This window comes from Rattus rattus, chromosome 17 (assembly GCF_011064425.1).
Source record: "Rattus rattus isolate New Zealand chromosome 17, Rrattus_CSIRO_v1, whole genome shotgun sequence".
Classification (NCBI taxonomy): domain Eukaryota; kingdom Metazoa; phylum Chordata; class Mammalia; order Rodentia; family Muridae; genus Rattus; species Rattus rattus.
In genome coordinates, this window is record NC_046170.1 from 39,647,514 (window position 1) to 39,718,847 (window position 71,334).

Sequence of the window (71,334 nt, forward strand, 5' to 3'; positions counted from 1 at the left end):
CCGAGTTAAAGCAGGGGAAGGTGGCTCAGCTGAAAGGGCACTTGTCTCCTGTGCATGGGGCCCTGGGTTCCATTCCCAGCTCCTCATAAACAGGGCATGGTGGCACACACTCCTAATCCCAGTGCTAGAGACCGAGGCAGGAGCATCGGGAATTCAAGGACGTCCTCAACCACACGATGAGGTCAAGGCTCACTTGGGCTAAGCGAGATCCTGCCCCAAGCAAATAAACACAACAACCAAACCTAAGGTGTGGAGTGAGGAGATGGCAGGCAGGCCCTTTAGAGCAGGGATACTCTAGGTGTGGTCCCCAGACTAGCAGCAACCCCTGTGGCTTCAACAGAAACACAAGTGACCAGGCGCCATCTGAACCAGGAAGTACAGCTGCCAACCTGTTCTCTTCTAAATAGGTATTGCTCTGTAGCCAAGGCTGGCCTCGAATCCGTCAATCCTCCTGCCTCTGGAGGAGCTCGGTGGCTGAACTATCCCTGTAACCCGGAGCCAAGGAGCAGGGTGTTTGGGGCCAGGGTTCCCCTTAGCTGTACGACATGTGGGAGCACTGGTGTAGGAGCAACCCATAAGCCAAAACCAAAACCTTTCTTAGGAGGCACACTGCACCTGGTGGCACTCTGCACAGGGCTGGTTCCAGATACTCTGGGACCCTGGCGAGTGTCACAAAGATCTAGGGATCCTTTTGGAGCACGTGTAGTGCCTCTGAGTACCAGGGACCTTACTGGTGCATCTACTCACCTGCTCTGAAGCCAGCCCTGCACCAACCATGAGCCGCTCCAGTTGTAGGGCTGTGGAGACAGCTCAGGTGACAGAGTGCTTGTTGTACAAGCCCAGTGAGCCAAGACCAATCCCTAGAGCCCACGTCAAGATGCTGGGTGTGGTGGCATGCGTCTGTGGTTCCAGCACTGTGGCTTGTTGTCCTGCAAGCCTAGCTGAATCTGCAAGTCACAGGCCAGTGAGAAACCATTTTAAAAATGTAAATAAATAAATAAACTATATGACTCCAGAAGAGCATCGACAGAGAGAGAGGGAGGGAGAGAGAGACAAACAGACAGACAGACAGACAGACATAGATACACACACAGAGACAGATACACACACAGACACAGACAGAAACACACACACACACACACAGACACATACCCAAAGAGAATCAGGCACACACAGAGATTCATACAAACATACACACACAAACAGAGACACACACACACAAACAGACACACAAAGAGACTCAGGGATACACAGAGACACACAGAGACACGGACACATAGATACACACATAGACACATGGACACACACACAGACTCAGGCACACAGAGAGACTCACACACACAAACAGAGATATACACACAGACACACACAGAGACACACAGAGGCACACACACAGAGACACACAAAGAGACCCAGGGATACACAGAGACTCACGTACGCATACACAGACACACAGACATACACACACCACACACACACTGCAGACATACACACACAGATACATATACATATCATATATCACACACACATAGACACACACATATATACACACACCACATGTACACTGACATACAGACACACACACACAGACACACATACATATCATACATCACACACACACATATATACACACATCACATACACACTGATACACAGACACACACACAGACACACATATATATCATACATCACACATACAGACACATACACATAGACTCACAGACACGCACATATACGCACACCATATACTGATACATAGACATACACATCCTACATCTCTCCCCACCTCTCTTTCACACACACACACACACACAGCTCCCCCCACATACACTCTTACTCTCTCTCTCTTTCTCTCTCTCTCATACACACATACACACACACACACACGCACACACGTGTACACACACACACAAACACAAACACCCACAGCACACAGCTACCTCCTACTTTCTCTCTCTCACACACACAGCTCCCCCCACATACTCTCTCTCTCTCTCTCTCTCTCTCTCTCTCTCTCACACACACACACACACACACACACATACACACACACAGCTCCCCCCTACTTTCTCTCTCTCATACACACATAGCTCCCTACCGCCCCCCTCTCTCACACACACACAGCTACACACACACACCCTAGCTGTCCTCCTCCATGGCTGAACACACTATTTATTTCCAGGACCTTGGCAGCCTGGCTAGCACCAAGAGATATTTTCATCAGGGCCTTGGCAGTGTGGACAAAGTGCCCTGCCAGCTTGGGGGTGAACCCGGCCCTGTCTGGGTTCCACGCTCCCCGGCTGGCCCTTATCTGGATTCTTTCCTTTTTGTCGACTTTGCAGGGCTGTTGGGGCCAGTCTAAGCTTAGAGACTCTCTAGGGGCTAACCTTGAATGGGTGTGATTCCTGGGTGCCGTGAGGTTCTGGAGCGGCCATTCATGCCTCTTGTAATTCATCTTTCAAACAGTCTGAGACATTTCCAACTTAAAATAAACCTAGTTTTCACTGAAGCTCAACGTCTAAGAGAGGAGAGAGCATCACTCACCCGCTGTCAGGTAAATCTCCTCCCAGCTGAGGCTACCGAGCCCAGACAGCCTACAGAGAGGTCCCTCAGGCCCTCCTGACACCCCACCCTCTGGGTAACCGTTTCCAGACCTCTAAAGGTGCAGGCCGGGTTTAAACCTCTCATGAAGGAACTGTGTGTGTTTAATCCTCGGAGTCTGGCTGGCTTTGGGCCACACGCAAAGGTGAGATTCTGCCGGCCTGCTGCCCATGGGCAGACTTTAAAAGTTAAACCAGACCTCGCCCAGCACTTACTTCCTGCAGAAGATCCACTCTGCACTGGACGGAAAGCAGGGCCCCTCACAGTTGCCTTCAACCCCCTGGCTACCTGGCCCTGGCTGCCTATAGCTTGACTTCACGCAGATGGGATCCCCTCCACACTCTCGTCCTTCATCCTTCCCAACCACAGGGGTCATGGCTCCGCTTGTACAGGAGCCTTTTCGAGCCTAGCTCCCAGCACCAGTGTTGACTCCCTTCATGGGTAGGATCTCAGGACTTTCCTCTCTGTGGAGCCCTACAGAGGAGACTACACATCCAGTTCCCATCTCTGCCATGCTGAACCTTCCTATGGGCAGTGTACCGGGGCTGTGCAGCTAGTTCCGGTTGCCCCTGTTTCTCAGAGCAAAGGTCAACTGGGATTCCAAATTCACTCAGAAGGAAGTGGGAACGAGGTACTGGCCAGATAGGCAATGAACCCAGTGGTCCTTACGCCTGTTCTGGCCCCGCCCTGTCATGTCCCTGAGGGAGTTGTGGAGACGTATGTAATGACCCTGTGGGTAGCCTGTACCTTTCCTTAGAGGATGGGATTTGAACCCAGGCCTGACTCTGACATGTTCCTACACTGCTTATGACGGCAATACCAGTCACTTCCTTATCCAGAGTTTGATGTGAATTGTTGCCATGGAAACCTCCCCAAATCAGCAGAACAAAGTCAGGCCTAGGAGTTGCGCATGGGTTATTTCTAAGAAAACATTAATTTCTTATCCAGGCACTTCATTTGGCCTCTTTTTTTTTTCCTTGACTTGCATGGAACATGCTTGGTTTTAGCACGAAGTGGTTTGAATGTTTGTTGACTGAGTATTCTTTCCGCCCAGCTTAGTATTTTAGGCCTTTGATCCCCATCTCCTGGAAAAACTGGGATGGGAAGATCCCAAGTTCAAGGACAGCCTAGGCATCTTAGTGAGACCCCAGTTCAAAATAAAAAGTGAAAAGAAGATATTACTTAATGGTAAAGCACCAGGCTAACACCAAAGAGTTCTTATATTTTGTTAAGCATCTGAAATTGTTCCTTGAGGTTCTAAGGACCGTGTCTCTTGCTGGAGGCAGAGAGGACACATGATCCTGTAAGGCAGAGGGCACTGCTGGCCAGCACCTAGGTGTGGGGAACTTAAGTGGTTGTGGGGTGGCCAGCAGGGACAGAGCCAGCCTCTCACCTCCCTTGAGTCTGACCCTGCTCCTGTCAAAAAGCAGACAGGATCCAGCTAGGAGGGGAGACGCCACCGCCTGCTGTCTGCTGCTCACCCGGGTGTCTGTAACGGGACGTTCTCTGCCCAGCCTGGATCACTGAGATCTGCTTGGGGGTGGGGTGGGGGATGTCCCTCCTCCCAGCCACACTTCATTCCCAGGATTTCTGGGTGGTTTGTGGGTATGACTCTGATCTGTCCTTGGCTTCTTAGTCAGACTTTAGCTCTCCCTTGTTAGATTTGAGGCGGAGAGAGCTGGGAAAGCCCTTGGCTGTGTGGGGGTCAGTGGTTGTCCAGTGAGCAGGCCTCTGGGCTGTGGCATCTCGTTGATATGGGGCAGTGGAACAGAGTTGCTGCCTGGCTAAAGCGGACAGATGGGAGACTGGAGCGTAAGGAGTAAATTGTCCCTGCCCCACAGGCCTTCTCTGTGACAGTGACCAGGCTGTTTACTCTCTTCGTTTACTGTCCTCTATTTCCTCATCTGTGAAATGGGTCTAATAACACGAGTGAACTCATCTATTGTGCAGCTGATGACACATGAGATTCCAGGAATGAAGGGACCAGGACACTGCTGGGCCATCCCCACTTCTCACACCTTGGCCAAGTCATCACTGGGGAAATGGACTCATTAGCTTTGGTATGCCAGGATGATAGCTCAATTTTCTGATAGGTCCCAAACCGGGAAGCAGAACCTCTGAGGAGGCTTAATCATGTAAACTTGAAGAAAGGAAGTCACGTTTTAACAAAAGGCAGCCGTGTCCTAAGGCTGTGTAAGTCCTTTCAAACTGCTTCTCACTCTGTCTGTGCCTTGAGGTGGCTGTCGGCCAGGGGGCAATTGCAGTGGTTTTTCCTACAGACACTGTCTTTAGTGGCTTCACATGGGTTGGTGGCTTGGAATTGGCAACAGTGGGACGTGCATGCCAGGGGAAAGGGTGAGCAATAGAGAACGGGCTGTACGCTTGGGTGTCGATCGTCCAGGTCCCAACATATAAGGAAGCCCATTGTGAGCAGAGAGCAGGCAAGGAGCATAATGACCAGACCCAGTGCTGGGGGCAGCTCCCAGACAGACAGGTCAGTGACACAGAGGAAAGGGAGCCCCCAAGGAAGATGATCTTCATCTTCAGCCACAGTTGTCTGGGTGGTTCCCAGCCAGAGGGCTAGCATGGACCTTCCAGCCTGACATCTTAGGGACCTCTTTCCCCAGAAAGCCAAGAGGCCCAGACTAAAAGGCCACTGAGTCAAGTGTCCTGGGGCTCCTTTCACTCAAGTTCCAGATGCTTAACAGGCTTTGAACTAAGAGCTGCAGGAAGGACTGTCCTATCAGCTCCTTGCCCTTGGTCCCAGCTCCTATCTTTTGCTCGTTTGTTTGAGATTGGGTCTCAGGTAGCTCAGGCTAGCCTCAAGTTCACTATGTAGCTGAGGATAGCTCTGAACTTCTGATCCTCCTGCTTCCACCTCCCAAGTGCATCTCAAAGTGCTGGGCGTAGAAGGGAGGGCTTTGTGCATGCTAGACACTCCACCAACGAGCTGAGTCCCAAGCCCCAGTTCCAGTCTGTGAAACCCTGTTGAAGTGCGTTTTCCCTTGGGACCAACTCATTACCTCCCTCCCTCAAAGCTGTGGGGCTTAGAGCACCCCCGCCCCACATGCAGAGAGGCTGAATGCATTTGTCTGAGGCTACTCAGATGTCAAGGGGCAATGTCGAGGGTCAGACCCAGGTTCCGTTTCCCTGGAAGCCTAGGATGCAGCCATCAGAGAGGCCCCCATGGACCACAGCCCTTATATGGCTCTGCTGATCCAGAATGGCGGAGGCTTGCCCCTCCTCGCTCATTCCATAAATATTTATCGAACAGAGATGTGTCAGACGGACTCTGGGACTCAGGGGTGAGTGGGCTGACAGCTCTGCAGAGTGATTAATTCCCATAAGGCTTTCCAGGAAGGGGAGTCCATGGTGAGCAGAGGTTCACTGGCAGGTTTGGCAGCGGGCACTCTGGAGTCAGGGGCTGGGCCGCAGGAACAGCGTGTGCGGAGGCCGGGCCAGCAGCTGGTGTCTTAGCCCTGACATCTTTTTGGCAGGCTTCCCCCAACACAGAGCAGCTGGGCTACATGATGCAGCAGTCTTCCCTGTTGCGTCCTTATTTCTGGACCAGAAACTTTGCTAGCTTTTCAACAAGTCTGCTTCTAGACCTCTAAATGGCATCGAGTACCATCCGGCGCTGGGAGGGTCACTGGAAGGCTAAAGTGATGGAAACTGTTGAGCCCTCTAGTCTTCAAAAAGCTCACCCTCCGACTGACTGCCCAGACCCCCAAGCCTGTTAACGTGTACAGGACTCAGTTTTGTGTGCTGTAAATGGGGCTACAGACTCTTCTGTCCACAATCATGTCTCAGTGCATGTAGGCAACTCCAGCAGAGTTGATTGCAAAATCTGAGTCTCACCATTGACCCCGGGATTCAAGAGCATTGTCCACGCTTCCTGTAGCCCCTCTTGGCTTGTCCTTGTGGGAACTGCATGCTTTAGCTGGCTGGCGTCTCCTGGGTGCTGGTGAGCCGGTGACCTTCCGGCATCTAGAGGGTTTCCAGGTCTGAGAGGCAGCAATGGTAATATTTACCTTTCTTAAAGTCTTTGTTATTCTAAGGCTAAATGCCTCTGGTTTCTGATAATTAACTCTTACTGTATAGCACTAGGGGATTAGGTAAAGGATTTAGATTTATTACCAGCTCTCCCTTCTCTGGCGAGCCAGGAGCCCCTCAGTGGCTAAGCTCATTAACTCTTTTTGAACCAGAGAGGAAAGAAAAGGGAAAAAATGAAATTCATTCACACAGGTACATATACATACACACACACACACACATGCACACATGAACACACACACACACACACACACACACACACAAACACACACACGCATTTTGGCCAGCCTTCTCACCTACACATAGACAGACATCAGACATATACATTTGGTGGTGGATGGACGGATGGATGGATGGATGGATGGGAAGAGTCCCCAAACTAACAACTTTCTTTTCCCTGGCCTTTTTATACCATTTTAGACAAAAGTTCTTTAGAAAATTACCTCATAGATAAAATGTTACAAACAGGGAGCTCCAGACGGATGTTGACAGTTAAGTTTGAAGCAGTGTTTCATTCTCTAAGCTTGTTAGGAGTTCAAAGCAACAGTGTCACGTGGCCTTGCCCTACCATAGTGTACACCTATGGCTTTATCTTTAGACAAGAATGTTTTTTCTTGAACACAAATTTGTCCCAAGCCCATTTCTCTTTTTAGTGTGATTACGAAAGCTCATTGTATTTCTATTATGTAGACTTTACTTACTATTCTGAGGAGTGGGCACATTCTATTCTTGATTCTAACTTTATTACATCTTTCTAGCAAAACAACTCAAACCATTTCTTAATTTTTTTTCTTCCTAAGATTATTTGAATCAAGTCAGGAATTCTATAAAATCATTAATTCATGAAACTTCATCTTCATGTTGATCTGCAGGGGTCTGCTCAACAGGGTGGGCTGAAGCCCAGGAATCTCGAGGCTACGTAATAGTGACAGGAAAGACATATCAGCACAAGAAGCAATCCTGGGGTGAACTCTTGGGCCTTGTCTCTCAGAACTCCCTCATCTTAGGCCATGCAAAAACCAAACTGAGCCACCTCCAGGAAGGCCATCTGCTAGCCTTAGCCCTTCCTAGGTGGCTCCTGACACTTGGATTCTGTTCTGTCACTCCAGCAAAAGAGAAGGAAACCTTTCAGAGCTCCTCTCGGCTGTGCGGCCCTGCAGCCCCCATGGGGAGAGTCCAAGTTGGTTGAGTGATGGAGGGTCAGGAGGTTGGTAGGGGGAGGCTTCTCTAGAAAGCATGTTGAGGGTCAGAGGGATGACTCAGGGTATAAACAGATTCCTGCACAAGTGTCAGAGCCAGGTTTCAGATCACTAGAACCTTTGTGAAACCCGAGTGCTTGTGGTGGCCGTCTGTAATTCAGGCACACAGGAGACAGAGCCAAGATCCCTGGGGTAAGCTGGCTACCTAGGCTAGATGAAATGTCGAGAAACTCTCCCTCAGTATATAAGGTTCAGAGTGATGGAGGAAGACATCTGGCTTCCACATGCATGCGCACCGTGGGGACATGCACATTTGCACATGCATACCATACACAGAAAAGAAAAAGGGTATAGAATTTGGCAAGCAGAATCAGGTGGAAGAGAAGAGCCCAGGAAGTGTGGACTTCATTCCAGAGATTGGGGAAGCGGGCACCCAGGACCCTACTGTGAGCACAGGCTGTAGCTGGAGAGGGCAGCCCACACAGGAGCGTTAAGGAACAGCACAGGGAGAAACTGCGCATGCGTTTTCCGAAAAGGGGCGTGTCCTGGCTTAGTATCCATTTGTCTTCCTGGAGACGTATTAGGGGGTCCTCGTCTACAGAGTCACTGCTTGACCAGCTTCCCAGCATCCTTTCTGGGAAGCAGGATAGGATGATAGAACCTTAGAGTCAGACCTGGTTGCCTGACAGTCCCTGTCCCCGAGTCGGGTGCGTTGGAAGGCGTCAAAATGGAAGCCTTCCGGAGAGAGTTGTGAAACAGGGTGAACACCCCTCTAGCCTTAAGAACACCCTCTTGAGCCCCAGTTCCTGCCGCTAGTTGTCCAATGTTGGGCAGCTACCTTAACTCTAGCTGTTGCGTCTATAGAATGGGGAACCATGGGATCATACTTCTGGGTGATGGAGACTAGAAAAGGGTAGGGCTCCTTCTAGAAAGCCCCCGAGACTGACTCTCTGTCAGGATCAGCTCAGCCATTGCGAAAACGCAGGCAACCAGAACAGCGTGTACTGCTCCTTCACAAAAGGTCCTTAGGGTAGTGAGATGACTTAGTGAGTGGGTGACGGGAGTTGCCACCAAGCCAGATGACCTACATTTGATCCCTGGGACCCACACTGACTCGGACAAGTTGTCCTCTGACCCCGAGTGCACTCCATGGCAAGTGCATATCACAAACCATTTAAAGGAAAGGCAGACATGCAGGCATAGTACCGAGCGAGCGAGCTTGGTCCACGCATCCCAGCCCTTTGGGATGGTTATTAAAATTTTCGAAACCCGGTTTCTTTATGTACATGAGCGTTTTTGCCTTTGTGTGTGTCTGTGCACCATGTGCACGCCTGCATGGAGGTCAGAAGAGGGCATCAGATCCCCTGAGCTGGAGTTACAGATAGAAATGTAAGTCACTGTATAGACTCTGGAATCTAACCCGAGTCCTCGGCAAGAGCAGCAAATGAGGCGTCTTTCAGTCCCCTAATTTTTCTTTTATTTTGTCACAAGATCTTGTCAAGTTGTGTAGGCTGGTCTCTCACTTACCATATATTCCAGGCTGGCCTTGGCCTTGTGATCTTCTGGCCTCAGCCTTGGAATATAGGGAAGGGGTAGCACATCTGGCCCTGACTCTAGTTTTGATACAGCTGTTCGGCTAGGGGATGGTAAATGGTCTCCACGAGCTGGGGTTCTGGACATGTCCTGTGAGCCATGCCCCAGCTTGTGGCTTGTTCCTTTGACAGCAAGCACTGGGTGCCATTAGACTCCAGTCTTTCTCCCTCCCTCTTGTGCCTCAACATGCTACAGCCCGGGAATACCTAGATTCCCACCCCCACCCTCTCCTCGCTCCTGTATTGCCTGGTGGGGAGTTGCTGTGCTGTGGTCTGGCCCCACAATTCACACGGCAGCAGCCACAGTGCCAGAGACCAGGAGCCGGAGATGGAGCTGTGGGTGAGGCTGGCTCCTCTGGAGGTCTCCCCTGGCTTGCCGGTGGCATCATCTCCCTGTGTCTTCCCATAGTGTCCCTCTGCTTGTATCTGTGTCACTCTGCTTGTGTCTGGGTCGTGCTATCTTAAAACTTATTTATTCATAGTATGATGTATACTGGATCTGTACATAGGTGTGTATAAAAGTATGTGTGTTTACGTGTATATGTGTGTATATGTGTATATTTGTGTCTCTATGTGCATGTATGTCTGAATGTTTGTGTATACATATATCTGTGTGTGTATATCTGTGTGCATGTTGTATGTGTGCATGTGTGTATGTGCGTATATGTGTACTTATGTATGTGTGTGTATCTGTGTGTGTGTATGACTCTGTGTGTGTTTGTATGTGTGTGTTGTCTCTGTCTATGTTTTTCCAGCTCTGGGAAAAGAAGGCGGCCGGTCCACTGCTGAGCTGTGTCCCTAGCCCTACATAGTAAACATACATGCAGTATCATTAACACCATCTCCTACCAGTTTTTATAACTTACCGCCATGACATATTTATTGTCTCCTTTTACCTGCTGTATGATTCTCTACCCCATTTCCCGCCACCAATGGATTCATCGTTTCTCCTCCCGACTGCACTCCGATTCTGTTTTAGTTAGGCCTGGGTTTTCATCTGGTTGGTCATAGTAAGGTCACATGACTGTTAATGCTCTGGCTCCTGCCTTTCACGCTAGCCAAGCACGGAGAAACCCAGGTGGGGCATGGCCACGATCCCAGGGTGGAGAGGCAGTGACGTGTTGGCGTGTCACTTTGACCTGACTCTGCAGCTTGGGATGTGCACAGATGGTGGTGTGACTGACCCGAGAGAGCTCGGGCACTCTGGATGGTCTGCATTCTTGGTGTGCTTTCTAGCTGGGGCCATTGCACACTGCGGGCATTCCACGGTCTCCCGGGTTCTGCCTGCCGAGGCCTCGTCCCTTGGGGCAGGGCACAGTTTGATTCTGGCAGACTAGAGAGCAGCTGGGCTCCGCCTCTCTATGTAGTGCCTTTGGGCTTGGTTGGGACTCTGGAGGGTTTCCAGGGGCGTGACCTGGCTGAGCCTCCCAGAGGCTTCATTAGTGAGTCCTCATCTACAGACAGAGTCACCGCTTGACCTGCCTCCGAGCGTCCTGCCCAGAAGGCAAGATAGTATGCAAGAACCTCAGAGCCGGACTGGACTGTCTGGCTTTGGGGTGTCCCTGTCCTTGAATCAGGTGTGTTGGTATTCCCAAGTCAAAATGGAAGCCCTTCCAGAGAGTGCTGTGAAACAGACAGTGAACACCGCCGGAACCCTAAGAACACCCCTCTCTCCTCAGCTCCTGTTGGTTAGATACCTTAACCTGAGCTGTCCCATTTATAGAATGGGAACTATAGGATCATACTTCTGGGTCATAGAGAAATTCTGGCTCTGCTCTGTCTCCTGGGTCAGCAAGTAGCTCTCTAGAACTCTCTTCCATCCCCTCCCTACCTCTGTCCACCTTGCCCCCTGGCACTCCCAAGCCCACCTGATAGTCACATTCCTGGCATATCTGTGTGAGCAAAGACCAGGGGGCAACTTTGGCTTCTGGGACGGAGCCCTCCCTGTTCTGATGAGGTGGCATTGGGCATGCCTGACCTGGTTCTAATTTGCTGTGTCCTACTTCCTCTTTTCCTTCCAGAACCTTCCAGTGCCCAGCCCTACTTCAGGAGCCCAGGCTGCCTTGTCCCCTTAGTCGTGGCTGCAGGCGTGGAGCCATGAGCTGTCTTCTGAACAATATGGTCCCGGTGGGGCTGGCTCTGCTGGTCTGCGGAGTACAGGCCTTTTTCCTTCCCAACACCACAAGCCTGGAGAGGCTGCTCAGCAAGTACCAGCATGCAGAGCCACACTCACGCGTGCGCAGGGCCATCCCCATGTCAGACCGTCAGGAAATCCTCATGCTGCACAACAAGCTGCGAGGTCAGGTGTATCCCCCTGCCTCCAACATGGAGTACATGGTGAGCATCCCACCGGGGTGATGGCGGGCCCAGGGCGGGTGCAGTCGTCTTAGGATTTTTTGGAGAGGTCCTGGCTATGCCCGAACTCACTATGTAGCTGGGATTGACTCAACTTCTCACCCATCTGCATCCAACCTCGTAAGTATTGGGGTTACTGATGTGCCTGGCCCCCTTTCTGGCAGCTGAGGCTGGCTTCAAACTCGATATGCAGTCAACTATGGCCTCGAACTTCTGCTCTTCTGCTCCATCTCCCAAGTGCTAGGACTACAGTTGTCCGTCCTCCACTGGGCCCAGTGTATGCAGCCCAGGGTTGTGGCATGCGAGGCAAGCATTCGGCCAACTGAGATGAACACTGCAGACTCAGCTACAGCCCTCTTCCAACTAAAACGCAAGCACCTTGCCCCCAGGCGCCCACCTCACCCCTTCTCTCTCTTCTAGTCCCTCTTTTCTCTCTCTCCCTCAGTGAAGCCAAGGCCCGGCTTCTCTCCCTGTCCAGTCCTGTTTCTGTCTGTGTCCCCCATGACACAGGGCTACCTCCTCCCCCAAGCAGTCACTGACTTTTGTCTTAATCAGGGTTTCTATTCCTACACAAACCTCATGACCAGAAGCAAGTTGGGGAGGAAAGGGTTTATTCAGCTAACACTTCCACATTGCTGTTCATCACCAAAGGAAGTCAGGACTGGAACTCAAGCAGGTCAGGAGGCAGGAGCTGATGCAGAGGCCATGGAGGGATGTTACTTACTGGCTTGCTTCCCCTGGCTTGCTCAGCCTGCTTTCTTATAGAACCCAGGACCACCAGCCCAGGGATGGCACCACCCACAATGGGCCCTCCCACCCTTGATCACTAATTGAGAAAATGCTAGATCTCATGGAGGCATTTCCTCAAGGGAGAGGCTACTTTCTCTGTGATAACTCCAGCTTGTGCCAAGTTGATACACAAAACCAGCCAGTACAACCCTCTTCCAGACTGGACTAATGGGTCCTTCATGGTCTCAAGGGTCTAGAATGAGTGGCCAGCTATGCGGGCCCAAGTAAGGCTGCTTTGGGGGAGCACGGTATAAGCCTGTATCTTTTCCCTCTGGAAACGTGTGCACCTTTCTAAGACCTCAGCCTGTGGAGTGGGTATGTGCTTCTCTTTTAGGGGGATGGTTAGAAACATAAAAATCTCATGGCAGAGTTCTTGGGTACGTACCTGGGTGGTCCCCTCTTTTAAGCTGCTTTGTCATGCCTGGCCTTTGCCAGAGAGGCCAGTTCTCCTGAGTTCTTGCTACAGGCTGTTTGGGGTAGTCAGGTGAAATGGCCGTTGTCCCTGAGTTCCAGCATGGAAATGTCCCCCTTGGCTCTCCAGAATTGAGGTGAGGGTTGGGAGGAGGATAAAACTGATACACACCACAGGGCCACTCCTTGCCCCTGGCCTAGAACCTCTACCTCAGTAGATTTTCCAGAGCTGGTTCTAGACTATCTGGGCATGAGACTCTGGGCCTCTGGCCTGGCGTCTCAAAGCCTCGGCTCTCTATTCTGTAAAATGAAATAAGAGAGCACTTTCCAGGAATGATGCAGGAGGGCGGGGGAGAGACTTGGGTGTCTCCAAGGCTCGCCCTGGGGCTGTGGGTACTCTTGGCCCGTAAGCACAGCCTGTGAGTGACTAGGCTGTCACCTGGCCTCTGGGTGTCTGACTGCTGTCATTTGACGATCCGCTCAACCACCCACTTGTGCCCTCACCGGGGCTCCTCACAAGTGAGAGAGGTACAGCCTGTGCTCTGACAGTCCTGAGGCTGGGCTTTCTGTTTCGTCCTCCTGACGGTCTGCTGCCGTCTCTCTCCCCTACAGACCTGGGATGACGAGCTGGAGAGGTCGGCAGCCGCGTGGGCACAGAGGTGCCTGTGGGAGCATGGGCCCGCCAGCCTTCTCCTGTCCATTGGGCAGAACCTGGCTGTGCACTGGGGCAGGTAAGAGCGGCGGCACCTGACCTGGGGCTGCAGCATTCTCATGCTTAAGTGTGAGCTGGCTGTGGCCCCAGAGGGCTCGTCATTCCTGTGTGTCATCAAGGTGTCGGGTGGTAGGGTACATGCCTGATAGATGGGAGGCTCTGGGTTCTATACCCAGCACAACAGACACACAAACAGACAAACAAACAGACAAACAAACAGACAAACCACCTAATGGGGCAGTCTGCAGCCTTGACAGGCATAGCTCCTCATTTCTAGCCTACTGCTTGGCCAAGCACCAGGTTTTACAAAATTCCAGCTGCAGCCCAGACTGCACCCCACCCCAGCCCCTGCTGGCCCCCCTTTTCCTTCTATTGGTCCCCTTCCCTCTAGCATAGTGGCATGTAGCAAGCATAGCATTCCTTGTGTGAAGATGTCTTAACAGACCCACGTGCAGCCTTTCTGTCCCCATGGCTTTGGTTTGGTGCTTGGTTCTATTCTGAAGTCCTCCGGTCACCCTCCAGGGGTGCTGGGACAGGGATCAGGTCAGAGGCTCAGACTGTCCCCGCTTTGATGGGTAGGATTCTCCCCTAAGGCATGCTGGTATGCGTACAGTATCCTAGGAGTGGCAGACAGGCCCCCTTCTGCCCCAGCTCCTGATGGCACGGCCTCTGAGGGGCTGACCAGGGTGGGAGGCTGTGTCCCAGTACTTGCTGACCACAGATGCTGGTGCTGGTCCCAGCTGGTAATTGTTACAAGACCTCAAACTGCCTGGCTGGCCACAATGCTGTCATGAAGGGTCGCTTAGCCTGAAACATTCTCTACGAACCGCCCCGTTTACTCTTGCCGTGGGTGCACTGACAAGCTCTTGTTTTTCTTCCTGACTGAAACAAAACAGGACAGTGAGTGCATAGTGGCTCGAACCTGGGACCCCAGCACTCAGGATGGGGAGGCAAGGGAATTGTGAGTTCAAGGCTATCCTGGGGCAATGGCTGCAGATCAATGGTCCTACCACAGTGTCAGAGCTGTGTGTCACTCCTCATCCACTTAATATCTGTAATATATGTCTGTCCTTCGTCCCTCTGTCTTCTTGCAAAGTCCTTCTGCTTGGCCTTGACCCGATTGAGTCTCTCTCCTCTCTCTTTCTCTCTTGGCACTGATTGATTCTCTCTGTGTCTCTGTCTCTCTCTGTCTGTCTCTCTCTCTCCTCTTTCTCTTTTCAATCCTTTTTGGCCCTGATTGATTCTCTCTCCCCTCCTCCTCTCTCTCCTCTGTTTTGTGTGTGTGTGTGTGTGTGTGTGTGTGTGTGTGGTTGTGTGTGTGTATGTGTGTGTGTGGTTGTGTGTGTGTATGTGTGTGTGTGTGTGTGTGTGTGGTGTGTGTGTGGTTGTGTGTGTGTGTATGGGGCGCCCCCTACGTGTAAATATCACTGCCCAGCCTCACCCACCCCTCTTTTCACTTTTTGTTTTGAGTCAAGTTCTCAAGTTGTCTAGTGAATTCACTCTGCAGGCTGGCTTTGAACTTGACATCCCCCTGCGTTAACCTTCTGGAATGGCTGAGATGACAGGCCTGCCACCCTCCCCAATCCTGCGAGCATTCACATCTTGAATCAAGGTGGCCTTGGCCGCAGTGTCTGAAACCTTGGCTCCTTGAGTTGCTTGTATTTCTCCTGTTGTGCGTGAAAATGGATACATAATTTAGGCGACAGAAGTCAATGTCTCCTACACACACATGCACGCATGCACGCTCTTGGACGCTTGGAGGCCACCCAAAATGGGGTGTTTCAGGCAGGTGCTGGCATGGCACTGGGAGCCTGTCCTGATCTGTGACCCACTGCCACTTCTGTCCCTACAGGTACCGCTCCCCTGGGTTCCACGTGCAGTCGTGGTATGACGAGGTGAAGGATTACACCTACCCGTACCCCCACGAGTGCAACCCATGGTGCCCCGAGCGCTGCTCAGGGGCCATGTGCACCCACTATACACAGGTAACGCGGGGCTGAACTCCACTCAGCCCATGCCCCAGCCCCGGGGACTGCGTTTGAAAATGTGAGCACACGAGGCCTTTGTCTCAGAGCACACTGGTCGGGTCCCACACGGAGGAGAGACTTGGGGTAGGCTCTGGAAACGTCTGTGACAGTTTTACGCTGCCGAGGCTTTTCACAGTTGTGCATATAGCTCGTTTTTTTAAAAAAGACCTACAGACTCCCAGGCGGGTTGCCCTGGTGGGGGGGCACTGAGCTACAACATGGTGCTGTCATTTCAGATGGTTTGGGCCACCACCAACAAGATCGGCTGTGCTGTGCACACCTGTCGGAGCATGAGCGTCTGGGGAGACATCTGGGAGAACGCCGTGTATCTCGTCTGCAATTATTCTCCAAAGTAAGACCACGCTGTCTCGGCCACACAAGCCAGCCTGGGACATGCTAGTTAGTCACACGGAGGGTGGGAGTGGGGGGAGGGGGAATGAGCTAAAACTGGTCTCAAGGGCGAAGTCTTAGTTACCTCACTAACAAAGAGTCTAGAAATGGCTGCTTCGAGGTAAGCAAGGGGCCTGGAGAGTCAGCAACAACTTGGGCCTCCTTAAGGTCCTCATGGCCTCAAGGTGGCTGCTGAGTTCCAGCGTTTTGTCTTCACATCCAGTTCCATTTAACATAGTAGAATTGTTGGAATGAGTTGTCTCCTCTGGCATTGCCCCACAAAATGTCGTTGGCCAGAACTAGATCAGTCATGGATAGAGGGGGGCGGATACCACAATTGCTCCCATTGGTTTTCTGAGTCATCTCCTAAGACCGCTTGTACAAGCAAGGGTAGCAGTAGTTGTCTGGCAGAAGGAGAAGCAGAGTGGAGAATGGGGTGAGCAGGGAGAGAGTGGGAAGAGAGGAGGGGAACAGGAGAGAGAGAGAGAGAGAGAGAGAGAGAGAGAGAGAGAGAGAGAGAGAGAGAGAACACATTACCAGTGCCGTTTTCTCTGAAATGGAGCCACAGGTTGAGCCCTCTAATCAGAAACAACTCTTAGGGCCAGTGAGATGGCTCAGCAGATAAAGGGGATTGCCTCCAAATCAGATGACCTGAGTTCGATTCCCAGGACCTACATAGCAGGAAGAAAAGGCCAACTCCCACATGCATACACATTAAACAAATAAATGCAAAAGGATTTTTTTTTAACAGAAATAAAAGCTTCCCCTTCCCCATCGCTATTCTCTCCCCTTTCTTGGTAAAGGCACCTCAGCATCATGGTCTTCTGTTGGACTAGCCTAGGACCTATATATAGTGAACACTTCAGGCTAGGGCCTAATGGCAGACACTTGCTGTGTGGGAGAGTAGAAATCTAGAATGAAGGTGCAGAGGCATTGATTCTAGGGAAATGTCCCCTGACTTGCAGTCACCCATTTTCCTTCTGCGTGTGCACATGGCTATGGAAGAGGTCAGAAAGTGAGCATGTGCTTTGGGACTCTCTCATGAGGGTACTGGTCCTACTGGAGCAGGACCCCCCCACCCCCGCTCTCTGGATTGCATTAACATGGCTTTCCTAAAGACCCATACTGAAGTGCGGTCACAGGGGAGGCTTCTTCCATTGTGAAGAGGGGCGGGCACTGCCTGTGAGACCCATCCACGGTCAGTGTGTTTGCTAGATATTTTTGACTGCTGTATAGTATTCCACAATTCCCATGCCCTTTCCTTTCAAGAGGCATTCCTAGGCTCTTAGCCCCTCTGGACACCATCGTGGAACCAGGGAGGGGATGATGTGCAAGAGGCTGGGAATAGAGCAAGATGTGCCTGGCTCTTGTCCCTACGGCCTCATGTGTGTAGACAGTGCCATCCATGGGCTAGTCCAAGGTTTGGGAGCCTAGCCATCTGCTGTCTAGCTAGAAAGGCCTGCCAGCTCGGGGAATGCTAATCTCTTATGGGAAGCCTGGAGGCGTGGCCCTGTCTTTAAGGAAACAGAGTCCAGTGTGCTGAGGAGAACTTGGTTTGGGGAGCAGGACAAAACACCTGTGGGCAAGAAGACCACCACGCTCTCCCATGAACAGTTGGGGGTATTTCAGTCTATGCCTGATGTCCCACTGACATTCACCTCAGTGCCCCGCACTGTGGGTCCCTAGCCCAGATATTTGAGGGGTTAGAACTGTGGGGTCCACAGCCACGTCCAGAGATTGTCCCAGCTGCCCAGGTGGGCCTATAGAGAGGAGGGTGTACTGTGACAGTACGGAAGAGGAAGCAAGACCCCTCCCCCCAACACGAACCACCTCTCTCCCTGGTTCAGGGTTGCTCTCCCCCATTTAGCCGGTGGAGTGAGCCACGGGGTACACAGAGGTGTCTGTGCCTCATCTTGTCGGCTCTAGCGGGAGCTCCTGCCTCTCTAGAAAGTCACCACAGGCCACCCTGGTGGGCTTCTTTGCTTTATAGATACTATCGTGATCACTGACTGCGGGTTGTCCTGGTGACTACCCACTAAATGAATAACGAGCCAAAGCCCAGGGCTGGGGACACTGGCTGAGGTCACTTAGATGGGTCTGGGGCTGCATATGTCACTCAGGAGCCATTCCTTACACAGTGCTCAGTGACCAGCTCTCATCACAGTACCCAGAGCCCCCTGGCTGACTGGTACTGGAGTGGGAGGTCAAGCTGCTGCGTTTCCCTTACCCAGACCTATCGGGGACCCTGTTTACAGTTCCCCCAGTGGAGTTCTGGCCCTAAAAGATGACCTCCTTCATGGAGTTTCTGTTCTGTCTCCAGGGGAAACTGGATTGGTGAGGCTCCCTACAAACATGGCCGCCCCTGCTCTGAGTGTCCGTCCAGCTATGGAGGTGGCTGCCGGAACAACCTGTGCTACCGAGGTAGGTGGCTCGAGGGCCACAGCTCTGCTGTGGAAATGAAGTCAGATCCAAACTCAGACCTGCAGCCACCCCTGCCCCCTCTACCCTCTGCACTCACCCCTGCCCTCTGTAGACACCACTGTCCTGAGATGCCCCTCACAGGCAGCTCCTTGGCCTGGTCCCAGTGGACAGTGGATATGGCCTTGACTTGAACCCCTCTCCCCCTTTCCTTAGCACCCACAATCTGCTTAAAACAGATGGTTGTAAGCGGGCAGCCGTAGCTCACAAATGTCATCCTAGCACTTGGGTGGTCGAGGCAGGAGGATTGCCATGAATTAGAGAGCAGCGAAGGCTACATATTAAGCCTCTGTTTCATTCCCTGAACAAAACCTGCACAAAAAGCTGAGGTGATTAAACATGAAACTCAAAGCAATCAGTGCCCAGGCCACAGGTACTGGAACCCTTGTCCTGAACATGGCTTTCTGACTGCTCTCAGGGCTGCGTGGGGCTGGGGCAGCTGGGACACAGGGGAGCCTACGAGCATGACTCTGTCGGCTCACACTGGGCTGCTTAGAAAGCATCCGTTTTTTCCTTCCCACCGTAAACACCTCACATTCTCAACCCTAACGTGCCCTTTATGCTCTGGAATAATTCTCTGGGCTCTCAGAAGTCGTGTCTCAGAAGAGAGCTTGAGATCGCAAGCCGGGCCGATGGCTGTGGCTGAGATTTCTATCTGTGTAGTTCTAACAGCCGGCCTGGGCTGACAGGGTAGGGAGGGAGTGGGCTCTCCTGCAGGGGAGGGTGCTCATGCAGTGGTGACCCTCTTGTCTGTACTGTCCCTGAGACGGACATGGGGTCAGTGTGTTGGACCCTGGAATGTGGAAGAACAGAGGTCATAGTTCACAGTAGGCCCTCTGCCACTCCAGCTGATGAGAAGGGCACCACCGGAGGTCCGGGATGGAAACAGGAACAATTTACACCCTGCTCACAGGCTACCCCATGCCTGCCTTGTGCCGAGTCCCTATGACAACTCTTCCCTGGAGACAAGTCTTATCTCCGTCTTCACACAGTCTCTGGATGTCAGACAGGGGTGCACCTGCCACCTGCACGTTCCCATGAGCCCCAGTCTCCTCAAGGACCTGGTTGTCTTGTTATTACAGCTGCTGGTGCGCTCCAGGGCACGAGGGGTGGTGGTGTGTGTGCAGGTGTGTCCAGCGTGCCAGTGAATAGAGACCCTCACCGCCACAGAGGCCTCTTTCAAGCAGCCAGAGCACACCGAGGCCCCAGACACTGGCTTACCCATCCCACGGTGCCCGTGGGCTTATTCCTTTATTTGTGGTGGAAAACACCCAACTCTGTTTGGCAGGCACCATGGTTTTCTCAGCTAGCCATGCAGAAAACCTCCCCTAACTTAGCTTATCTGCATAAGCCACTAAATAAGGGTGTTGCCGTGGCACCCTTAAGGCCATGACCTATAATGGGGACACAGGGATTTGAGGATCAGGATAGAACTTTCCTTCTATCCGGCAGCTCCCCGTGGGGGGATATCAGGCTGGAGAGGAACCCAGCACCGTGTGCAGCTACACCCAGCCCTGTGAGCTTAGATGGGGCCTTCACATTCCTCTACCTCTCTGAGCTTCAGCGTCTCCATGTGTGCAGTGGCCGCCCCGTCTCTCCTAGCAGAAAGATGAGGAGTTGTGACAGGGCCTGAAGGCGCAGTTGTCACCACACTCAGAGCTAGGGGATGTCCGGGGAGTGAGTAGAGCCTGGTCTATGCAGGGATGGGCACCAGGAAGTGCCCAAGTCCCTTTGGGTCCCACACCCCTATGCATTGGGTACTTGATTCTCAGCTTTCCACTGAGTGACCACTAGGGACCAGGACCGCTTGCCCTTCTCCTGAAGGGGCAGAGAGAGCCCCTCAGACCCTTCCAAACCAGATTTGGCTCAGGAAAGCTGGGGTTTTAAGTCATCAGGGCTTAAGGCCAGTGGAAGAAACCCAGCCCATGCCCAGACAGTCCGGCCGGTCAGTGAGGGGCCGGTGAATGCCTGCATTGATTAGACGGGCATCGGGGCCGCCTGGACAGCCCAGGGGCTCTGCTGGGGTTCAGCCCAGAGCTGGTGCTACCATGCTTTGGGAGTCCCAGCCTTGGGAACCTCGGGCCTTGCTGCGAGGCATTCTTTTTCCTTGGCTCTCAGGGAGTGGGGTTTGCATCACTTGGTCACTTTGGAGTTTGGTCAGCTTCTCCCAGGTATGGGGTATTGGGGGAATGGTGGGCCATGAAACTGGAGCTCCCGGTAGCAAAGATGAAATTCCAGCCAGCCATAGGTGGGTTCCTTCATCTCTGCTTTCCCTGTCCCTTCTCCTCTTAGGCCAGAGCTAGCCTGGGATAAGTCAGTCCCCATCCACTTCCCAGTGCCCACCTAGAAAGACAGGGGTGCCTCACCTCTTATTGGCCTTTCATTTGGACACCTGCCCTGCTGGTGGATGACACTGAGGCCCAGGCTGGTGCTCTTTGAAGATAGCCCTTGGGGACGATGAGCCTTTGTGGAATCAGACAGGCCCATGGGTGCTTCATTTTTCCTTCTTGAAAGAGTCTTCGCCCAAACTCATCCACTGACGACAGTCTGACTCTCCCACTGGAGACAGCATTTTCCTATGAAGCAGACTGCCGGTCTGGGGGGCTCTCACCCCCCTCCCTCATCGGCCCGTGGGAGTGTTAATAAGCAAGGTTAAGGTGGGTGGGCTGAGCTTCAAAGGGGCGGTGTCCGGCAGGTTTACCTACTGGACACCAGGGAGTCTCTGGGCTTTCTCCTCTGAGGTGTGTGGAAGGACTTCCTGACTCCCTTACAAATTCTTGTGGAGAACTGTGGTCCTCAGCGGGGGCTGCCTGGGGGCTCACCATGGGTAAAGCGGCTCGGGAAGGCCATCCCCACTCTCAGATTCTGCTTTGCTGGGTGTCATCTTGGTGTTCCGGCAGTCACTTGCAGATGGAGCCACTTCCGTTGTCCTGAACAACTAAGGGTAGTCCAGCCCATGAACCGAAGTGCTTTAAAACGGGGGGTCAGGGGTGGGTCATGGTAATGGAGAGGGGAGAGCACAGGATGCCCTTGAACAGAAAATGATTGAGGGATTTTGGCCAACCAATCTGCAATCTTTGAAACCACACTGGATAGTTCAGTGTACCAGATCTAATACCTTTTTGAGACTGAATCCTGCTATGTAGTCCAGGTCGTCCTTGACCTCACAATTCTCCTGCCTCGGCCTCTGGAGTATGAAAATTACAGGTCTGTGAGACATGCCCTGCCTTATAAGTTGAGAGAGAGAGAGAGAGAGAGAGAGAGAGAGAGAGAGAGAGAGAGAGAGAGAGAGAGAGAGAGAGAGTGAATATGTGTGTGTGTGTGTGTGTTGGTTAGGGATTTTTTTGTGGTGTTTTTCGTTCTGTCATCTTGACACAATCTAGTGTCTCCTGAGAAAAAGGAGCCTCGGCTGAGAAAAAACGTCTCTATCAGCCTGGCCATGTCCGGGGGCATTTTTTGACTAGGGGATGGCCCAGCCAATGTGGGTAGTAGCAGCCCTGGACAGGAGGTCTTGGGTTGTACAGGCAGGATGAGAAGTATGGAGAGCAAGGCAGTCAGCGCCGCTCCTTCTTGGCCTCTGCTTCAGTTCCTGCCGCTTGGCTTCCGCTTTGGCTTCCTCACTGAACTGTATCCTGTGAGCGGAGTAAACCCTTCCCTCCCACCCTTGGTCCTGGTGGTTATCACATCAATAGAAAGCCACCTAGGGCGTAGGGTCCCTTATGTAGCCTAGACAGTCAAGTTACTCACGATGTAGCCAGGCTGGCCTTGAACTTGAAGCAATCCTCCTGCTTCAGCTTCCCTGCACACCGAGATGAGAGGCATGAGTCACTGTGCCCAGCCAGGTCCAGTGTTAAGACAGCAAATTTCTGTGGCTGAGCCATGACTTAGGCCAGGTGAGTGGTCCCTGTCACTAGGGGTAGAAATAAGACGTGAGTCTTTGTGACATTGCCCCAACAAATCCAGGAAGCAGGGGACCTCAGAGAGAGCTTCAATTCTGGGGCTTTGGGTAGGGATGGGGTGGGGGGAGATGGTTGTGTGGAAGAGGTGGGGAGAGTGAGCATTCAGGCGTGGCTGCTGCACCCCACCCCACGCAGGGCCCCTTCTCTGAGGTTCAGAGTAAACATGGACCCAAGCTGACCATTCTCAGGGCTGGTAGAATTCCACCGGGGTAGCCTGTCCCCAGCATAACCTCCTCTCTGCAGATGAAATGACTCTTTGTGAAACCAAACCACACACACGTTCGGTCTGTAAGGTGCTCTTTCCGAAGAGGACTTTAGGGATGGATCTAGTGGCTAAGGATCTCCCTTGATGGTGGGAGGCAGAGGCGAGTGGATCTCTGAGTTTGAGGCTAGCCTGGTCTACAGAGTAAGATCCTGTCTTAAAAACAAAACCAAACTGAAGGGAATTCTCATGAATCCAGCATGTTCTCTTTCTCCCTTACCACCGCCAGAAGAGCACTACAATCAGAAACCGGAGGTGGATGAGATGAACGAGGTGGAATCGCCCCCTGCTCCCGAGGAAACCCATGTCTGGGTTCAACCCAGGGTGGTCAAACCCTCAAAGACCAAGAAGACCCCAGTCGTCAACTTCATGAGTGAGTTGGTGTCTCAGTCTCTGGGGTGCCTGGCCCCAAGCCATCTTTCATAGGGACTGGTGAAGAAGGGAAGCTGGGTACCCAGCAATGGGGAGAGGGTGTGGCAGAGCTGGCTGGGTGCAACCCCAAGTCTTATTTGAAAATGATGCTTTTAAGTCACAGAAGTAAGCCAGGGGGTGGGGGGAATGCTGGGCTGGCTCTATTCTCCAGGCAAGGCATTTGTTTGTTTGTTTGTTTGTTTGATTGATTGATTAAGTGCAGAGTCTCAGGACACCCAGACTCTTGAACTTGGTATGACCTTGAACTCTTCCTCCTTCTGCTTCCACATTCAGAACCTAGTTTAACCTGGTACTTACGACAGAACCCAGGGCTTCCTGCATGCTAGCCAGGCAAGCTACCCACTGAGCTACACTTCCCCGCCCCCAAGGCAGATATCTTAATGTTAGATTTCCCTGAGACTTTCAAAGGGACTCTGGGAGAAAGCTGGGGTTCTCTGGGATATACTAGCCACTCAGAAATCAGACCACAACACATCCAGGCTGGCTCTGGGATGGTCCACATATCCTTTCCCAGGTTCTGTCTCTCTCGGATCCGCCCCTTCCTCCGCTCTGTAAGGCTTCATTTGCTCATCCATACAAGAAGGGTGACCATAGAGCTGTGACAGACTGACTGCAAAAATGGCTCATAGAATGTGAGCGAACCACAGTCAGAGGATGGCTCCCTGCTCTTTGAGACCAGTCCTTTGGATGGGCATTGGCTATTCCAGAGACTTCTGGAAATCCCGAAATGTAGACAGTTCCAAACTTACCTCCTGTCCTCTCTACCCCTGGACATCTCACTTCCTAGAGCTTACTGCTTCCCTGCCCAGTGAAAGCTTGGCTGCCATCTGGTTGGTACGTGGGCACTGGGTCGACAGCCACCTTGGCCTGAGGGACTGGCTGGTGAGGTGCTTCTCACAGCAGGACTGCTGGTCGTGCTGAATGCCTGGGGTTCCCTGTCCCTCAACACGAGAGGGTACAACAGTGATCTCTCCAGAGAGAGCTGTGTCCACTCTTCACAGACACCCCATGGTTCTTCCCCCAAACCCCCACATGAGGCTCTTTTGTCCTCCAAACACATTGCCCAACCTACAGTGACTGCATAGCTGGTAGGAAGTATGCTGGTGCCCTCTTTGTCTTGACAGGGCCATTTTTAATACTGTAAAATTACACTTTTGTTTATCTCTCTTTTAGATTTATTTTGATTGTTTTTGGTTTTTTTTTCTCTTTTTTTCGGAGCTGGGGACCGAACCCAGGGCCTTGCGCTTTCTAGGCAAGCACTCTAGCACTGAGCTAAATCCCCAACCTTGATTGTTTTCAATCCTGTGTATGGCTGCCTGTGGATAGGGCACATTAGCGCAGTGGCCCGCAGAGGAAGTCAGAGCCTATGGAGCTGGAATTACAGACTGTCTGACCGTGGGTACTGGGACCTGAGCTCCAGTCCTCTGCAAGAGCAGTATGTGCTCCTAACTACTGGGTCACCTATACGGCCCCCTTGGTGGCTTTTTTCTAAAGCAACACTGCTCCCAAGTCCCCGAGAAGTTCTTATAAAATAGAAGGCTGTGGGAATGGTTGGCCAAACCCACGTTGGTTGTGAGAGACACAGTGAGGGTAAGGATAGCCAGGAGCCCTGTGTCCAGGCTGGAATGAAAGCTCTTGCAAACCCTGCTGCCTATAAATTTAGCCTCTTACACCTAACCCTTGTAAATCCCAACCCTGTGTGTGTTAGCCTACCACAAGCTACGCCCCTTGCACGCCCAGCCCTTTGTAAGCCTTACCTTCCCTGACCCAGGTGGGGCTGTGGGTATTGAATGTGTGTCAGGTAACATTCATGGTCATGTGATTTTCTTTTTTAAATTTAATGCTTACAAGAACCTTTTGAGGTGGGCACTGCCCCCTGTCTGCCTTGCTTGATGGTGGTAGTTAGATAAGAAAGCAACCTGTGCAGTGCCACAGCCGCCTCTGTCTAAAGAGGCGAGTCTGGAGCTGGGCACGGTGATGGGAGTCTGACATTCCAGCATTCTGGAAGCTGAGGCAGGAGGATTTCACGTGAATCCAGCTTGGCTAATAGTGAAAGCCAGTCTTAAAAATTACTAGAAGGTGCATGGTGGCTTGTGACTTTTATCCCAGCCCTAGGGGAGGCGGAGGCAGGTGGATCTCTGATTTCCAGCACAGCCTGGTCTACAGAGTGAGTTAGAGGACAGGCGGAGCTACAGGGAGAAACTTTGTAGCAAAAAACAAACAAGCAAACAAAAAGGAAAAAGAAAGTGGAAATAAAGCAAGGGTCTGTTGTTCCAGCCCCATGCCCAGGAGCTGCTGCTCTTGCTCTGGTGGTATGGATTCCAGAACGTTCCAGAATGTTCCTGGGGATGGGGGGAGGGGTCTTCTAACCCTCCTGGCCTCATAGTCCCATTCCCGTGTCTCTCCTAGCCCAAGTGGTCCACTGTGACACGAAGATGAAGGACTCATGCAAGGGATCCACATGTAACAGGTGAGGCCCGTGGGGCAGGGCTGGGCTAGCTGCCCTTGGGACTCTCCTGAGGCACATGCCAGTCACACGATCTGCTAGAGCCTTGCTTCCTACTCTGAGCCTCCTGGAAACATGGGGGCACACCAGACTGAGCTAGAAGCTTCCATGGGTACCATGTGCTGATTAAATTGACCACGGGACTCCTCTGTCCCCCTAACTGTTGCATTCTGCTATCCCCCATCCGTGACATCCACTGTCACCGCTGACCACTGCCTAGGACTGAGCATTTGAATGAATGATCTACCTCTGTCACAAGTCACCTGAGTTTCTCAACTCTCACTCCTGGAGTACATGAGACATTGAGGTGGGACACCCCCTATAGTATGGGAATGTTGAGCAATCTCCCAGACCTTGGTCTCTACCAAATGCCAGTGGGGACAACCAAAACTGTCCACAGGTGCTGGCCAGGGTACCTTAAAATAACTCTGCTGGGTACATGTCACTGCCAAGTGCTTTATCTCTGGTCCAGAGAGTCCTGCAGCCTGCACGGCCTCTGTGGAAGTCTGTCATGGGAGTGACACACCTGAAATCTCTTCTTATAACCAGTGCATCTCAACCCTGATGGGTGCTGACAGCCCAGCCCTCACTTCAGTCTGCGGCGGGACCCGTTGGGTGTGAAGCCTGCTCTGGTGGCTGGTTTCAAGCTCCCTGAGGTTTAAGCCTACAGCTTGAGGTCTCTGAGGATTTAATGGGATTCCCTCTCTAGGCAGAAGAGCATGGGCCCTGATCCCTGAGGGGTGGTACCCTCATCTGGGGCAGTGTTTAGAAGGTGCCACTGGAGGCCTCTGCCCAGGGAGGCTGGCGCAGTCTGAGCCTGTCAAGAACTGAGCGAGTTATTTGAAACATCCAGTGGAAGGAGAAGGTGACTCTTCCACATCACCCAGTGGACCTGCATCCCAGCTTGTGGGAGAGCCCTTCACTCACACAGAAGTGACAGGAAACAGAGTAGCCAGGAAGTCGCCATCCCAGGAGCACACCCACCAGGTGCCCTGCACAGTTATGGGAACCTCTGCAGAACTGTCCTGTGAGCAGAAACCACTGAGTGTCGGTGACATAAGCCAGATGTGGTGGAATGGCCACACCTAAACCCAGGGCGACATTCGCTCACTGCACTAGAACTGGGTTCAAGCAGGTGCTCCCGGATCACATCTTTGGAGAGCTCTAGGGCTGTCAAAAAGAGCTCTTGGCTCTCAGAAGATGTCACACACTGTCAGATGGCTCTTTCTGGGCAGCCAGAGGCCAAGAGTCTGCTTATAGAGGTTTCAGAGTCCTCCAGTCAGCCAGGGCAACTCAAACCAAACCACAACCAACGGTAGCCCAGACTCACTATAGAAGTAACAGCCATTGGGTTTCCTCACCACCCTCAACATTGAAAGGGATTTCTATTCAGTATTTAATTTAGAAAACAACAATCCATAAAGGAAAAAAAATAACACCAAGCAACCCGGAGCCTCATTGGCTTGACATGTGACCCCCCTTCTTTTTTTTCTTTCTTTTTTTTTTTCCGGAGCTGGGGACCGAACCCAGGGCCTTGTGCTTGCTAGGCAAGCGCTCTACCACTGAGCTAAATCCCCAACCCCTGTGACCCCCCTTCTTTATTGTGGGACTGAGGCTAGGCCTGTTCCTGGGCTCATCGATGATTCTCCAGACACCATCAGTGCTCCTCAGGCCCTTTCTTTACAGTAGCTACAAAGCAAGCTGATGGAAGGTGACACAACGCTACACTTGGCTGTGCCTTTGTCACCTGCTGCCTTCTACCTAGTCCTTCCAAGTCTCAGTACACTTGAGGTGCAGTTGGGGGGTAACTTGCTGACTTTTTCCTAGGCCCGTACATATTTAGAAGGGAAGTTGGAGGGTCTGTGACACGGACTTGAAGACTTCCCTATTGGCTAGTTTTCTGTCCGTGGTGAACAAGAGGATGATCGTTACTATGTTGACCTCCATAAATAACAACAGTAACAAACGCTGGCCAGGGAGATGGCTCAGTGCAGGTGAAGGCTTGTTGTGCAAGTCTGAGAAGTAGACTTTGGGTCCCTAGCATCCTAGTAAAAGCTGGTGAGGGTCTGTACCCCAGTGCTGGAGGGGGGGGAAGCAGAAACAGGTGGGTCCCAAGGATTTACCGGTTAGTCTGCCTACCTAATCAGTGAACCCCAGGTTCAAAGAGAGACTTGTCTAAAAAAGGTAGGATATAAAGTGATCAAGGAAGATCTAACATATAACACTACACACACACACACACACACACACACTATCACACTACACAATACACTACACACACACTATGAACACACTACACACACACTACACACACATTACACACTACACACACATTACCACACTACACATGCACACTGTACACTACACACACACTACACACACATTACATACTACTCATACTACCACACTACACACACACTACAAACACACACTACAAACACACACTACACACTATACACACTATACACACACACACACACTGGGTAGTGTATACCTGGCACCGAGGAGACAGAAGCAGGAAGATTGTCACAAATTTGAAATTAGTTTCAACTACATAATTAGTTCCAGGTCACCCTGGGCCACACAGTAAGGCTCAGTCTCTAAACAAACAAATGGGCTAGAGAGACGGCTCAGCAGTGAAGAATGGCTGCTGCTCTGTGTGAAGACCAGGGCTTAAATCCCAGCACTCACATGAGTGGTTCCCAAACGCCTGTCTCTACTACTCCAAGGGATCTAATTAGCTCTTCTGCAGGCACCTCTACCCCTATGTGCACACAGAGAACACAGCGAGTGGAGTGTCACAGCAGTGAGGTCCATCGTCACTAGTGAGGAAACACGGTAACGTCACTGGGCGACCTCACCAGCAAGCTTTTCTGTATTCACCCTCAGGTACCAGTGCCCAGCAGGCTGTCTGAACAACAAGGCGAAGGTCTTTGGCTCTCTGTTTTATGAAAGTGTAAGTGTGGCCGGTGTTTCTTTCCATCTCAAACAGAAAAGCCCACCAGGTAGCCTAAAGCCAGTGGGACTCAGAGAGAATGCCTGAACGGACCGATCTGAATGGACTCATGGCTCCAAAGCCACTGAAACCACTTCTGGGCACCAGGACTGAGAGTCTCTGCAGTCCTGGGGTCAGCATGCGCAGCTGAAAGGGCTTAAGCAGCTCGGACGAGCTCTTAAGCCATCCAGGAAAAGGATGTAGCTACGGGCAGTGGGGAATAGTCTGTGGGGTGTGTTTCGGTCCAAGTTTTTGAGTTTTGGTTGGCCAGGGACAAGGGCCTCAGAGGGCTCTGGAAGAGGAACTCTACATTTGTGGTTTCTTTTCCATTCTGTAGTCTTCCAGTATATGTCGAGCTGCTATCCACTATGGTGTCATCGATGATCGAGGTGGCCTGGTGGATGTCACCAGGAACGGGATGGTACCCTTCTTTGTCAAATCTCAGAAAAATGGCTTGGAGTCCCTGAGGTACCTATCGTGTGTGTGTGTGTGTGTGTGTGTGTGTGTGTGTGTGTGTGTGTGTGTGTATGTGTATAGTGTGTGAGTGTAGTGTGTGTATAGTGTGTGTGTATAGTGTGGTAATGTGTGTGCGTGTGTGTTTTGGGAGGGTGATCTTCACTGTTTTCTTATTGTAGAAGTATGTTTGAGGGCTGGGAAGTTGGCTTGGTTGGTGAAGTGCTTGCCGTGCAAACACAGGGACCCGTGTAAAAAAGCCACGTGGGGACGTGTATTTGTAATCCTGTCAACTGGGGAGGCAGAGACAGGAGGATGCCCAGGACTCAGTGGCAGCCTAGCCTGAGTGCCAGGCAAGTAGGAGACCCTGTTCTCAACATCCTCCCCACAGCAATGTGGATGGTACCTGAGGCCGATCTCCGACCTTCCCACATAGATGCACAGGCTCGTACCTGTACCCACAAGCATGCCTTTCCCACCCTTTCGTACTACTGAGACTTCGGGAAGCATCTAAGAAATCAGGAAAACCAAAGACAGCCGGTGTCCCACAGTTGACTCTCTCCTGTGAGCCACAGCTGATCCAGTCCAGGGTCGCCTAGGCTCGGTCCAGCCACCAGCCCTACTTCACCTTAGACATTTAAAAACCTTTATTCTGGCTGAAGCAGGATCGCCATGAATTTGAGGCTATCCTGCACTTCAGTGAGTTTTAGCCCTACTAGAACATCTACCAGGAACCCCCTCACCCCATGTATTATTCTAAGAAAGGGTCTGAAGGCTTCCCTGAGCTGCTGATAACAAAAAGTTATGCTGCCCCACTCTAGCATATTCTAAGCTTCTTGGGTTCCCGTGTCTCAAGCAGGGCAGTGTGAGGTGTGTAGGCTGTTCGGAGCATAGTGTGTACTGATCCATGTTTTCTTTTCTAGTAAATACAAGCCGTCTAGCTCCTTCACTGTGTCCAAAGTGAAAGGTAAGCAGGCCGGGCCCCGAGGGAGCCGAAAGATGTGTGGACCTGGGATTGCGAGGAAATAAATTCCCTTTCCTTGGTCCCTTGCTTTAGAGTTACCGTTTCAGCCTGAGGCACTGTTCCCAGAACGGCTCTGTCAGGGGCTCCTAAAGGCCACTTCTCGCCTTTAGTTCTGCCATTGGTTTCTCAGCATACCTGGATTTGAATGTGTCTGTAAACGGCTGAGTTAGAGACACAGGATCATGGCGGCCACCTGAATACCAGAGACATGGTCAGCGTCAGGTCTTCTGTTTAAAGGCCTTGATGGGCACAGTCACAGTCCTGCCACGAGACCCGAAACAAAAGCAGGAACCACTAGGGTCCCTCAGCTTCTCCGTGTGTAGACAAAAAATTGCACCCAGGGTGGTCAAAGATGGCCGAGCAGGGGGCAGGTTTCAAAGGCAAGCATCAGCGTTCAAAGGGCGAGTGTGAGAGTCACAGAGAGACCAAGGTGTGCAGACACCCTGGGCCGTGAGGCTGCCTGCACTCTGTTGGCTGGGAGTGTAGGCACACAGCCTGAACAGTCAGTCTGTCCACAGCCCTGTGAACTATGACCTGACATTTTCTCTCTGTCTCCTGTCCTCAGAGATGGCTGTGGACTGCCACACCACAGTTGCACAGCTGTGCCCCTTTGAGAAGCCAGCCACCCACTGCCCAAGGTAAGCATTGAGACTTTTCTCCTGTGGTGCTGTCTTCTTGTGGGCCAGCCTGGGGTCTGGCTCTGTCTATGCCAGGCATGAGCAGAAGGCTCTGTGCTGAGCTGGACCCCAGCTAAGCTGGAGACATCTAACTCCCACCTAAGTCTCCCTACCCGGATCAGCAGATTATTACCCAGAATCCTCCACAGACACCAGAGCCTCAGTGGAGAGCTTTTCGCGTGGCAGCTTCCCTACCCCAGCTTTGGGGAACGTAACAGGAAGCAAGCTTATCCTGTTGAATTTGTCTTGTCAGAAAAGGGTCTCCTTGTCCTAGGGACCCGTTTCTAAAGTTCCCAAAGAGCCCCTGGGAAGGGGACACAGAAATGTCCCCCCTTCCTGGACTCAGGAGGAACTGGACACATCTACTTATTCCCCTGTCAGAGAAAGCAACCTCCAGCCAGAGCAAAACTCAGCCACACTGTAGCTGTGGTGTGGTGCTCGCTCCCGGCATCCTGAGCCAGGCAGCCTTGGAGTAAGAGCAGCCACCTCTGGTGCTGGGCGAGCTGCTGTCTCAGGAGCCCTGGGGCCGGGAGACTGGATTCTGGAAAGGGCCATAGGTGAAGCCTGGGCCTCTGACCCCCACTCTCACCCCTCCCCACATCCCTGTCTGCACGGAGGGGAGCCTATAAACCAGTGAGGGAGATAGACAGGCTGCAGCATTCAGGGAGACGCCACCACAGCAATTTAGTGGATTTCCTGAGTGTGACAGAGAAAGAGAAGGAAAGTGTAAGGAAACAAAAATGAGGAAAACCTCGTCAGGGTCCACGTGTTCATGCAACCTTCTGACTGACACCCTCTGGGAGCAGGCTTGAGAGTTCTCAGGCTCTCGAATTGCTTTTCAAACCCAATACCACACACAGATACACACCACACACACATATACACACACCTAATATAACACACACATATATATATATATATATACACCACACACAAACACACACTACACACAAACACACACCACACACACATTGGCATACACACACATATGTACCACATACACATACACACACATACACATGCATACACACCACACATAAACACACTATATTCATACACAACACACAAACATACACAACACACACATACACACAGCTGACATAACATACACTTACACACCACACACATAGATAGACACCATACATACACATACACCACAGATACACACACAGATACACACCACATACATACACATATACACACACATATACACACACCCAACATAACACACACACATCACACACATACACACATACATACACACACACACACACACACACACACACACACACACACACACACCTCTTTCCCTGCCTGCTCCTTCCATTCCTCCCCAAGAGCTGCCTCAGCCTGGCTGATTGGCTTCCTTCCTGCCAAGCATCCTGCCTGTATCAGGGCCAGGTGGCTTTCGGCCGCCATCTTGGCTTTGTGGTCCCTGGGCTCAGTCTGTGGTAAACTGTTCCAGACAGACACAAAGGGCCTTTTCTTAGTCAAAGCTCATGCTTTTCTGCCTGGCATGGGGCTTGCCAGCCACCTGAGGCCCTCCTATTTTTCAGTCTGAGGAGCCCTCTTCAACCCTGGGGCCATCAGTTGGACTGAGGCCGTGAGTTCCGTGGTAATCTAACCCTTTCTGCCTCAAGTTATCTGTGCCCTTCTTGGAACATTCTGAGTCACTGAGGTGAGGGCTCCCCGCCCTTCCTCTCCACATAGGGAAGTAGCCTTAAAAATTCTATTGATAACGATCTACATTTTGCACCCAGAGCACACCCTGTCAACACCCAGGTAGGGAAGGTACAGTCCCACAATCCCACAGTCCAACACGCCTGTCCTGAGGCCCTGTTCCTTTGCTTGTTCCTTTGGGAGTTTTTAGTTCTACATGCATGGTTATTAAAGACAAGGGTGTGTTTACCACAGCCACTGTGGGGGACAGTCGCCTCCTTTGCTTCTGTGCTGGCCTTGATCCTGGGCCCTGTGTGTTTGAGGACGTGCTCCACTCCTGAGCTATGATTCCTAGGTCTCTGCCCTGTCTGCATACTAGCAGGATGGCTCAGTGGGTGAAGCCACTTCTTGCAATGCCTGAGTTTGATCCCCAGGACCCATGTGGTGAGAGAACCAACTCCTGCAGGTTGTCCTCTCGCCTCTACACATAAACCATTGCATGTATAGTTCATGCACACACACACATGTACATACACACACGTACATGCACACATGTACCCACACATATGTGCTCTATGATTGCTTCTTTCTCATTTCCAGAGTCCGGTGTCCTTCACGATGTGGAGAGGAGCCATCCTATTGGGCCCCTGTGTATGGAACCAACATCTACGCTGACGTGAGTAGGCTAACTTCCTCAGTGGCCACCTTAGGAACCCAGTCCTAAGGTGTGGAAACCACAACCTGAGATCTCATGCCACTCAGCCGACCAGTTCCTGCCACGGCCCCGACATCCCATTCATAGATGGGCCTGATTCCCACCTTGTCTGTGTCTGTCTGTCTGTCTGTCTGAATGGAAGCTCTAGCATGTCTCCTCTTACCTAGATGGTCTTTCCTGGTTTGAAGGTCCTTGCACTTCACAGGTTTCATTGTCTCGGATATTTACTTGCCTGCTGTCATAGCTAGGATCTCTGTCGTGATAAGCACTGAGGCCAAAAGCAACTGAGGAGGAAAAGCTTTACTCCAGCGTTATAACTCTCAGACCATAGACCATCACTGAGGGAAGTCAGAGCAGGGACTCAAGGCAGGAACCTGGAGGCAGGAACCTGGAGGCAGGAACCTGGAGGCAGGAACCTGGAGGCAGGAACCTGGAGGCAGGAACTGACTGCCCATTGCTTGCTGGCTGCTCCCTTTGTTTGCTTTCTTATAGAACTCAGCACCACCTGCCCAGGAGCGGCATTGTGTGAGCCTAGGATGGACTAGGTCCTCCCAAGGGTCAGCTGGGTCCACATTGATCACTAAGTCTAGAAAGTGCCATACAGGCTTGCCTTACAGAGGAGGCTCTCAGTTGAGAGCCCATCTTCCCAGATAATTGTAGCTTGAGCCAAGTTGACCGAGAACTGGCCAGCTTGGTCACCTTTGCATTCCTCTGTATTCCTTTGACAGGTGCAGTTAATCCGCTACTGTTTCTTCTTGCCTCCTGTGAGCTCAGCTATAAGAACATAGTCTGCTACTGTTTCTTTTTGCCTGGTATGCCCTCAGCTATAAGCACATAGAAAACAAAACCATGTTCCCATCCTCCCTCCTAACTCAGATGTGAAGGCCCAGTTTTGCTTTGTTGATTTTTCAGAGCTCAGCCTGTTCCCTCCAGTGTCCAGGGCTTAGGGACACAGTGACCCAGAAGGGGCAAGCACCCCCCCACCTCGCAGCTGTCCGAGCCCTGCCCCACCCCCACCCCAGCCCACGCAATCCCTCTGAGTCCTCTTTGTCTTTGTGAGTGGAAATCCCAGAGCCAGTCAGACTTGTCCAGCCCATGGTATCTTCTAGCTCTAAACCCTGCCAGCTGGTGGTATCATGTCTCCAGCTAAAGCATCCCTCACACTTTCCGGGTCCTCAGCAAACAGCTCTCTTCCCTGACCACCACCATCTTTGTTTCCATTTGCCTTCAATTGTCCCAGATTCCTGCAGGCGTGAAGTCACTCAGTTCCTTAAGGCCAAAATGGCCTTCATGACTAAACCTTTTTTCCTTGTCTTTTTTTTTTTTTTTTTTGAGGAAAAAAAGAGCCTTCTGGAAAGCTGTTTAGCTGAAATTAAATTCTGACAGTTTTTATGAAGAAGGAAAATATCACGTACTCATTGTTATAGTTCACCTAATAGGTTCACCCGAGTTCCTTCCTCAGAACTTAAAAAAAAAAAAAAAAAAAGGAAAAGAAACAGAGAAAACAAAACAAGGCAAGCCCCAGATTGTGATTTTAAAATGTTTTCGGAATAAAAGAATGGACAAAAACTCAACCAGATATAAACCATTTAAAAAGTTGCCAGTTACATCACAAGACACAACTCAAGTTTGAAACAATTCTTCCAGCAAGGGCACAAGAGATACACAGAAAAATGCAGATTTTTTTTTTTCATAAGAAGATACGAAAAGCAAATCTGTATGCACCAAATAACACAGCAACTCAACACATAAAGCAAAAAAAAAAAAAAAGGCTGCTACTCCTTCCTCCTGCACACGTGGGATATAGCAGTGTTGCACAGCTTTTCACTCAGTATCTGCTGTGTCCCAAGCTTTAGAAAAATACCTTGTTTAGGCGTCCTTATCATTTTGCAAAGGGGAAAAACGAGGCTCAGAACAGTCTGATCCAAATACCACAGTGAGCGCGTGGCGAGACGAGATGGATTTACTCCCTCCCTTTCCTCTGCCTTCTTCATGGTTCTCTGTACCTGCTTGACAGGAGCAGGCCTGTAGGTGAATGAAGGCTTTAAAGAGTGTATTTTCTTGAGCTTTGAGCCTCGGAAGGGGCGGGGTTTCTGTCTGGGCCTGGCATACAGTAATGGCCTGGTATTTGTAGCACAAAAGGATACTGAAGTTGTCGGTGCTAAGAACCCTTCAAAAAGAAGGCAGGAAGGAAGGAGAGAGGAGAAGATAGAGAGAGGAGGAGGGAAGAAGAGAGAAAAGGAGAGAGGGGGGAGGGGAGGGGAGAGGGGAGGAGGAGGGGAAGGGAAACACAGAGAGAGACAGAGACAGAGAGAGAGGCCATGGACAGGAGGACAGAGCAAACGTGTGTCTCCATCCCTAGTCTCTGCTGGCCTGTGTTTCTAGGTCACTTTGTATTCTGGGAAATGAGGTTGCCTCTTGGAAAATGTCTGTTTAGCTAAGAGATTTATTTTGGGAGTGTAGTCTCCAGACCTTTGAAGGGCCTCCGAGTGCCACGGATACAGCCATTTGCAGAGTGCCTGTCCTGGCTGCAGCTCTCTTTGCGGTGAGCTGCAGGCAGGATTGTCCGGGCGTGGCTCAGACACCAGAGCTGAGGTCAAGAGGCCCGAGCTGGCCCCAGGCAGGGGAATTACCCATGTGGATTTCTTTCCCCACTGAGCCTCAGTTTCCTTGCTTATCCTCCGGGTCTCATTGGCTGCTCCAACAAACTCCCCTTGTGTGGGCATCAGGATCCCAGAGAGGAGCAATGTTTAGCTGAGCCTCCCAGTCCCTCTGCAGCTGTCCCGACCCAGTGGACACAAGTAGAGCTGCAGAACCTGGATTCGAACCCATTCCTGGGAGCATGGCCATTGGTGGCTGTAGGCTGCTGCTGAAGGGCCTTGGAACTCAAGGGCAGTCCTTGAGAGTTTGGGGTCCTGGAGATGGTGACAGTGGGCTTGGCAGTTTGTAGCCTTTGTCTATAACAGTTGCTGTGCAACAAGTCATGTGCAGCCCTGAACCTTGCTTGGAGGAACACCACAGCCATCATTCTTCCCTGTCCCAGGCTGTGGTGCCATAGTTCTGCTGTCCCCGAGTGACTCTGGGTGGGTTGTTTAGCTCCTGACCCTCAATCTCCCAACTGCTTTGAGAGATTGATAATGACCAATGACCCCAGTGACCTTGTGGGCTCATGATGTCAGAGTGAGTGATGGGCTGGGGACACCTCCAGTGCCACCTTTGCTGATGGCACAGCGCACTGAGCAGTGGGTATAGGCTGCCCTGGGTCCCACAGCTACCAAATGCCAGGGCTGGCCAGTGTGCCTCTGGGATCACAGGGGTTGTTACGAAATGGCCCTGAGTTAATGTTGAACCAGCACGAGCAGAGAGTGAACACCCTTTACATGTGATAGGAGAGGCAGGGGAAGGATGCCTGTCTGTTTCTGCCAATTGTCAGAGATGTGAGCATCACCAGGCATGAGATGGGAGAGCGGCCTGCCACGCATCCAGGAAATGTGGGTGTCATGGTATCTGGAATTCATCAAGGGAGGAGATAAAGGGCACAATCACAGCTTCTTGGCCTCTGGAGAAGAGTCACCTCATGGGATGAGTGTGCAACCCCAGGGGACTTGGAGAATACGAGGGAGCTTTCCCTGGCACTTGCCCCAGTGGAAACTGATGCCTCGCGCCTGGACATGGCAGTCCCTAGACAGGAACAACTTATCTGAGGGACGGACACAGTGACTGGCCAGTTGCCAGTCAGTGCAATAAGCCGTTTGCGTCCATTCATGTAACACGCCTCTGAGAAGTGGTTTCTGGAGATTCTGAAACTGAGTGATGGTTTGGTGTCCCCAGTGTCCCCAGCGTCCCCACTGGTCTTAGGGACAAATGCAGGTCTGTTGCATCTTAACCTTTTGCAGCACAGACCTCTTTGGGAGTTGGAACATGTGCATGCTTCTCCATGAAGGCAGCTATGCTGCCATGCTCAGGATTGGAACCAGACCCCGCCAGTCACCAGCCTGACAGGCCTCTGCCTGGGACCACTTCCAGGATAAGGGTCCTGTTCGCACCATTCGTTGATGGAAGAAGACACGTTGTGTCAACTGGACGTCAAAGACCTGGCCTTTGGTTTTTGAGCCATGAGTGTGGGAGCGCTGGATTGGCTGCCTGACTTTCCAGCCTGTAAAAAACGATTCTAATTGCCTGAGGGGCAGGGCGAATTTTCCTTAGACCATGCAATGCTGATTGGACCCTAGATGGAGAGAGCCGTCATAGACCAAAGGAAAAATTCCATCCAGGTACAGCCTGGTGGTGAACCAGTGAGTTTACTGGGGTTATGTATAGTACTGTGGGTGACTCCGAGGCCACCAAGAAGTCCCACCATTTGTTCGTTCGTGTTTAGTCAGCTATACCAGTGAAGAGTCCTCCCCAGAGTGGCTCAGGATTGTACAGGAAGAGACTCCACCCACTCAATTAACTCTTTATCCTCTGGATAACCTCCAGAAGCAGGGGGTCTCTAAGGATCCTGGGAGCCCCATCCCTGATGCTGGAATGTCCACAGGCCGGATTACATGAGTGTCTCATGCAATGACAGAAACTGCTCTGATTGAAGATGGCTATGGTAGTCAAGCCAGAGGAAATGGCCACACGCCTTTGAGTGTCATGGTTTTAGAGGATAGATGTCAACCGGCCTGAAGGAGGCTCTCCCAGGAGTGCAGCAAGAGGTCAAGCCACAGAGCCAGTGCCTTGGATGCTACCAGTCTCCCCAGGTCGCCCGCATGCCTTGGCTCCTAGCCTATTCGATGTCAACAATGGCCAGGGGAGTCTTATGTGTCCCAGCTCTGAGCCCCTTCCCGTTACAGGACACTTCGACATCAGTGGGCCACCGGGATAAATCCGGTAATCTGCTGCCCCAACATCCTTAACTTAATCCCATCTGCAAAACCCCTTCTGCCATTTCATAGGTCTAGGGATTAGGCTGTGGTCATCTCTGGGGACCATTGTTATGCTGACCCCGCCCTCACCCCTGGCTTCAGTTGGCGCCCACAAATCTCAAGTGGCTTTGGCAAAGTGACTGACCCTGTGTGCCCAGCTGGGTGGCCTGAGAAATGGGAATAAGGGATGCCTCCCTCGACGTTGGATCCAATGGGATAATAGGCCACAGCTGAGATCCGGTTGGCTCCAGGATATGTGCATCCTAGGCAGGGGATGGGTCCTCCCTACGGCAATCAGCTCAGCTCCAGGGTGCACATCTGAGACCTTCAGGAAGGAGGTGAAGACACACACATGTGCTTCATCTTCAAGAAAAGACTGCAGCTGGTCCCATGGTGCAGCGCAGATGGAGATCACGGACCGGGGGTGCGGTTCTGAGGCAGGACACTTGGTTAGCATGTGTGAGGCTTCCGGTTCCATCTCCAGCACACAAGGGGAAAAGGGTGGACTCCACAGTCTAAACCACAAGGCTGACGCTGCCCGAGGAAAGCACCATGGACATGGCCAGGGAGGTGGCTCTGGAGCTCTTGGTCTTAGATGGACATCAGCACGCTGGTCCTGGGCTGGGACCACTCTGGACGGTCCCACTTCTAGGCAAAAAGTAACTGAGGTGTCCTGCTAGCTTCTGTCCCGTGAGCCTTGGACGGGGCTCTGAAGCGGTTCGCTGGCACCAGCCTGGTATGCACTAGACAGCTGAGAGCATCCACCTGTGTCGCGGTGCCCCCAGTCACTGCATACCAACTAAGCCTGCTGTCTTCTCCTGGGACGTGATGTGCCTACCTTGGGGCCTTTGCACAGTCTCCCCCCACTGCCTAGATAAAATACTCCACTTACAGATATCCACATGGGTGCAACTGGAACATCTCTGTCCCTAGTCTGCTCTCGGCTGCTCTGAAGCAGCCCCTAACAGCCAGCTGCCATCTCATGACCTGGTTTTATTTCTCTCACAGATCTCACCTGTGTGCTTGTATGTGTGTGTTTGTTTGTTAGCCCCCCCAACTCCATGGAAGCAGGGTCTTCATTTGGTCCCCGCTAAGTCCCCGAGGGTCAGACACGCAGTGTGGCCACTCTGAAAGGTATTTGTGGAGGAGAATGGGATTTGGAAGAGTGACAGAGAGCATGCGCTCTGAGGCACGTTCAGGAGCTGAGGTTGTGTGGGCTGTTTCCTGGGGCCATCGTGATCGGCAGCACCGGGACCTGGGTCCTGGCTCTGACATACAATCTCCTGTCCTTGCAGACTTCCAGCATCTGTAAGGCGGCTGTGCACGCAGGCGTCATTGTCGATGAGGTTGGTGGCTATGCAGATGTGATGCCCGTGGACAAAAAGAAGAGCTACGTGGGCTCCCTCAGGAACGGGGTTCAGTCAGAGAGGTAGGGCCGGCCCTCGGGCCTGGCAGCTCCTTACTTTTCAAAGCTCGTTTGTTCATTTTACCGCCGTGTCCTGGTCTAACCTGCAGTCTTCACCATGTCCAGGTCTAACCTGCAATCCTCTCTCAGTTCATGTTTTTGCTTTCCAAGTTTTCCTTTTCTATTTCTGATGCTTGCTTTGTGGAAAGTGTAGAAATATTAGCTATTCCCGGATCCGAGCATCTGTCTTCTGTCCATCACCTGGGAAAACTTCTGTGCAGTTTTTTTGACATGTAGGCTCCTACCTCTTATTCCTTATGTGTACACATGTGTGTGCATGTGTGTATATGTCTATGCCTGTGCATGCATATGTGTATGATATATGCACACATGTGCATGCATGCATATGTGTGTGTATACTCGCGCATATGCGTGTGCATACATGTATCCGAGTGTGTGTGCGCGTGTGTGTGCGTGTGTATGCATTTATTTCATAAGACATAGAGAACCAGGCTCTAATTCCCCAAAAGTTTTAAAAGCCGCACACATCCTATGGAAATGATCTCTGACCATGTAGTCTTAAAAAATGTACAGGGAATGCAGAACCCTGGGGACTTTCTCCACCTGCCTGTGCTTTGGGCGCCTGTCGCCTCAGCCTGGTGGCTAGTCTCACTGAGTTGTTTTTAATCTCTGTGAAGTGAGCACAACAGGACTAAGGGACTGTGACACCCACTCCTCCCTGAAGCTACAGCTGCGTTTGGTATTTCTGCCAGCTCCCCCGGCCTCATGGGATGGATGACAAGAGTTATTGAGACAGGACCTAGTGGTGACAGGTAGGAAGTAAGGGCCGTGCTGACAGCTCTGGGGTTGCTCTTATGCAAGTACAGGGCTTCCTGCCTGCAGGCTGTAGTTTGGGGTAATACTGGGTGCATATGGCTCCGGGCACTTCACCACTATGAGGTCTGAATCACAGTGATGAACACCCTTCTTGTGGGACATTGGCACATACCCCAGGTGGACTCTGATTCCCCAGCTGACCTCTTAGTCCTTAGCATGACTTTCTAGAACGTTCCTCAGGACAGCCTCTGGTCAGAGCCCCTAGGCTATTTTTTATTCATGTGACCCTAGTCCGTGCAAATGAATTGCAAAGACCCATTTCCCCTGTGGTTTCCTCCTGAGGGCACACACCTCAGAGAAGGCCCTGCTCCCTCAACCCTCTAGCCTTAGCCTCTAAGGTGTGAGGAATTGTCAGGAGACCTTCCTAATGCAGATAGAGTTGAGGGCCTGGCTCACACTGGTACACCTTGGCTGCCATGGACTTTCTTTCTCATGATTCTGGAGGCTCTGGAGGCATGAGCTTGTGAGGCTGTGGACACTGCTTTCTTATGTTCTCTGATATCTGAGGTCTGTCTCTCTCCCAGGCTGTGGGATGGGCCTAGTGAATCCTGTAAGTCTCAGGAGCTTCCTAAACCTTGTGAGGCTCATTCCTCCCCTCAGGAGGGAAAGTTGCAATTGGGAATCAATAGCTACAGCAGAGCGGTTCCTACTAAGTGGATGATGGGGTCCATCAACCCTGGCTGCTCTCTCCATCTGTTCCAAACCCTGAAAAAATGGGTCCTTTTTACAGGACTAGGTGGCTTCACTTCTAGAGCCTCATGAATTGGCTTTCAGAGGGGCATGAAGCCTTCATACACATGCCCTTCTCCTAACACAGCTAGCTCTTTAGTCCATACCCCCATGGCCTCCTCCACATTGGAGGCCCTCACATTCCCAGGCACTGGATCCATCAAGGAGCATGAAGCTGGACCTCTGTCCTGTGATGTGGGCCTGGCCACCTGGTAGGGACAGACAGAAGTGAGACCCAGGCCAGGGCAGGTCACTGCTGCCAAAGTATAGGAAGCTTGGGTCCTCCTTGTCCACAAGAATCCAGCAGAAATGTTTTGAGCATGGCCAACATGTTTGTATCTTCCTTGGGCATCCTTGATCTTGAAATGACCTGACTGGGACATCTTGGTAGCCTGTCCCAGTCAGGTCTGGTTTCAAAGCCAGAGGGCGGGTTGTTCTAGTAGCTGCTGAGACCCTAGAGGGGTTAGAGACGGTCCCAGTGGTCATTAAGATATAAGATTCTGTGGCCAGTGTTTTCCAAATAGCACTTTATTTCCAATTAAAATAATTTGTATTTATTTTTACACAGTGTGTATGTGGGGTGGGGGTACTCATGTCCCACAGCAGCATGTAAAACTCAGAGGGCAACTTGCAAGAGTCAGTTCTCTCCTCCACCATGTGATAGGGGTAGAAATCACACCGTCTGGCTTGGCTGCAAGCCCCTTTACCTGCTGAGCCATCCCCCTACCCCCCCATTATTGTCATTTTGTTCATTTGAGATAGGGTCACATGTAAACTAGGATGGCCTCCACCTCACTGTGTAGCTGAGGATGACCATGGACGTCTAATCTCCCTGCCTCTACTTCCCAAGTTCTAGGATTATTAGGCCCACGGTACCACTCCTCGATTGGCACACGGCATTTTAAATCCTGAGTGGCATGGGGCGCTGCCCACACTGGCTGATGTGTCGGCTTGGATTTCACAACGGTCTTCTTGGGGAAGGAGGTTTCCTGGAAGTTGTGAAAGGCAGATGTGAGAAGTGAGTCTCCAGGACAGTCTGTTCCCTCCCAGACTTGTGGCTAACCCTGGCTAAGCAGCATCCTCACAGAGAGCGGGCGCCCAGATAGATGTCTGTCAGCCTCAGGCTCTTCTTAAACCAGGGCAACAGGGCATTCCCGGTCACCTGCCCAGAACAGAAAACCGTGGGCAGGGGGTGTGTGCAGACAGGCTTTTACCTGGCTGTGGAATCATTCAGTATGAACAACTCTCCTGGGCTGAGAAAGGCATGGGTAATAGAGAGAATCTCCATCCTAAGGGTCAACAGACACACACCGTGAGCGCCACAGGCCCCAGCAGCTCTAGTAGCCGATGTAAACAGACATGTTTGCTCGCATTTGATTTTTTTTTTTTTTTTTGGTTCTTTTTTTTTTTGTGCTGGGGACCGAACCCAAGGCCTTGCACTTCCTAGGCAAGCGCTCTAACCACTGAGCTAAATCCCCAACCCCACTCGCATTTGATTTTAAGCCCAGTGCTTCAGATGTCTCTCAGGCAGAACATCTCGGGCAAACCCGGATTTTCAAAAGTACAAAACGAGGCTCAGAGAAAGATATACAAATGGGATCTGATTGGGGTTGTTTTGTTTTTGTTTTCCTAAAGGCAGGACTTTGATATTCATTTTAAAAAGCCCATGCTGGCCCAGAGCTTGTGATCCTCCTGCCTCGGGCTCTCAAGTGTAGACTCTGACAGTCCCTATCAGTACTGGGGTGAGACTCGGTCAAGCAGAGCAGCACACACACATCTGCCCAGGGGAAGAGCTGCACGTGTGTGCACAGAGACAGCAATGGTTTCCCTCATCCCTTTCCCTCCCTTCCTCCCCTCTTCCTACACTGGACTGAACCCAGGGTCTCACCATGCCAGTGCTCCCATTCCTGATCCACATCCCCAACCCCCCTTTTTGCATTTTATTCTTGGGGTAGTTTTTCTCTTAATTTCACAGACTGAACTTGAATACACTTTGTAGCTCAGTCAGGGCTTGAACCAAGGATCCTCCAGCCGCAGCCTCCTGAGTAGCTGGGAAGACAGGGTTGCCCACTTAGCAATGAGAAGGCAACCACTCCTTTCCAAGGCCAGAATCATGGACCCTTCTGTGTCCCTGGATCCCATGACTCCCCGAGGTCAGCTGCCAACCCATGGAGGCACAGGTTGTGCTGCTCCAGAACCAGCTGTCCTCTCTCTCACTCCAGGCTGTTCTGGAAGGTTCCAAATGGCAAGAGCTCTTGCTATCAGATAGAAGCTCTGCTGGGCTGCCCCGCATGCCCCGTGGAGGTCTGATTCCAAGTGCCTCTGCAGAGACCCAGGCCGGCTATGCCCTGGCCTTCAAGCAGGCCTCCCCCCACCCCTTCTCTTTCATCTCTCAGAGGATTCCAGAGGCTTTTAAGAGGTAGTAAAAATGGATTGTGTGTGTGTGTGTGTGTGAGTCTGTGTGTGTGTATGTACTATGGTGTATATGTGTACCATGCAGTGTGTGTGTGCGTGTGCCACAGAATGTGCATGTATACTACTATAGCATGTGTGTGTACCAAAGTGTGTGTATGTCCATGCAGTGTGTGTATCATAGAGTGTATGTCCATGGATGAGTGTGTGTGTCCATGGATGAGTGTGTGTGTGTGTGTGTGTGTGTGTGTGTGTGTGTCTGTGTGAGTCTGTGTGTGTGTATGTACTATGGTGTATATGTGTACCATGCAGTGTGTGTGTGTGTGTGTGTGCCACAGAATGTGCATGTATACTACTATAGCATGTGTGTGTACCAAAGTGTGTGTGTATGTCCATGCAGTGTGTGTATCATAGAGTGTATGTCCTTGGATGAGTGTGTGTGTCCATGGATGAGTGTGTGTGTGTGTGTGTGTGTGTGTGTGTGTGTGTGTATGGTCTTAGGACAGAGGTAGGGAGTCAGTTCTCTCCTTCCACCTTGGTGAGGCAGGGTCTCACTTCTTTGCTGAGCAGAATGTTCTAGACTAGCTGGCCACGAGCTAACCTGCCTCTGACTTCCACCTAACTGTAAGGATCTGGGGCTACAGACGAGTCCCAGCACATTGGCCTCTTACTTGGGTTCAGGAATCAACCTCACAACCTCAGCTTATCATTCTGTGCAGCTCTCTCACCTGCTGAGCCCTCTCCTGGGCCCTGGGAGTAAAAACATTTTGTTTATGTTTTATACAGGGTCTCACTAGAATAGCTTTGGCTGGCCCAGAACTTGCTGCACAGACTAAGCTGGTCTCATGATCAGAAATCTGCCCGCCTCTGCCTCCCAGGTGCTAGGATTAAAAGGGTATGCCACCACAGCCAGTCAGAGTTTGTTTTTGAGAGGGACTGCACTGGCATCAGGGCGGAGCACCCTGGGGATGTTTCGCCATACTGCCTGGATGGCTCACCGCATTCTCGCATCGGGCACACACTGCTGGCTTACCATGACGGGGTCATATCCAGCTGCTTCCTTCTCCATCCATTTTTCTGAACTAAACAGATGAGGAACATCTTTGTGCAACCCTACACGCTCAGGTCCCCCTCAGTTAACTTCCTTTCAGGGAATGGCCAAAGCCACCTGTCTCCCACAGAGCCCTTCCCACCAATGGCTTCCTGCTGTGCTAGGAACAAAAGCCACCTCCCAGTGCCCAGACACACCTCTCCACCACATAGTGTCCTTCCCTGGAACCACACTTCCACCTCATGGTCTTTCCCTGTTTTGGAACATGTGGAGGCCATTTCTACCCCAGGGCCTTTGCACTTGCTGACTTCTGACCCTGAGCCTTGTCCACGCTTTCCTGTGACTGATCCTCTCTGTCATTCAGATCTGAAGGCAAGTGATGCCCCCGGCAGGCATCCTTCTCCCTCCTAACACCGCCCCCCCCCCCCAGACCTGGCCTGCCTGTTTCTTTCCCACATCATTTCTCTGTGTAATTTCCTTCACATGTCTGTCTGGTGCAAGCTCCTCGAGGGCCAGGATCCATCCGTTTTGTTACCACTCCCCCACAACACACTGAACGCAGAGCCCGACTTGGACTAGGTCTGCAGGAAACAGTAGGTGAATGATAGACCAACTGTTGCTGATACCTTCTATTTTTCAATCAAAAATTTTAATATCCTTTGTGAAAACTGATTGTCCCGCGGGCTCAGCGAATGGCTAGGCAGGGAAAGTCCGCACAGCGAACATGGGGACCTGAGTTCAAATACCCAGCACTCACATAAAGCTGGGCATGGGAGTGCGTTATAAAGAAAATGGAGAGAGGCCTATATCCCGGAGGCTTGCTTGCTGCCTGGCCTAGCCAGGGCTAACTGAGAACCCTGTCTCAAAAGTAAAGAGGAGAATCATTGAGAGAGATGCCTGATGTCAACTTGTGGTTCATGCTCACCCCTGACACCCCCCCCCAAATTTCATACAAACAACCTCGAAGTGCTTCAGCTGTGCTTTCTCCAGACCATAAAGAGCGTCTGAGGGCCGGGGTTGTGAGAGGCAGGGGTAGGGAGAGATTATTTTATGATTTCTCACACCCTACACACCTTCCTCACACACACACACACACACACACACACACAGCCTGTGCCTGACCTTCTTGTTAAGCTTAGTGGCTTCAGGAAGGGGATGGAGGGACCAGCATTGACATGGACCCCTCTGCTGGGTTCCCTGCTGCAAGGTGTGCAGAATACCCTGAAGTGCTCCGTAGTACCAGGCAAGATTGTTGGGTGCCCCAGCCAGGATCCTCCAGCCTGGTTGGCTGCCTCGGGCCTCCCTTGCCAGGGTTGCCTGTGCCAGCACCCAGCGTCCCGCCAGAACTCTTTCCAGTTCCCTTCCCCCACGTGGCTTGCTCACGTGTGAGGCAGGCGGGGAACACGTGACCCTGGGTGGTTCTCCTGGCTACTCAGTGGACACAGCCCTGGGAGCTCTTCAGCCTGAAACCCAAGAGGCAGAAGGCACTTTCTAGAAACCAGCCCAGCTGCTAGGGGAACCTGGCCCTGGGCAGCCCCCTCTCTCCCTCTGCTTGGCCTTGTCAGCCCCTGAGATTATCCCACCATGTCCTGGTCTTACACCTCTTTCCTGCACCATGTCGCTAAACATATCTATGGCATCCGGTTTTTCCAGGGTTCAACCCTGGGGTAGCCAAGAGCATGAGGCTGCCACGAGAAAGGCAGAAAAACAAGCAGGAATTCCAAACAGCTGTTTCTACAGGACTGTAGCTCTTGGGGCCGCCCAGGGCCCAGCCAGCTGTCAGGCCCAGAGTTTGATCCAATCTGGGTTCTCCTGTTTCCCCGAGGAGACCCTGCAGGAAACGGTGTTGATAAATTGTGGCCAGGCCGTTCAGGCATCTTCATAAGACGCAGTGTGCGTGCCATAACTGTGGACACGCTTCCCCACCGAGACTAGGACCTTGCAGGTTAATGGGCCACCCTGCACGCCTCCTGCAGGAGGTATCAATTAGTGCGATGTTTACGAGAAACATGTTGGCCTCTGTGAAGCTCTCAGATGCACTCATGCCTTTAATTTATTGCTGTTATTATGATTATTTTTGTGTGGTGCTGAGGATGGAACCCAGAACCTTGTGCTAAGTAAGCACCCCGCCAGTAAGTGTATTGTCATGCCCCCCAGGACTAATGGCTTCTTTACCCCTTGAAGGCAGGGTCTTGTTGCATAGCCCATGCTAGCGTAGAATGCATGATCCTTATGCCCCAGCCGCCCAAATGAGCCGCCACATTCGGCTCACTCCCGGACTCTGATCCGATGATTCCAATCTCAGGGGCTTCGGGTCTCACAAGCTGGTGCATGAAGCTTCTACATAGCAATGGCTTTGTCTGCCAACAGAATGACTAGAAAGAACTCTGTCTCCATCTCTAGAGTCCCAGATAAATAATAAATATAACGTAAGCCTATCAGGGTCCTCTGCAGCTGAGAAAACAGAGTCAGAACATTCTAACAAGGCATGGTGACCCCTGCGTGTAATCTTAGTACACAAGAGGCTGAGGTAGGAGGATTGCCACAGGTCTGAGGCCAACCTAGGCTGCACAGCCAGATTCCATCTCCAAAAACAAGCAAAAATGAAACTCTAAGTTTTGTTATAAAGTAAAGAGTGGGAGAGTCGAATCAGTGTGTGTGTGTGTGTGTGTGTGTGTGTGTGTGTGTTAGGGTGTGTGAGTGTATGTGTGTGTGTTTATGAGTATATATATATATATGTATATATATATATGAGTGTGCTTGTGTGTTATGTGTGTGTGTTTGTGGGTGTTTGTGAGTATATATATATGTGTGTTTGTGTGTTTGTGTGTGAGTGTATATGTGTGTTTGTGAGTATATATGTGTGTTTGTATATGAGTGTATATGTATATGAGTGTGTTTGTGTGTTATGTGTGTGTTTGTGTGTGAGTGTATATGTGTTTGTGTATGTGTATGTATGTGTGTGTGAGTGTATATGTCTATGTTTGTGCATGAGTATATGTGTGTGTGTGTGTGTGTGTGCACGCACGTGTATGCATGCATGTGCTCACACATGAAGTTCAGAGGGTCCCAGGGATCAGGCTCAGGCCATCAGCCTTGGCATGAAGATCTTTTGCTCACTGAGTCACATCCCTGGCCTTCATTTTCATTTCCATTCTGGTGTAAGGGGAGGGCTTCCAGATGACAGTTGGCACGTGGGACTTTGATGCTGGGTGAGGGCTCCTACCATGTATGACACAGACTCTAGTGGATGGTGGGCCTAAAACCTGGAAGCTCTTAGGAGAAAGTGAGCTTGTGCTTATGTGAGGGTCAACTAGCTATTGCCTCCTTAAACACCAAAAGCGTAGTTGTGAAAAAAATGACAAACTGGGTCATTTTAAACCTTTGTATTATAAAAGGCTCCATTGAGAAAATGAAGAGAAGTGGGTGGAGGGACGGCTCAGTGGTTAAGGGCCCTCAGCACTCTTGCAGAAGACCTGGTTTGGTTCCTAGTACCCAAATTGAGTGTTTCACAACCACCTGTAACTCTAGCTCCGGGGGTTCCGAATCCCTCTTCTGTCTTCCCTGGGCATGCATGCACACGGTGCACATACAAACACTCAGGAACACACATGAAATAAAAATAAATGTCTTAAGAGAAGAAAGAAAAGTAGACACCAAGTGTATATGCTCAGAGAGCAGGTGTGTGGCAGCCAGCAAGAGGCCACACTGGGCATTGTCACACAAGTGTCCACACTGGGCATTGTCACATGCCATTGATCTCAGTACTCTGTGGGCAGAGGCAGGTGGATCTCTGAGCTGTAGGCTATCCTGATCTACAGAGTGAATTCCAGGACAGCAGGGCTATACAGAGAAACCCTGTCTTAGAAAACACCAACAAAGTCCTGGCTGTTTGCAGCCAAAGAGTGTGAGCTCTCAGGAGAGTTCTGTGACTGGGCCCTGGACTTATGAGAGGAAAGAGAGGTAGGGTTAGTGCTTGGATGAGAGGGAGAAAGGCAGGAAGTCTAGCTACAGAATGAGAGAACAATTTTCCAGATTGCGTGTGGACTGAAGGATTCCACACCACAAGTATGCGTGTTTGTGTGTGTGACCATGTGTGTGCCTGCACGTGGGCACATGGCCTGTGTATGAACTCTTACAACTCAACACTAAGATAACCCAGTTGGGGACTTAGAAGACGGGACTGGGCTGTAGCTTCCTGGTCGAATGCTTGCCTGATATGCACAGGGCCTTAGGTTGCAGCCCCACCACCACATTAAAAAGAACCAGGACATCAGTCTGCCTTGCCTTGCTCCAGGGACAGCTTCTGGGCCAGGGAGAGTCACTCTGCACAGAAGCAATGGAGATAAAGATTCAGGCCAGAGTACCCAGGACGCCTGTGCAGTGCCCATAAGACAAGGACAGATGTCAGTGGGACTGCGGAGCCTCCAAAATGCGAAGTGCATTGTGGGTAGGCATGGATACAATATGGCCGCTTGAGAAGCTGGTTTTGAAGTTTTTAAAAGGCTGATGTGGTTTGACAGCAAGCTACCTCCCATGTGTACACCTCTGTGAGTGGAAAGCACATGTCTTCCCGAACGGACAAATTCACAGAGGCAGAGGTGCCGGCACAGAAGGAGGGGAAGCCAGAAGGACCCCTGTAAACACTTTCTCATCTCGTGGGTATATAGACCTAGGCGCTGGTATAGAGGTCAGACATTATAGTCATGGCTGAATTTCACAGGACATTATAGTTCTGTAAAGGCGTTTTTTAAGTCTGATTGGGAGCAGGGAATGTAGTTCAATGGCAGAACCTTTGCCTAGCTTGCTGATGGATCGTGCATGAAGCCTGGGGTTCAATCTGCATAAATCTGCATAAATTGGGTGTGGTGGCACTTGGGAGGGGGAGGCGGCAGGATTAGGAATTCGGGGTCATCCTTATCCATACAACAAGCTGGAGATCAGCCTAGGCTGCATAGGGCCCTATCTCAAAAGACCAACAAAAGGCCTGAAGGACTTGACCTCCATCAGAAGAGCGAGGTTTTGTTTAACCGTGTGCCTCTGGGTTGCTGTCTGTTCTTCGCTGTCTGTGTTTCTCCCCTGCACGCACCAACAGTGCCTTGGCAAAGGATAGCGGACCCACAACAGCAAATTTTTGGGTAGCATTCGGGTGTGTGTTCCCTTTATGCCATCCCTTAAATCATCGGTCAACCAGATGTCTGACACAGGTGTCAGCAAAACCCAGAAAGTCGCTCCACAACCTCAGCCTGGGCTCACACCGCAGCTTCCTGTTGGCGCAAGTGGGCTCGTCCTGCTGGGTGTGACTTCTGTGGGCTCTGCCCTTACCACACGTTGGCCCTATCGGCCATTCTTCTGCCCACAGCTCTTGTAACTTCCTTCTCCCTCTTCTCTTACAGCCCGAGCACTCCTCAGAACGGAAACGCCTTCCGGATCTTCCCCGTCAGGCAGTGAATATGGAGACCTGGGGAGAAGGGGGTGTCATCTACTGGGATTCGGGGTCCTGCTTCTTATCTGTACTTTGTCCTTTGGGGGTGGGAGGGTTACAGAGAGTCAAGAATCTTCCTTTCGGTGTCGTTGAATGTCCTGGGCCTCCGTGGCTTTTGGTGATGGTGACAGAGCACCTTCCCCTCATGAGCAGCATGCCGTGGAGTCTCTCGCTGGACAACCAATGCCCAGACTGGCCAGGTGGCGGTCCCCATCTGGTGGCTCATCTCCTCTCAGGAGATGCTCACCGAGACACACTTTGCCACATTTTCTTTGGTGTTGGAGGGGGGGATGGCTTTCGAACCCTTGAGGATACAGGGTTGAGATTCGTTGTGAAGGGGTCTCTTGTCTGGATGACAAGAGTGGACAGCCCTAAGGTTACAGTCCTCCTACCAACAGAGAAATATGGTCTGTGTTTGCTGGTCAGACAGATGGGCTGCAGGGAGAAGCCCTGGGCAAAACCTGGGCTCTGCCCTGGTGGTATCTGTGCTCATGTCCCCAACCTTCTTGGCAGTCACGTATTCGTATGACCAGCAGAGCTGGTCTATTTAAAGTTGGTAGCACTCCAGAGATTTATCTTGTCTTTGTCCTCGTCCTTGTCCTTGTGGCCCGTTTTCACATGACCTTTGGTCTCATGGAAGACCAGTGCATCAGGAGCCTTCCCCACCATTCCGTGACCCTGTGTTGAGCATCTGCCCCACTCCAAGGAGGTCTAGATTGTCCTCCTTTGGGGCTTGGCTTTGCAAGAGGCTCCAGGTCTTAGATGTCTGCTTACTCCTTAGAACAAGGGCTCTCTCACGGCTGCTGTTAGAGAGGCAGCTCGACATCGCTTCCCCATGGTTTGGGTGACCTAGTTTTTAGCTGTGGGAGGACCGGATTCCTGGCGCATTCCTCCTGGGGGTTAATGGAGTGACCTGTGGTTGTAAAACCACCCATGACACACCAGCCACCAGAGAGAGAGAGGGGCAGGGACACACAGGAAGAACCCCTCAGCGCTTGCCAGAGTCCCGGGCTCCAAGAGTGTGGTGAGCCCTGGCTTCCATCACTTAGGAGCCTGGTCCAAACCCACTGTAAAAGGAAACCTGCTTTTGTAAACAGCTTTCTCTAGAGAAGGTGGAATCCCACCCCAGTCCTGGGGATGGGGCACATTTGCCTGTGAGTGTTGGCCTCAAACAGGGTTTCATGATCCAGCCAAACATTTCTTAGACAAAAGAAAGGGGTGGAGTAGAAAATAAAACAGAATGCTGTCCCCCATTGAAAGGCTGGGGAGGTGACTTGGTGGTTTAACAACTCTACCAGAGGACCTGAGCTCAGTTCCCACGACTCACAGACTATAACTATAACCCACCTATGACTAACTCTAGGAGATCCATGATCTCCACAGACGCCACACGCATCCACATGAGCAAAAGTACAAATGGTTCCTAAAAAAAAAAAAAAAAAAACTCTAAGGGAGTAGAGAACCCGTGGACCTAGTTGAGTTGAATGTTTCCTTATTTGTTTGAGACAGTTTCACTATGTAGTCCAGGCTGGCCTTGACTCGTTATGTAGCCCAGGCTGGCCTCCTGAGTACTGAGATAGCTCCTCAACCAATCCATCCCTTCCGGGGAGTTTATAAGATGCACACGACCTTGAACCAGCTCTAGCTAGCCTTCAACCAGGCTGTTTCTGCCTCATGTGCGTGGGTGTGGTGTCTTTGGAGCATCAACACTTCCACTCCAGATGTTGGAGCAAACATCTGCTCAGCCTGTGGAAGGGGACTTCTGGTTGCTACCAAACATCTGGGAAACTTCCCAATGCAAGGAGTCCTGTGGGACCCTTCACCCAGCCTGCAGGGCAAGGTTGAGATGGTAAGGGAAAACCATACCCCTCCTGGGTTTCTAGAATGAGCAACCAATCCCATCTCTAGGGAACTCGCGGTGTGAGTCTGTACCGGGGTCCTCAGTGCTCCCTGGCTGCCCTTCCACTAGGCACAGAGGCCTCGCGCAGAGCCTGGCTGAGCAGCCTTGATCTTCTTCATTGATAGTTTGAAACCGGAAGCCCTTTACTGTGGAAGAAACAGAAACAAAACCACCAATGACAAGACCCTAAATCAGAGCCCTTCTGACCCTGTGTGCCCGTCAGCTCTCCCAAGCTTCGAGTGACCACGCCCATCCCAGCTGCATCCCCACTCCGTCCTACATCCGGTGATAGTTTCCATTTGCCTCCGAGCTGTGCCCGGTCTGTTCAGAGGGGTGTGCCGATTCTCCATGATCTGTAGGCTCTCTCGGCCCGCAGTTTACTGTGTGCTTTTTTCTATGAAAAATGATATATTTTACAACTTCCTATGTACAAAAGTTTATTGTAAGTTTTTGTGCTTCGCATGAACAGGGCCACACTGGTTGTTGCTATGGTTTCAATAAAATGGATCTGATTTCTAACACAGCCCGATGGTGTGTCTTTTCTTCTTTCTTTTCTAGACGCGTCGTTTGTGAACTCGGTAGCCTTGTCCCAACAACCTCCAAGTAGTTAGGAGGCCCAGGTGGCCTTGTGAGGGAGCTGAGAGACATTCGGGAAGCATGGTCAAGAGACTAGTAAGTTAACGAAGTGTATGTCGGCGTGCAAAGCAAGGAGGAGATGCTGTGCGTGTGACTCGAGATGCTGTGCCTCTCACAAGCCCAAAGACTGCCTCCAGCAGGGAGGACCACTGGGTCTTTTGTCAAGGACCTGCTGGTGAGAGCTGTGACGGCAAGACTGAAGACTGGGTGGTGGCTTTGATAACAGAAGGGGGCGTGGGTGTCCAAAATCAGGGTGCAGGTAGGGCTGGCTTCCTGGTTCATGGTTTGTGTCCTAAGGCTAAGCCACCCATGGAAGGGCCTCTGAATGTCCCTTGGCATCATTTCTGTAAGAACAAGTTGTTCCATAACCCCACATCCCAGTGTGCCCATTTCAGGCGTTAGAAGTCCAACATACAAGAATCCAGGACAGAATTGATGGAGTCCAAAACTGACTTGTTCTTCAAAGCACGACCCCAGGGACAGCCCTGCCACCTTACTACTTGGAGGGGGTGGGCTTCTCATCCAGGGACCCTGCCACCTAGCGCTTTTCCTTCTTAGACACCCATGCTGAGAACTGTTGCATATGGACTGTACTTACCACTGTGCGTGTGAACACACACACACACACACACACACACACACACACACACACACACACCAGCTACTGGGCCAGAATGCCTGCCAGCCTCTGCTCTCTACCAGAGGACACTGGCCAGATCACCTGAGGCAGAGGCAAGAGGAAAGTTGTGGAAGGACCACCCCACCCCCACCCATAACATCTTTGCCAGGAAAGAAAAAGCTCCTGGTTTCCTCTTGAACCTGCTTTCGGGGTTTGCTGATGTTTAAAATTTATGCATAATTCGATTAGCTGTTTGGTAACTCTGTTGATTGATGGCTTGGCTATTCAGTTGTTTGGTGGGTTTGGCTGATTGGTTAGTTCATCGTTTGGTTGATTGGTTGATTGGTCGGTAGGTTTGGTTGACTGCTCAGTTGTTGGTTAGTTGATTGGTTGGTTGGTAACTTGGTTGATTGGTTGGTTTGAGTGGTGGGTTTGGTTGGTTGGTTAGTCAGTTAGTTGACTGGCTGTCGGTAGGTTGGTAACTTGGTTGATTGGTTGGTTGTGTGGTAGGTTTGGTTGGTTGGTTAGTTGGTTAGTTGGTTAGTTGACTGGTGTTTGTTTGGTAGCTTGGTTGACTGGTTGGTTGTGTGGTGAGTATGTTAGACTGGTTAGTCAGTTGAGGGGTTGGTTGTTTAGCCGATTGACTGGTTGGATAGCTGGCAGGTCTATAGTGATGGAGATTGAGTCTAGGACTCTCTGCATGCCACACAAGCTCTCTCCCTCAGAGCGGCATCCAGCCCTCCACTTTTATGTCTCCTTATAAATGGGTCACAGGCCTGTTTCTAAAGCCATAGCAAAGGATCAGAGGTCAGAGAAGGAGGGCTGAGGGCATTGAAGGCCACCTCTGCATACTTGGAGAGACTTGCTTGAGGTAATGGTTAGGGGCTGAAACTCATACGCCTCCCTTTGCAGGCCTGACATTCCTCTTTGCCCACTGTGGGACACTGGGCAAGTCCAGAGCATACATCACCTTGCCAGTCAGAGGCGGCGACAATAGTGTCTTGTGGCCAACAGTCTGGTGTGGTTACGGGTGAAATGAGGTTGAGATGAGCATCACTGAGTACACGGTAGAGTGTGACACACCAGCTGTCACACTCAGGGAGAGGCATCGCTCCCCTGTGAGTGGCTATTTCTGGTGGGTGTGTATCCCAAGGAGACTTCACCAGGCACAAGAAAGAAGGTTCTAATGAGCAGAACCACTGGACACAAGTTCCCATCCCCATCAGAGGACAGGCTGCAGCTACAAGAGCTTGAGCCTGGGTTGGAGTCCACTCTGTGGCTCCTTTTCTCCCTCGCAGCTTTCTACAGCACATTCGTCACAGTTGTGGCCTGAATGGCAGGTCTCTGCAGGGAGCCCTGTGTGCCTCACATGTCCTGGGCATCTTTGAATCTGGAAGAACGTGCCTGTCTTCTCTGTTCATGCTTTTGACATGTACGGAATACTGGCAGACGGCCTGTAGAATGTGCCTCTGGTGAGACAGCCAGTGTGCATTCACAGTAAGACACAGGGTGTGGATGCTGGACAGGAGCATCATGGAAGGGACACTCCGTCCTTACCGTGTATCACAGCAGAGGCCCAGTGTGTATCTACTCTGCTCACTAGTTAAGAAATCCCAGATGGGAGACTCCGTTTCTTGTTTTGTTGTTGTTGTTATTTTGACAGTAACTCACTTTGTAGATCAGGCTAGCCTTCAACTTGCTGTGTAGCTCAGGCTGGCCTGGAAATTCTGCCAGCTTGGGTCACACAGTGAGTTTGAGGCCAGCCCGTGGAATAGGAGATCCTACCTCAAAAGAGCAAAATGAAATAAAACCAAACAAAGAAACAGATAGACACTTTAAACAGAGAAAGCTTGAGGCTGGGCATCCTGGTCTCTAGAAGACCCTCGCTCACTGGCTTTAGCTTCTATTGTCTCTTCCCCAAGACTGACATCTTGCCATGACTACAGAACAGTGGCCTTTTTATAAAAACAGATCATATTATTTCACACTTGTTGTTGTAGTAGTGTAAGAAGCTTCTGTGAAAGAAAAAAAAAAAACCCTCTGTGGCCAGACATGGTGGCACATACCTTGAATCCCAGAACTTAGGAGGTGGAGGTAGGAGGACTGCTGTGAACATGAAGCCAGCCTGGTCTACACTGTAAGAGCCTGTGATAGATAAATTAATTAATTAATATTTTATTTTAAAAACTTGCTCTGTGATAGCCACAGCTGGAGCCTGGGTCCTCTGCATGGAGACTCTGGGGTGGGTTTCCACAAGATGGCTTGTGAGCTCCTGATAGGGAGAGTTGGTGGATATGGTCCTTTTCCAGAGGACAGAGTCCAGATAGCTGCTGGTCTCAATGTGATGGTTTGATTGAGAATGTCCCTCATAGGCTCATATATTCGAAGGTTTAGTCACTAGGCCTTGGAACTCTTTGAAAGGATTAGAAGGACTAGGTGTGGCCTTATTGAAGGGACTGTACCCTTGGAAGTGGGCTCTGAGGTTTCAAAAGCCCGTGCCAAGCCCAGTATTTCTCTGTCTCTGCCTAGGGATCAGGGTGTAGCTTTCAGCCGATTCTGCAGCACCACGTCTGCTTGCCGTGCTCCCACCATGTTCCCTGCCTTGATGGTAAGGAACTAACTCTCTGAAATGGTAAGCCATCCCTCAGGCAAATGCTTCCTTTTCAAAGAGTTGCCTTGGTCTTGGTGTCTCTTCCCAGCAACCAAACAGTGACTAAGCCAGTATCCAAGGTAAAGTTGCCCAGGGTTGCTGATATGTAACAGTTATCAATTCAGGCCAGCAGCAGCGGCAACTTCGGGGACACAAGAGAAGAGATGAATGTGACCCTTGCCAGCCTTGCTCCCTGAGCAGCCTCTCTGCCTGGGGACAGTGGAAACCTTAGCAAGTGACGGTCTTTCAGATGGCAGAGGCCACCTCCTCGGAGCGCTTACCACCCAGGCCAACATGACCCTTGTCCCAAAAGCCTTAAACCTGGTCAGTCCACAGATGCACCACACACTCCTCGATGACACAAGGTTCCTGCTTCTGTGCTCCTGACCTTTGAGATCCAGAAAAGACACGTGAGGCTGGACCAGCCCTAACCCTGACCAGGGAGCAGGGTTCTCAGTCTGCCCTTGGCTCCTAAACTGACCATCTTCCAAACTCCAAACTCCCGCTTCAAACAGTTATATAAGTGTTCCTTGAGGCCTGGAAACTTCCAGATGGCTTTGAGATCCACCCCACCAGCTGCTCTGGGGATGCGAGCGTTGGCTACTTCCTGAGGACATGGACCAGCTGTCAAAGATGCTGAAGGTGGACCTAACCCAACCCCACAACAGTCTTTGTATCTTCGTGGCCCCATGTGAAAGGCATAGAGCCTGTGGACAGAGCCAGGATGACCCCAACATCCGGCTACAGCCTCCACCAGCTGCCCATCAGCCTCAGGGGAAGGTGCGTGGGTGACCCCTGTCCAGCCCAAACAATGGGACTCTTGTCCCTTCCTCTGACTGAGTACAAGTTCTGGGACCTAAGTCGCCATCACCACTGTGACCACGAGTCACAGGGCTCCCAGGCCCCAGTTAGGCAGTCACTTGGAAAGCTTGTGGAAGTTTCTATCTAGGACATCATTTATACTGAAGACATGGCTGGCCAGGGTTTAGGAGTACCTGCTGAGCATGTACAAGGCCTCGAATTTGATCCCTAGCACCAAAAACAAGACAAACAAACAAAAAAGGAGGATGTTCCACTGAGAAATACCTAAAGGTAGGCCAAAAACCTGAAATCTTGACCGGGGTCCAGGCAATTTGACTATTGCTCTTCGAGGTTTTTGGGAAGACCCTCCCCTTCTCTACAAGGTAAGTGGAGATTAAAGGTGAGGTCAGAGCTCTCTTGTCCTCTAGGTATTGGGATTAAAAACACAGTCTCCCCCAGAAGAGGAGAATCAAAAGAATTTGAGCTCAGTTTTACTAAAGTGCAAAGGGCTGACAGCACACCAGTTCCCCAGAGAGAACAAAGATTCGATCTCACCAAGGCTGTGAGATCCAGAGCCTGGGACCCTCGGCTTTGAGGGTCTCACATCTTCAAATAAACTTCCATGTCTAGATGCCCATGGCTAGGAGGCCCAGAGTCTCCAGAATAGTATACAAGAACTGACAGAGAGGGCAGAAGGTGCCTCCTTCCGGGCCAGCTCCCTCTTCCTCCTTGCAACTCAAATCAAGTTCCATTCAGGCATTGGAGTAGAACACCAGGGGAGACCCCAAGGGACTCCCAAGAAGCCACACCCTCAGTTTGTGAAGACAGGGTGTGCTGGCTAATTTCATGTTAACTTGACCCAAGGTAAAGTCCTCAGTTGAGAAGACGCCTCTATAAGGCTGGGTTGTAGACAAGCCTGTGGGACATTTTCTTAATTAGCTATTGATGGGGGGGCCAGCCCACTGTGGGTGGGGTCACCCCTGAGCTGGTGGTCTTGCTTTGTATAAGAGAGGGCAAGCCATGGGGAGCCATCCAGTAAGCAGCACCCCTCCATGGCCTCTGCAGCAGCTCCTGCCTCCAGGTTCCTACCCTGTTTGAGTTCCTGCCCTGATTTCTTCAGGGATGGACTGTGGATATGGAAGTACAAGCTGAATAAACCTTTTCTCCCCAACTTGCTTTTGATCATGACGTCTCTTCATAGTGACAGTGACCCAAACTAAGCAAGCGGGAGAGTAGGGTACTGCTGTGATAGAACCAATCATGTTTTGGGGAGGATTGTGGATGAAACTTTGAAAGTTGGGGCTAGAAAAGCCATTGAGTGTTGAGAGCTCAGTGAGCTGCTCTGAAGGAGCTTAGAGGATAAAGAATGTTGAGAACTGGGCTGGGAGATGGCTCAGTGGTTAAGAGCACCCGACTGCTCTTCCAAAGGTTCTGAGTTCAATTCCCAGCAACCACATGGTGGCTCACAACCATCTGTAATGGGACCTGATGCCCTCTTCTGGTGTGTCTGAAGACAGCAAGTATACTCACGTAAAAAAATAAAAAAAACTTAAAAAAAAAAAAAAAAAAAAGAATGGGGGTTGGGGATTTAGCTCAGTGGTAGAGCGCTTGCCTAGCAAGTGCAAGGCCCTGGGTTCGGTCCCCAGCTCTGAAAAAAAAGAAAAAGAATGGTGAGAACTTGCAGACGATGGAGGCCTGGCTTGTGAAGTTGCAGAGAGAAGCAAAGGATCTGGGGGGCCATTTGTGTGAAGAAACCTGTGGTTCCAGTTCCCTGGGGCTGAAGGATCGCCTGTGATTAACGAGAGACCAGCATCACTGAGGTCTGGGAAGTGTTTCCTCAGGGTCAGAACACAGAAGATGTGGTCCAGCGGCGGCCAAAGTTGTACTTCTGTTGGCAGCTGGGCTCGGCGATGTGCAAGAGTCACCCAGGTGGTACTGCTTTGAAGCCAAGAAGAGAGAGATCATGGAGAACCGCTGAGGTTTGGCACCGAGAGAGGCCATTCGGTGAAGGCGCAGCTGGAGCCCCAGGACTGAAGGGGTCATGGAGAAGAGTTGAGGTTTTGCACTATGAAGAGAATCTATGAGAGGCTATTGGAGGAAGTGCAGACCCACTACAGCGGAAGACCCCAGGATTTTGGAGAGGCCTAGAGGACAGGCTGTGTTGTGCTGCAGTGGGCGGAGCTGGGGAAATGACCCAAGCTCTCGGAGGAGTCCAGAGAATCGTGAGTGAATCCCAGATACTGGGTATCGAGTCGTTTACACTGTCCAAGTTTGGTTTCGCTTTCTTCTGACTGTGACTGAGCCTAGTTCTTCCCTCGTGAAATAAGGAAGCATTGACTTACTTTGGATTTTACAAGAGTTTCTCAGTTGAGAAACTTTACGTTTTTAAAAGGCCCTTTGGATTTTTACGGGGGAGACTGAACTTCTGAAGTGTTCAAACTGGTAACGACTATGGGACTTTTAAGTTTGTAATACGTTTTAAATTTCTGATAGTTATTAATCTGAGATCTTGGGGATGAACCAAAAGGAGGTTATGGCTTAAAAATTATCAAATGTCAAGCTGATCAGGTATCAGCTGTGCTAATTTTACCCAGGCTCGAGTCACCTGAGAGGAGGGAACCCTAAATGAGAAAATGCCTCCATAAGACTGGGCTGAAGCCGGGGCCGGAGAGATGGCTCAGCGGTTAAGAGCACTGACTGCTCTCCCAGAGGTCCTGAGTTCAAATCCCAGCAACCCCATGGTGGTTCACAACCATCTGTAATGGGATCTGATGCCCTCTTCTCTTCTGGTGTGTCTGAAGAGAGCAACAGTGTACTCACATACATAAAATAAATAAAACTTAAAAAAAAAAAAAAAAGGACTGAGCTGAAGCCAAGCCTAGAAAGCATTTTCTTTCTACTTTTTTTTTTAAAGATTTATTTATTTTATGTATATGAGTACATTGTTGTCATCAGACCAGAAGAGGGCATCGGATCCCATTACAGATGTTTGTGAGTCACCATATGGTTGCTGGGACTTGAACTCAGGACCTCTGGAAGAGCTGTCAGTGCTTTTAACCTCTGACCCATCTCTCCAGCCCCAGAAAGCATTTTCTTAATTAGGGATTGATGAGGAGGACCTAGGCCATTACAGGTGGTGGTCCTGGTTCTATAAGAAAGCAGCTGAGCAAACCATGGGGAGCAAGTCAGCAAGCAGCATCCTCCAGGGCCTCTGCATCAGCTCCTGCCTCCAGGTTCCTGCCCGGCTTGAGTTCCTGTCCTGACGTCCTTCAGTGATGAACCATGCTGTGGAAGTGTGAGCTGAATGAACCACTTCCTCCCTAAGTAGCTTCCAGCCATGGTGTTTCATCATGGCAACAGGGACCCAAACTTAGGTGTATAGGCATGGAAAATGGGTACAAATGGGACCCGAGCTGACAGTAAATCATAGCAACATTTATGCAGATCGTTCTTTGAGCTGAGCCATTGAAGACTAGCTCTATAATTCCAGCATTCCTATGCAAAGGTGGAAACAGAGACAGGAGTCCTTGAAGCTCACAGGTGGGCTAGCCAGACTGGCATACACAATCACAACAGGAGACTCTGTCTCTAGCCTGGTAGGAAGTGAGGGCTAACACCCAAGGTTGTCCCCTGCCTTCTGTCTACACACTGTACCACGTATGTGCCTGTGTATTCACATGCATGCACGTGCACACACAAATACATACATACATACATACATACACACACAGAGAGACATAGAGAGAGAGAGACATAGAGAGGCAGAGAGACAGATAGACACACAGACATACACAGAGAGAGAGAGAGAGAGAGAGAGAGAGAGAGAGAGAGAGAGAGAGAGAGAGAGAGAGAGAACACGAGAGAACCAAAGCAATCTTGGTCGTAGGTTGGTGAGATGGCTCAGTGGTTAAGGCCACTTGCTCTTCTTGCAGAGGATACAAGCTTGGTTCTCAGCGCCCACCTTGGGTGGCTCATAACCACCCCTCCAAGGGATCCTGCTCCAGGGGATCTGATGCCCTGCCTGCTGGAGAGGGCTTAGACCTACCCCACGGTCACCATTCAACATGTCAGGACGTTTGCTTAAGGAGCAGGTCACAGGAGTTGTGAAAATCTGTGGTTTTTGTTCAACCTGGCTAGAGTTGCGCATTTGGCAAACTTCTTAGTATTCACCCATGAGAAATGGAAACTTGTGTTCACACAAAAGCTTGCATGAGGACACTCACAGCAGCCCGAGACACAAAGGCCAAGTGGATGCCGTCTAGATGCCTGTCATCCATGACAGCTATAATCATAGTGTGGAATATTATGCTGCTTATAAAAAGGAAGGTAGTCTGACACAAGCCACCACACGGATGACTCTCAAAGACCCCGTGCACTAAGAAGCCAGACATGATCCAAGTGATATAAATGAACTATCCAGGGCAGGCAGAATTGGGCCCAGCAGGGCAAAACTGAGCCATCAATCACATTGGGGGAGTTACCTCAGGCCCTAGGGTGGTTAATATAGACTGTCAACAGAATTACCTAGGAGGCAAACCTTATGCTTATCTTAATTAAGTCAACTGATCAGGGGGTGAGGAATAGTTCCTGGCTGGAGGAAGAGAAGGGCACAAGAGTCCATCAGAATGTGGGGTGTTGGAGAGGTTTAGGGGAGCAGGGAGCTTGCGAGTCAGAACTGGTCCACCCAAGTTGGATGAAACCATAGCCACCAGAAAGAGAGAGCTGTGCCCAGGCTGTGGCTGATCCCAGGGTCCATCAGGAACGACATGGTGAGAGCAACCTGGCCAATACACATGTGGACAGGGCTCTGAGGGTCTTGTTTGCCATCTGCTCTATTGAATTCTTCCTCAGTAGAGCCAGGTGGTGATTATGGCTGCTCCAGCCCAACCAGTGGGCAGAGGCAGGGAGGACCCTGGCTGTCTGTACTTCTACCTAGGAGAACCCCACGGCCCCAGTTCAGGGCTTCTGTTTCCCCTTTCACTCCTGGAGTGGGTTCTTACAGGAGCGGGCCTGTGTTCCCTGCAGGACTGGAGGTCGAGGCTCCGGGGTCTCCCCAGCTTCAGAGCACAGTCCTCTTGGTGGGCGCCTTCTCTAGCTCCGTCAGGGTGACACTCCCCTGAGCATGGCACCTTTGATGATGACTACTACTGACTCGATAGGATCTAGGATCACCTTGGAGATGAGCCTCTGGGAGCATCTGTGGTGTTTCTAGACCTGGTTAACTGAGGTGGGAAGACCCGCCCTGAATGTGGGCGGCACCACCCCATCACCCAGGTCCTCAGCAGCGTCAGAAGAAGGCAAGCTAAGCACCAGCACCTGCCTCTCTCTGCTTCCTGCTGCAGGAGCCACCGGACGAGCTGCCTCCTGCTCCCAGCTTCAGGCCCTTTCCACCGTGATGGACTGGACTCTATGCACAAACCATGAGCCAAGACAAACCCTTTCTTTCCTCCGTGAGTTGCTTGTGTCAGAGACGCTGTCACAGTGGCAAGGAAGGTGACAGATACAGCCATTCCACCATCTTTATCTCCCACCCCATCATCTCTCACTATAGTCATTTCGACTCCAACTTTCTGCAACTACACATAAAGATTCTTTTGAAAATCCTTGCTCCACCCACCCACAGCCCAAGCTCCTCCCCTTCCCCTCCCCGCCCCCCACAATCCAAGCTCCTCCCCTTCCCTCACCCATACCCACATACAGCCCAAGCTCCTCCCTTCCCTCCCCACCCCCACAATCCAAGCTCCTCCCCCTTCCCCACCCATACCCCACACAGCCCAAGCTCCTCCCTTCCCCTCCCCGCCCCCACAATCCAAGCTCCTCCCCTTCCCTCACCCATACCCCATACAGCCCAAGCTCCTCCTTCCCTCCCCCCCCCACAATCAAGCTCCTCCCTTCCCTCACCCATACCCACATACAGCCCAAGCTCCTCCCCTTCCCCATCCACCCACAGCCCAAGCCCCTCACACACACACACACACACACACACACACACACACACACACACACACACACACACACACACACACACACACACACACACACACACAGAACCCAGGCTTCTCCCTGATCTCCAGGTCCTCCCTTGAGCCATTGCTCTGTACACCATGTTTCTGTGGTCACACGTGCGAGTCTGGGCAGGCTCGATCAGAATTCACGCAACCATGGCTTTGAGGTGCGAATCTACAAACATCTCTTCCTGTGGCTGTCACCAGCGTCCGTTCCTGGCTTCCCTCTGCCCTGGTGGACTACTTCAGTAATGGACTACACTTCTCAGCCTCCTTTGCAACTAGGCTTAAGCATATGATAGTGAGTGCTGGTTGGGTGTGAGCAGAAGCCCCTTTCTTCCCTCTTGCTGTCTGGGATGCCCATGTGATGGCAGGAGCTACAGCAACTACTTTGGATCCAGAAGTGAAAGTTACGAGCAGCCCTGCCTAGCACCTGTCTTGCTCAAAGCAGTTTGTTAGGGGGTCTCTCTGTCGCTTGAACCAATATTGTACCATAATTCAGACACATGGATCCAGGGTTCTCTGCCTTGAATCCTGCCTGGTCTTGTGGAAACTGCTGGAGCTATTGTTTGGGCTTTGTGTTCCTCAGGCCCCTGGGAGCTTATGGGCAATAGCAAAGTTTCATGACAGCTCAAACCTTCTGTGCCAGAATCTGTGCTCTAGCAAGACCCCAGCCACCAGGATACCTCACACTCAGGCTCCTGTCCCACTTGCCCCACTTGCTGCACACTGCCAGGGTGGCCTGTTTCCTGGCAAAACTCGTCTGTCCCCTGAACTGTATGCACCAGGATCCTTGCTTCTTCTGGGAACTCAGACCGACACCGGATTGAACTGCCTGGCTCCTCAGGAAAGTAGCTGGGATGCTGGAGGGTCCCTGGCCTGAAGTCTATCCACGCCTGTGCTCACTCCTGACCTTGAGTTAGAGCAATCCAGCGACAGCCCAGACACTTCCCCAACACTTAGCTCAGTCTGCTGTTCCGCCCTGGCCCTGGTCCCCTCCAGCCAAGGTCATGGCCAGGGTGAACGGCTGTGTCCTCAGGTGTACTGCTGGGAAGCCCTGGCTGGTGCCCATTCCCTGCCCAACGCCAGGCCCTTTCAGAGCCTGGTCAGCATCTTGGTGCTGGCTCAGCCTGCCTGCCTAGCCCGGCTTGGTCTGGCGTTGCTTGGTTTGGAACCCACGCACTGATTCTGGGCGCCAATCCTCGCCTGCACTTGCCCCAGTGGCTCTGCTGGCCTCTGTCAACACCAACCTCAAATCACTTTCTTGGCCTCCAGCGCCGATCTCTTTCCTCTTATTGCCACAGTGCCCTGACAACCTAATGGACTTACCAGGACAGCCTAGCACCCGGCCCTGAGTTCAGATCTGGCAGAAACCAGAGCTCAACCAACCAGGCTCAGGTCAAGGTGGACTTCCCTGGCCAGCTGGCTTGTCCCTTGGTAGCTCCACGCCAAGCCCAGGGTACCTCTGGCATTTGAGACCGATGGCCCTTGAGGGGTGAAAGGCAGATGACCCCATCTTACTGCCACATGTAAGACCCACAGACCACCCTGGCCATCGGGAGACATTTGGCTGGCTGCCTGCCTCAGGCTGACCTGCTCTCTCAGCATTGGCTCCAACAGGCTTGCCTTCCAGAAACCCCATTTCCTGTGCCTAAATTTCACCCTGCTGCGGTCCTGACTCATAGAAGGTTCCTTGGTCTATAACTCCCTAGAACTAACAGAAGACATCTGGGACACAGGGAAATACATGACGGTCCGTGAGAACAAAAACGTACCCCTCCCCTCTGTGTGTGTATGTGTAAGCCAGAGGTCAATCAACCTTAGGTTTTGCTCCACAAACTATCACCCCACAACCCCTTTTTTGAGAGACATTCTCTCACTACCTTGGAACTTAGCAACGAGGCTAGGCTGGCTGCCAGCCCCAGGGACCCTTCTGCTCCCCACTATGGGGATTACAGGTGTGGGCCACCAAGCCTGTTTGGGAACTGGGGATCTAACTCAGATCTCACACTTGCATGACAAACACCCTAGATGTTCTGATTTTCATCTCTAGCCTCGAAGCTATTTTTCCGAGGAAGAGTTTCAGTTTTCAGATGGAAAGATTCTTCTGAACTAGACATCAACCTCGTTCCTAGTTGACAGAACCCTCGACTATCTGAAGCACCCCCCGCTCATTTCCAGATAGTCTCATGTAGGTAGCTCAGGCTAGCCTTGAACCCACTATGTAGCTAAAGATGACCCAATGCCCGATCCTCTCACCTCTACCCATAGTGTGGGATTGGCATGTCCTACCTGGTCTGGCCCCCTCTCTGTCCAACGTTCATCTGTAATTGCTACTATCTACCCCTTGACCCCACTCTTGTGCGTGTGTCTCCTGCCCTGCAGTTTCCAGCTTAGCTGAAGGAAAACTGGCGTTGTATCTAAGTGCTTATGATGTGTGAAGCCCAACCTCAGCTGACACCTCATCCCTGTGAGGTGAGCAGACTCCCATCCCCACATATAGAAAGGATGGCAAGGGGCTCAGAGAGGGTGAGCCAGTGTCCCAAGTATTCACAGCAGGGCCCGTACTAGCTCTCTCGTGGAGGACAGAGGTGTCCTGGTGATTCATTCAGGAATGTCTGTCTTCTTGTTGGTTTTGTTTTTCCAAATGAGAACCAGTTGTTGTTGTTTTGGGCTAGGCTGGGTGCTGGTGACCTCGAAATGGGAAGCCGGGGCCTTTCCAGAGTGCGTGGAAATGTTGACCCTACGTCTCTCAAATGTGCTCACAGGAAATAAATCATATAGAATAACGTTAGAGAGACTGGCTGGGCTTAACCCCCAAATTGCTTCCAGCCCTTTGGAAAACATTTTTCCTTACGTTTGTTTATTTCAACATTTTTTTCCCTCTTGCGCAGAATTTCCAGACCTGGCTCTTGACGCTGTTGACTGGGGGCACATGAACCTACTCTGTGTTCACAAGGGCCACTGACTCACAGTCAGTATCACACAGGGGCAGGAGCATCATCTGAGTGTCTCACAGGTCTCAGGGCCCTTCCTGTGTCCATGGTCATTCTGTCATCCTAGGCTTCCCAACCTTCCCTGTCAGAGTGGCTAACCCAGCCTTCCAGGGTGGTGTCCCTGCTCCCCACCTTGGCTCTCTTAAGGAAATCCTGGATGGGTGGGTTCCCAGGCTCCTATTCTAGGGGACCTCATGTGACTTCACTGCACACTGTCCCCCAAACGTCAGGTGAGACATGGAGAAAAGCTATTTTTTTTCTGGGTTCCCTCTTATCTACCCAAGGGTGCAAATGCTTCCCCTAGTTTCTGCTGAACACCAGGTAGGATAACAGAATGCCAGACAGATATAACCCTGCCTTCCTACCCAGAGCAGACATCAGACGGAGAGAGCCAGACAGTGGTCATAAAGGGAGGTGGTATTCAAGTACACCCAGGCAGCAAAGAAAGCCTGTCCAACTCCCACCATTGAAGAGAGGAGCAGGCTGAGGGTCCTGGGGAAGGACACCAGGGTGGTCAGATGTCATCAGGGCATGAGGACCTGGTCAGAGAGAACAGTATATACATGAAGTGGGGCTCATGGTGGTCAGATTGGTGGGGATCTCACTAACGAGCTGAAGCTGTGGACTTTAGCTTAGATGCCCAAATATTGAAGCCCAGTTGGAATCGAGTGAGCGGGAACTGGCCAAGCATCCTCAGGGGAGTCTTCGTCATAGTGGTTTAACTGGTGCCTGAGAAGCCCACATGATGCTCTGACCCAGTTTGGGAAGAGGATGGGCATTTTGGGAAATCTGAGGGTGTCAGGGCACCCCCATTCCCAGAAAGCTACGGTGGAATTGCAGACAACAGCAACGGCCTATGGCAAGCCCAGATCTGGAAAGGACAGTCGCAGAAGTTTCCAGAATACCCCATCCATCAGCAGTATCCAATCTTTTCTTGAAGACTCGGAATCCATGGGGCAAACATCTCTTTGTTGGTAGCATTCAGGGGCTCCCTGTGGATCCCTCATGGCCTCTCTGACTCTGGGGAACTCCCACCCCCATTCCCATTCTGCATGGTAAATGTGAGGAATCTGTACTACCTGACCTGAAATGAACAGATTCTTGCCCCAGAGGGACCAACAGTGGATCCTAGAGACTCGATGAGGCTCAGCAGGGTGGCCCACCCCAGTGCATCACGGAACACAGCTCCGTGTATCCCAAATGCATGGCTCCTAACAGGCACCCCTACCGCCCACAGGCTATGCTAAAATGCTACTTACAGCCACACTGGCTCAGTCTGGGAAGGAGGCGGAGAGGCTGGGAAATGTCATATCCCCCCTTGTGACTCACATGGGGAAAGAGCTCACACGAGCAGTGCCCCCATCCCAGGGAGGCATCAATTCCCCGGTCTGACACACAAACAGCTCATTTCTCCTTCCAGAAGCTTCTGGGAGCCTTGTACTTCTGACCCTAATGTGCACAACTAGTAAACACAGTAGGTCTGGAGGGGCGAGGTCATCAGAGCATGCTCAAACTGCAGATTGACAAGTTTTCAGGGGCTGGAGAGATGTCTCCATGGTTAAGAGCACTGACTGCTCTTCCAGAGGTCCTGAGTTCAATTCCCAGCAACCACATGGTGGCTCACAACCATCTGTAATGAGATCCGATGCCCTCTTCTGGTGTCTGAAGACAGCAACAGTGTACTCTTTATAACTAAACTAAATAAATCTTTTTTTAAAAAAAATGTTTTCAAACAATAGGATATTTATAGACTCAAAGCATCTCCCCACCAATTATTTCTTATTTATAAAGAGGGGAATTTGAACTCATCAGCAGACAGACATGGCTGAACCAGGCTCCATTGGTGACCACACTGATCCGGGGTACTAGGACAACCCCCCACTATATGTCGCCTCACAAGACGCCCTAGGAGGACCCAGGACTCTCTGTGCTGGCCTTGTCTGAATACTTAAGTCAGAGCTCATCTTGAAAGCTGGGCATGGTGATGCAGGCCCACAATCCCAGCATTTGGAAGACAGAGGCAGGAGGATCTCTGATTTGAGGCTAGCCTAGTCTACACAGTGAGTTTCAGGATAACCAGGGCTATGAAGAGAAACCCTGCTGTCTCAAAAGACAAGGAAAAAAAAAAAGCTTGAGACATCTCATCCTGAGGACAGACTGCAGAATGCCTTGTCCAAACACTCAGATCAGTATCCCAAAGCCAAGGTGGGGACACAATGGGCCAGTGAGATGGCCATGACCAAGCATGATGACGTGAGTTCGATTCCCAGGACATGCGTAGTGGAATGGGGGAACAGAATCCCTTCCAAAAATTGTCTCCAACCTCTAGAAGCATGCCCAGACACTTACCAACATAAATGGATGTAAAAACTTAAAGACATTTCAGGATAGAGAAGGGCCGTGTCATTACTAAGTGTAGTGTGTTAGGAAAGGAGGCTGCTTCTTGAAGTTCTTCACAGAAGTGTCCCTGTGCAAGAGTGTGTGTGGCTATGACCTGCCATCGAGTGTCTTGAGAAAATCCATGTATGTGTACATGTGTGCATGTGGTCAAAGGACTGTGGATGGTAGTGGTGCAGAGAGGGTCACAATCTAAACCTTCAATGAGTCTGCATGAGGCTGACTGACTGGTTTGACTAGTCTTCTGTGAGTTTGAAATTTACCTGCCGAATAGCCTTTTCCTCAGAAGAGAAACAGTCCTTCTTCCAGTGAAGACAGAGGTTCCTAAGACTCAATGACAGAAGTTTAGAAAGTTCCGAGATGTCCAAGGCTCCACCCCATGCTTATATGAGCAAGACACAGTTGCTGGAGGACACTCTCCTATATTGCTGTCTGCAAGTTGCTCAGGGCCCCAATGCCACCCCAGAATTCATTTTGGAGACATCACCCATGCTCAGCTGCCTGAGCCACTCATGCTCCTGTGACCCAGGAGAAGCTCACTGGTTCACCATGCTGGACTTTGATGGATCTGTCAACAGTGCCATATCTGGAGTAAATGGGCCTTTCTTCACATTTCCCCAGGAAGTCACACAATATCAAAATATAAGGCTACTGTTTAGTTTGAACCTAAAATGTGTCTCCACCACATTCTGAGTGCTAGGTCCCCAGCTAGTGACACTAATTTGAGGAGATGATAGCGCTTTTAGAGGCAAGCATACCTGGAGGAAGTGGGACAGGGGGCATGCCCTTAAAAGCACACCACCCTTTTGGCCTCCTGTCTCCTCCCAAAGCCATGATCCAAGCATGGCTTCTCATGTGGTGGATGGGAGCCCTTGGAAGCCTCCATGAGCTTAACCAACTGGTTCTCCTTTGATTCTGTCAGGCACTGTGGTCACAGGAATTTAAAAAATAAAATCAACTAATACAGTTACCAAAAAGGAAGAGAGAAAGGAAGAAGAGAAAGGTAGCAGGGCCCTTCTACCTCCTGGTCTGGACAAGGTCCGGAAACTTCTCTGGCCCGGCATCGTTGCAGCCCTGTTTTCCTGCGGTTTTATTTGGGTCAGGTTATGTGTAGCCCACAGCCACTGGCTGAAGACCTGGGCCTCTCTCCAAGTACTGTATCTTCTTCACCAAGCGGATTCAGGTTCCACTTGGGAAGACATTGTCCAGCCCGGAACAACCCCGGTCAGCTTCCTGCCCTCTGCTCACTCAGCTGTGGCCTGGATTCAACATCATCCCACACATCTGTCTAAATGAGGTCCTGGCCCCACTGGCCCATCTTAGCTGCCTTTGGCCCCCTTGCCATCTGCAAGCAATCCACCACCTGCCACTCAGCTCTCGTTAACAAGAGGCAAGCAGGAGGCCAGGCTGCAGTCCAGAGGCTGGGAGGGACCTTCCGGAACTGCTGAGCTTGGGCACAGGCTTCTTCTTTGTCTCCATCACACTCTAATTCCTCCTCACCCACCTGACCAGAAAGGCATGAGGCTAATGCGATGCTGTGATGGCCCCAAGCCCACCTGTGCACCACACAGCCTCTGTGCCAGGCGTGGGTGTGGAACGGGGCTGTCTCCTTCATCTGTAGCACATCTAGCAGGCCAGACTTATGCTCCCGTGACATTTACCAAGGGGAAACTGACGCCACAGAGTCATCCTGTGCTGTGCTGACAGAGGCAGCCAGGGTGAACTTACGGAGGCACTTTTCTCTTTTTCTTCTTTCTGTGGCCTCAGACTGGGACTGCAGAGCTCACACGTACTACACGTGTGCTCCAACAGTGAGCATGCCCTTGGTGTATCTGTTTTACTCAAAAGCATCCAGAGTGAGGAGCATACTCATTGCAGAGGTCAAAGACCACAGAGATGTCCACAGGTGCCCAGCACTGCTAGACACTGTTGTCAGCTTATGGGGGGCGATCAGGGGAGAGTCCCTGTGAGTGCCTTGGGTTTCAGAGACTGAAATGAGACACTCAGTACCCAGCCTGAAGCCAGTGATGCTGAGATGGGGATGCTGATATGGAGATGCTGAAGTTCAGATGCTGAGATGGACATGTTTGGATAGAGAAATCTGAGTGGCCCAGTGTAACTAAGGTCAACATAGACCAACTTCTGTCTTCAACCAGATTCCTACCCCATCATCCTCCATAAAGGAATGAGCAGGCAGTGAAGGGTACAAATGGCAAGTGCTTTTATTGTCATTTTGAATTTAAATAAAACCACGAGAACTCTCAGTAGCAGTGAGATGCTAGCCCAGGGTGGTTCCTGGCTGCCGTGTTCACCAGCGCTATAGCTTGGGCAGTGCAACATCTAAGATCCATAGTACAACAAACAAAACAAAACAAAAGGCTGGTGGGAGGCAGCAATGGCTGCCTCACAAAAGTAGATCTTCCTTCTCGCTGGGAGGCACAAAAGTAAGGCCTGTTTTAAAAAAATTTTTAAAGGTCCTCAGTTTGGTGCCCTCCATCCTGTACACCCCCCCACAGCTTTCCCTCCACCCTGTACACCCCAACACAACTTCCCCTCCATCCTGTACACCCCAACACAGCTTTCCCTCCATCCTGTATACCCAGCACAACTTTCCTCTGTCCTGTGCACCCAGCACAACTTTCCCTCCATTCTGTATACCCAGTACAGCTTTCCCTCCATTCTGTATACCCAGAACAACTTTCCCTCCATTCTGTAGACCCAGCACAACTTTCCCTCCATTCTGTATACCCAGCACAACTTTCCCTCCATTCTGTATACCCAGAACAACTTTCCCTCCATTCTGTATACCCAGAACAACTTTCCCTCCATTCTGTAAACCCAGAACAACTTTCCCTCCATTCTGTAGACCCAGCACAACTTTCCCTCCATTCTATATACCCAGAACAACTTTCCCTCCATTCTGTATACCCAGCACAGTTTTCCCCAGTCTCTCACCTCACTGTTCATCTCCTGACTTTCCTGGCCATCTTCAAATGCTACCCCAAGGCCACCAAGGCACCTAGCAGAGGAAGCGCACACCCACTAGTGCCTCAGCTAGACCCCTCCATCTTCCTGTGTCTTTGGGGAAAATAGTGTGCAGAGGAGGCCTTCTCCAAACCCTTCAATCATCCATTTGTGTTTGTTACTTTATT

General features: G+C 51.3%; 1 protein-coding gene across 1 annotated transcript; it reads left to right on the plus strand.

Moving 5' to 3' along the window:
- The first annotated feature begins 11,542 nt into the window (after positions 1-11,542).
- Positions 11,543-52,601, plus strand: Crispld2 (cysteine rich secretory protein LCCL domain containing 2). Its single transcript, XM_032888015.1, has 14 exons — positions 11,543-11,782; positions 13,613-13,731; positions 15,565-15,697; positions 15,976-16,091; positions 18,450-18,550; positions 23,058-23,201; positions 25,670-25,730; positions 28,656-28,722; positions 29,099-29,229; positions 30,138-30,181; positions 30,804-30,876; positions 33,175-33,250; positions 39,495-39,628; positions 50,090-52,601. Exons 1-14 carry the CDS (start codon positions 11,543-11,545, stop codon positions 50,142-50,144), a joined length of 1,494 nt encoding a protein of 497 aa, XP_032743906.1. The 3' UTR covers positions 50,145-52,601.
- The last annotated feature ends 18,733 nt before the right edge of the window (positions 52,602-71,334 follow it).

What these genes read in the sequence shown, in the direction of transcription:
- Crispld2 (XM_032888015.1), top strand. Translation starts at nt 11,543, where the DNA reads ATGAGCTGTCTTCTGAACAATATGGTCCCGGTGGGGCTGGCTCTGCTG. An exon ending in TGTGCACCCACTATACACAG is followed by an intron (nt 15,698 to 15,975) that starts GTAACGCGGGGC and finishes CTGTCATTTCAG; the next exon opens with ATGGTTTGGGCCACCACCAA. An exon ending in CCCAGTCGTCAACTTCATGA is followed by an intron (nt 23,202 to 25,669) that starts GTGAGTTGGTGT and finishes TGTCTCTCCTAG; the next exon opens with CCCAAGTGGTCCACTGTGAC.